This window comes from Elaeis guineensis, chromosome 2 (assembly GCF_000442705.2).
Source record: "Elaeis guineensis isolate ETL-2024a chromosome 2, EG11, whole genome shotgun sequence".
Taxonomy (NCBI): domain Eukaryota; kingdom Viridiplantae; phylum Streptophyta; class Magnoliopsida; order Arecales; family Arecaceae; genus Elaeis; species Elaeis guineensis.
Window position 1 is genome coordinate 22,441,805 of NC_025994.2, and position 72,089 is coordinate 22,513,893.

The window sequence follows — 72,089 nt, forward strand, 5'->3', positions numbered from 1 at the left end:
ATTCTAGATCTAAAAGTATCAGATAATGAAATTGATGTATATCTATGATCTTTAATCGATGATCTGAAGGAGTTATAGAAAAATGAAGTATAGACATATGATTCTGTCAATTGAAAGAATTTTGAAGTTGCATGCTTTAGTTTTATGAATCATCAATGATTTTTTTTGTATATAAAAACTTATTTGAGTAAAGTACCAAAGGATATCTGGCATGTCCAATATGCAACAAGGATATGTCCTCCTTATATTTAAAGCATGGAAGGAAAATCTACTTCATAGATCATCGATGGTTTCTATTTGCTAAACACTCTTGGACGATCCGTTATAACCAATACTTTGATGGTAAGTCCAACCGGCATCCACCACTTAAGGAGCCAAGTGGAGTGAAAGTTTTTGAACAACTTGAAGCCATTGAAAATATAAAATTTGAAAAAACATCGGATACTCACAAGCGGAAGTGTACTGAAGCTGAGCTGATTTGGATGAAGCATATTTTTCAAACTACCGTACTGAAAACTGCTACTACTTCATCATTATCTACATGTAATGCATATTGAGAAGAATATTTGTGATAATGTCATCGGTACAGTGTTGAACATCACAAAAAAATAAAAGATAATTCAAAAGCTTGTCTTGATTTGCAAGAAATGGAATTTGATCGGAGTTGCATTTAGTTCATCGATATGATAATTTTTTATGCCACCTGCATATTATTCACTATTTGATGAGGGAAAGAAGAGTTTCTGTGGATGGTTCAAAACTTTAAAGTTTTCTAATGCTTACGCTTCAAATCTATCATGGTGTGTAGGCAACAACGATGACAATATCTCTGGCATAAAAAATTATAACTCCCATGTGATGATGCAGCACTTGCTTCTTATGGTCATACGTAGCTATTTTAGTGATGATGTTCAAGCTGCATTGATTGAGTTGGGAGTCTTCTTCTGAGAATTGTGTTACCAAAATTGAAGATTAACTTACTTGAAAAGTTTAAGAAGGATATTATTCTCATTCTTTGTAAGTTAGAAAAAAAATTTTCCACTATCATTTTTTGATATTATGGTGCATTTAGCTGTTCATCTCCCAAAGAAAGCTCTTTTGATCGGATCGGTACATTATCGATGGATGTATCCTATTGAAAATGATATCGAAATAAAATTTAATCATATAGATCGTAATACAGACTATGATGGGGTGACGATGAGCCGATACTATCCATATTCAAACAAACGGTTCAACCCATGGGAGGAAGGAGATATGAGTTTATGGACGTAAATGAGCTATTCAAGGCATACTTTCATGTTCTAAATAATTATGAAGAAATTAAAAATTTTATTGAGTAAGTACCATCTTAGCATACTTTTTAGTATTTTAACTAATTTTTTCATGTCGATGTAAAATTAAAAATCATAACTTGTTGCAGTGAGCACAAGAGGATACTATCCATGGAGAATAATATAGATATTGATGATCGACATAGGAGAAAATTTGCAAAATGATTTGGAGATCTTGTAAGTTTTACAAGTATTACGTTATATTTTCATAATTAAAAAACTAATTATTTAACCAATATAATTTTTTATATTATGTTGTAGATAAAATTTAAGCATTTCAATAAAGAAGAGGATGCGATCGATGAGTTATATGATTTAGCATGTGGTTTCGATCGAAGGGTTAACCACTATGCATTCTGTATCATTGGAGGAATGAGATTTCATATAAGAGAACTTGAGATATAAAGACGGACCCAGAATAGTGAGATTGCTATGATAGAATGTGAAGGAGAAGAGGAGATTAAATATTTTGGTGTATTGGTAGATATCATAAAATTGAAGTATAGGTCCAATAATTCGATGTTCTTATTTCAATATGAATGATGGGATATTAGCAATAAGAAGATCGATATTCATATCGATTCATACTTTACTAGTGTAAATTTTACATGAACATGGTACCAAATAAGCAGTATATATTAGCAATTCAAGCGAAACAAATAATATATTTGAAGGATCCGAAGTATCGATGTGATTGGCATGTCATACAAAGAATAATATCTAGAGGTATATATGACATACTAATCCGACTAGAGATGGATGAAAATTCAGATTTACATGAAGAGAAAATATTTTAAGAGAAAAAACAAACATTGATCGAGCTTCTTGTTGACGAAGAACTTGTAACAACTCCTTTGAATAGGGCTAATCTGCCATCCAACAAAGTTGAAACTAATTTTGTATTTAATCTTGATGATTCAGAGGATGATGATCAGTTCATAAATAACGATGAGATAGAAGACGATACATTAATCGATTATTATGATTCGGAGGAGGACCTACAAATCGAAGAGGATACGGATATTGATGAGTAGATCTATATTCTTTGTTGAATTTTCTCTTGCAATAATAGTATGCAATACAATTCTATTTATGAGCATTTACGTGTTTTTCGCTATTATTGTTCATTGTTACATTCATTTATATGTCAAGGTAATTATATGCATGGTTTAAGCATTGCAGGTATGGCACCAGGAGGCAGACGATCATGTCGGAGTTTCCAGCCTCCCCTTAAGGATGAGTTTTCCCCCATTTCCACTATCACACCATTAGAGCCGCCAGAGGCTGCTGCAGAGACAGGTTTGAGTGGTATTTTAATATTTTTTACTAATAAAATTTGATTTAATTGTATCTGTTAGGTTTATAGATAGCTGTATTTCTAATGATTTATTCATTATTGTTTCAGGTCATTTGATGCAGGTGGTGAGGCGAGGGCGAGGTCCGTCGAAGAACCTCAGCCTGGAGTGTTGGAGATGCAAGCACGAGGGACAATATCTCTGTATCAAGATTCCACCCGACTACACCACGTCAATTAGAAGATGGTGCGAGCCATGATGGACTGAGTTAGGCATCATATACTGTAGCTATGCCCCTATGATGCCCTCCGATTGGCATCATGTTACATCAACGCAGAGAGAGATCTTCTATGGCCATTTACAGATAAAATAATATTTAGTAAAATATTTAATTATTTATGTGTTCTTATAATATTTGTTATTAGTAGGCTATTTTTGATATTATTGATTTTGAGCACGACTACGTGCGGCGAGCTATGAATGATCACCTATGCTCGCATTTTAAAAATTGCCGGCATCACATTCATCACCACTGGTATGATGTTGTGTGGGACCAGGGGGTGGAGGCGGCACGGTAGCGGCCATATGACTGCATCAGTATCAAGGATTGGGTCATTTATGCCACTGATATGAGGATCCGACATATCAGATTCAGCATCCAATTTTATTTTAAAGTTTAATAATTAAATCATTTATTCTTAAATTCAGTTAGTTACTTACTATTTGACTATTAACTGTATATGGTCGATGTGCCCAAAATACCGCCAATCAGGTGAGACAGACCGTCATGCACTGTAGGGGTTTGAGGCCGTTCGTTCGCTATATAGAGTAGATGGTAAGTAATTTTTATTTAGCATATTTTAACTCTTTAACTATTTAAAAAATTTTTATTAATTGTTCTCAAATTGTAGAGAGATGTAGAAAGTAGCGAACTTCCTGATAGGATAGAGATCTATCAGTGGACCCACCAGCGACAGTCAGAGGAGTGGACGGTGGGGAGCCAGGAGCTTTATGTAAGTTTTTCTAACTATCTTTTTCATTGACATTTTGATTTTCAGTATAAACTTAGAATAGTTATAACTTTAATTTTAGGATTGTATGATAGAGATGAGATCCCAGCCCACCTCTGAAGGCTCGACTGCACTCACAGATGATCAAATCTATGATCAGGTGCTTGATACGAGATCCTGTTATGTTAGGAGGTTAGGGTATGAGATCAGAGCTCCTCCATCCTCATGCTCGTCCCGAGCTGATGTCCTGCTGCCTGCGATGTCTGGTTGACAGAGATACAAAGACAAGCTGCTGAGGATTGACAGCACGCTGATAAAAATCGACAGTTAATGAGGCAGATGATGAAATGAATGGCACAGATGGAGCTGATGAAGGAGCTGATGAGGCAACAGCAGGTCGGTCTGAGCTCCTCCATCCGCTTTTCTTCTCCAAATGCTGATGCTTGATGGCCAGCGACTTATTTTTATTTTGAATCTCTTATAATTATTAAATTTATTTTTAATATAATGAAATGATCAAATTTATTTTTTGATCCCTTATATGAATTTTTTATTTTATTTTATAGATTATAAATATAAATATTAAAAATATAATTTAAAAAATATATATTTATAAATTATTTTTTTAAAAATAATATATTTTAATTAGAGATGGAATATGCATCGCAAATAAGTTCAATTACGATGGAAACATTCTGCTGTAAATAATTTTTTTAAACTTAAAAATTACTTTTAAAATTATTTATGATGTAAATTTTTTATCGTCAATAGAATTTATTGTGATGAAAATATTTATGATGAAAGTTTTTATTATAAAAAATAATTTATTTTATTTTTTAAAAAATATTAAAATTTTTATTAAATTATTTATGATGAAAGTTTTTCATCATAAATAATCTTATTTACGATGAAAATATATTTTCATTGTAAAAGATAATGTTTATGATGAAAATTTTTCATTGCAAATAATCTAAAAAATAAAAAAAATTACGATGTAAATTTTTCATCGTAAAAAAAGTTATTAGCGATGAAAATTTTATTTTCATCATAAAATATTATCTGCGATCCTATTTTACGATAAAGTATTAGCGACAGAATTTTTATTATAAATAAGTATTTATGATGAAAATTTAGTATTTGTGATGCTTTTTTTTGGATCGTAAAAAGTGCTTTCTGTCGTAGTGAGGAGTGAAAGAAGAAAGACGAGAAGAATAAAGAGGTGGAGGAGAAGAAAAAAAAGAGAGAGTAGAAGGATGGGGGCAAGCATAAGAGAGTCTCATTTTCACTTGAAAAGAGGATTAAGAGAAACATAGAACTTGCAAGACCTCATACCTAACAGAAGATCCATCATTTCTGATTGACCAAGCTACAAAGAAGAAGTCCAATACAAAGAAGAAGCCAGAACTGTCCCTACTCGAAAAGAAAAGGCAGTAGTAGTAGTCAAGGAAGAATCTGTGCCTGCCGATCCAGTGACACAGGGATTCATCATTGTGGATTGCAAATATCATGGTAAAGATCTTTTAATGAAAGAAGATGATTCCCTCATCAACAATTTCATAGATGAAAGGGTGACTTATAAGTGTTTTATGACTTCATTGACTATTTCATAACATCCGACATTGGTTTATGACTTCATGTTCCATTTCATGACTTCCTCCATGATTTCCTCCACTGATTTGTGGCTTCTAGCAAAATTTCATGATCTTTTTCATGACATCCGAGACTATTTTATGTTTTTCTTCAATATTTCAATGTGTCATGACATCCTTCAATGTTTTATGACTTCCGACATTACTTTATGACATTCTGTCGTGTTTTATTTCATGACATCCTGGCGTATTTTATGACTTCTAGCATTCTTTCACCACTTCCATCATTGTCTTATGACTTTCAAAAATTTTTTGTGACTTCCAGTACTGTTGTATGACTACGTCACTATTTTATGAATGTGAAATTACAGTAATATTATTTTCATCAGTAGTCATAATGGGAGCATTACAAGGTCTCACCTCTATGATATGCTTTTCAGAAAAATAATCATTGATGATTTAAGTAATTTAAATCTTCATGTTGTCCATAACCGCTTTAATGATTTTTCCATCTTTTTTACTAACCAAAATTTTTTTTCAAATCATTGATGCTGGATAGGATTTCATAGTAAAGAAATGAAAGGAACAACTAAAGTTGTATCACAAATGCATTGTTGCGCCTGTTATAACAGCTGGCCTATGCATAACATTCAAATCACCAGTTCACGAGCTTGCTGTCTCGATGGGTTAAATGATTTTCGATATAGATACTGATGAAGAAAAGGCCAACTTTAGATTCCTTTTCAGCATCATCAAAACTGAGAATGTGCACTGGCACTTACTGATTCTTAACATGCAGCGGAAGGAGTTATCCATCTGGATTCTTAAAGTGAATTTCAAAGCACAAAGCCAGTGCTAGAAAGTGGCAACAGATTCTTGGTGCTATAATGCACATTTATTGTGACAATGCGAAAATCACAAATTAAAAAATTTCAGATGATGATGCCTGCCCATCTCAGCCTGTCAGATCCTGGATTGTAGTCTATATTGTCTCAAGAATATTGAGTATCTCACTTAGAAGGACAGCTAGAGCAATAGATTTCATGTAAGAAGATATTTTTTGATATCGTAGGGAGTTGAGAGCCTTGATATTAAGGCAAGGGCTCGTCCAAAAACTTTAAAAAGTAGTTCATGATATTCTGAAATTATAATTATTTTTTATTTGATGACATATACATTTATATTCCACAATTATAATTTTTCAAAACTCCTATGATATAGCTGATCAAATGTTCATAATTTATTGGTGTTAACATGGATGTAGGTGCTGGGAGTGCACCGAACCACTATAAAATTATTTGCCTTTGTGTATGTGTGCTTGCTCTCTTCTTACTTGCATTCTCATTTAGCTCTTACTATACTATTTCACTAAGAGTAAATTGGTTAATTGAATACATATCTATTTTAAATTTTAATAATCCAATTCACTCCTTCTCTCTTAATTGGGTTGTCTAGCTGGACAACAGTAGTTCTTAATTAGTTGTGAAAATATTAAATTTTAAAAGAAATACATATCAAACTTTAACAAAAGTATTATTAACATAATATTTAAATAAGTGTAAGAGTGAAATCTTTGCTAAATCTTTAAAAAACTTCATAAAAGTATAAAATGATAAAATATTGTTAGAAAATATTCCTAAAGTCAATCAGTTGGATAATTGTGTTCTTTGTAATTGTATATGAATTATAATAAATAAAAGATATTTTAACATTTTTATCACAAGGTGTATATCTTCCTTATTAGAATTCTTGTGTTGTAATGAAGTCTTTAGAACTATATGATAATCGATAAAAAAAATTTATCGAATAGTCTTAAATATGTTCGCGATCAAATGATACGTCATTATAGGATGATGAGTTCATCGAGTATAGGTCATTGTGTGCATATAGATTGGTTGTCTTCATAACCAAAGAGTGTGGAGATATTGATATGGCATATAGATGAGATATAGGGATACATCATCACGGAACAGATGATTCACCTGCTGAGCGCTCTGTTGTCAAGAGCAGCTCGCAAAGCGTATGGGCATAAGGCCCCTTAAACCTGAGATCACCACAGTGACTTGCAAGTAATTCACCTACTTTGGTATCGGAGTACGTGCATTTCTAATGCAGTGATGGAAGGTTACTGGATACAGTCCAGTACTTGTGAAGTCTATGTGTGGATCAAATAGAATTGATCCCTTCATATTATAAGATATAATGCATCACTATATTTCAATTTAGTAAACCCTGGGTCCGAATAATCTATGTGATAGATGTGCAAGGTTGAAATACTATATGGATGACTCATTCAAGGTTGATAATTAAATCCTAAATCATCTTTGAGCATTCGAGTTAAAGGGATGAATTATGTGGTAATCATATGCATTGGTTCTTAAATATTGTCTTACATATATTCAACCTATTTGGACATCAAAAATCATTGCTAGATGATAACTTGATTAGTACAGAAAATAGTTCTTATGCTATCGGCTTAATATTCGAACCTATGGAGTCACCACAAAGTCAACAATGTAGGAAAGAATTGACATAAGTCTATAAGTTCAATTTGAAAATACATGATTTGATTGAATGAATAGATTAGTTTAATTGAGATTTAAGTTAAGGATCATACGGGATTAAACAAGTTGACTAGTTTAGCTAGCACTAGACATGATGTTCAGATTTAATTTTGGGATGATAATGATCTGATCAATGGTCCAAGAGATTTATCAGAGATTGAATTCAAGAGCTATTTAATTTTAATTAGATCTAATTTAATTAAGCTTGAATTAGATCAAAAATTTAAGTTAGACTTGGATCAGAATCTAAATTAGATTAGGATTGATAGGCTCTCGAATTTGATTCGAATTGGATTCGAATCAGATTCAAATCGAATCCAAAATAAGTCAAATCTAAACCCATTTGGTTTAGAACCAAAGAGTCCCAATTACTTGAGACTCTCTCTCATAAGGAGGCCGACCAGAAAGGAAGGAGCACTGAATTTTTTTCACCCCATATGGAGCGCGCATGAAGGGTTCTCGTATGGGTCATGTAGCGCTCTCCTTCTTTCATCCGATCTCCTATTTTGGATAAGGTTAGGACACCTAACCAACTAAAGAATCAGATCAAATTTAAGACACCATAACTATAAGAAGGGAGCCCCTCTAACCACCAGAGAATAATAGTTTTTGTATGACAAAAAGAAAGAAAATTCCCTGGTGAAAAGGGTGATGTGTGCGACACAAAAGAAAGAGTCCTTTCTTACTGTGAGACATCTTGGGTGCTCTTTTATGGGGTGTGGACTCCTTTCCAAGTGTCTCTAAGGAGAGGAAATCAGATCTCCCCCTCTCCATGTTTCCTCCTGAAGATCGGTGAAAAGAAGATCATCCCTCTTCCCTATGAAACCTGGCGTGGACGCAAAGTAGAGAGCCTGTGCTTTCAACCCTCATGAGGCATCGAATTCAAGCAACCTCTGAGAATTGATCCCTATTCTATTGTAATCAAGTAATTCACAATTGTTATATAAGTTTTTGAATAGAAAAATTTTTAAAACATACCTAGCGATCTGATCAGATCGGATATTTTTTCTTCAATTGGTATCAAAGTAGGATTGATACATCTATGCATAGTTAATTTTTTTTTATATTTATATAAGATATATGATAAGATTTTTATGTAGAATATTATATCTGATTTAGATCTATTAATTAAAAATTATTTTATCTAATTTTGATTAGATTTCAAGAATAAAATCAATAGTTGATTGAAGTTAGTTATAAATCTGTTATAACAAAATTTTCTTGATATAGATTTTTGCTGAAATAACAATCAAATAAAATTTATTTTAAATTTATTTAATAAAATTTTTATAGTATTATTTTAGATTAAAGTTAGATTTAATCAATATCTGAATTGAATTTTTTGTTAGATTTTCATATCTAATTTTAAGCAAAATTCTGCACAATGCAAAATCCAGTCTAATCAGAAATTTTATTTCTATACATTCATGTGTGTATTTGAATTATTTTTTTATGAAATTTTAGATTTGATTTAAGTATTTTATATACTACATAAAAGTAGCTTCAGATCCAAAATTTTATGTGAAATTTATCTAAATTAATCTGATGCATTGATCTAATTAGATTAGATACATAATATGAATGATATGATCATGTTCATATGAATGCATACCTATTTTGATTATTACATATATAGATGTAATTAATTTTTGAAATTAGATTTCAATTTTAGTAGCCCAGTACTCGAATTGAGATGATTATCAGGCCATCCGATCATAAGAGAAAATAGAGATTGAGTCCCTCTCTTGCCCATTCGATAGATTCTCTTATGATATATAGGGTATCACTGTGATCATGTTCATAAAAAAGAAAAAAAAAAAATTTTAAAATTATTTTGATCATAAATATATTTAAATTAACTTTAAAATGATTTATATTTATTATAATTTTAATAAAATAAATTAAGATATAAAAATTATTTTAAGATTTGAATTGTATATTAAATATGATATAATCGAAGAGATCTAAATTGTGCTATGATGCATGTGATGCATATATGATATTTAGATCAATTTTTATATATTTAATTATTAAATATAGATTTAAAATTAAATTTTAAGATCTAAAATTGTATGACATATAATATATGCTTTACTTAAAATCTTAGTAGAATAGTTCTACAGACTGAAACACACGTTTTACATACTTAATTTGAAATTAAGTGATCTAAATTTAAGAACTGAAAGATATTAAGACACCTCATAAATGATGGACCATGGATTAACATGAATCAAATCTTCTAACTGGATTAGACTTAGGATTAGAAATAAATATGGATCAATTAGAGAAATCAATCAAATCTAATCAAGAGTTTAGTTAGATTAGGTCAGAATTTCTCTAAGATCAATCTCAATAGTTGTAGCTTGATCAAGTCCATATTTTTTATCATACCAAATGGATCTGATTGTGGCTCAATAGTTTAGCCCAAGTCCTTTGATAGATCAAATCGAAACTAATTGATCAATTAGTGTCTAAGATAAGTTTGGCAATATTGCTTGACAATATGATCGATGATTTTTAATCATAGTCGCTTACTTGACAATATTGCTTGACAATATTCCATCGATCTCACTTACCTGACTAATATGGAAGATTATATTTTGATTAGATCACTAATTAATTTGAGCTGATCCATTCCATTAGGTAAATTAGTGTGACTGATTTAGGTTCTCTGGACTAAGTTTGTCTCTTGTCCCCTTATGATCTAATGAAGTCAGTGGAAGAATTTATGACTTGCCAGTTAATCTTTTCTCTTATTCTCAAATTATAAATCAATTTGACTGAATTAGGTACCCTTTCGACCAGCTTGTCTCTGGTCCAATTCAATGATTGGTGAAGTCAGTAGGAGATTTAAGACTCGTCGGTCAATTGCTTCTCAAACCATTAAAATCAAATCTCTAAAATTATTAGGTCCTTAAAATGAGCTAGTTATGGGAAACTAGATCATGCCTTTCATTAAGTTGGGTGATATGGTTAATTAGTCTATAATATTAGAGGCCCAAAAGTCTGGTGCTTATCTGCTATTGAATTATCATTCATAATATGATAACTCAGTCGTATCTCTCTGATGGATGGTTAGGTTGGCCGATCAAAGTCGGACCTGATCATTTGTTGATTAGATGGATTGAGCATGGTCATTTAATGGTTGAATCTAATCGAAACTTTCAGTGGAGGCCAAAGCCTACTGAAAAGAAACATGGGTAAAATTATTACTAAAGTTGTTTGAAAAAATAATTGATTAAGAACCTACCCATATATGCACATTGATTGGCCGGCCAAAATCGAACCTGTGTGTAGTCTGTGTGGATTCTAATACCACTAAAAATTAAGATAATTCTTCGAATTGGAGGTAGAGGCTATCAATTCATATAAAATAATGAAAAACTTTTAGACTAAAGTTCAAGTCTTTAGATTAAATAATTCATATACTAATAGGTCTTTTATTTTTTCTTTTAGTGATGGCTAGTAGTTTATCACTTCACTCACTGTTGGATAGTGACAATTTATGGGATCTAATTTTGATAATTGATATCGAAAGTTGAGAATAATTTTGAGTATGAGAGGATCCTATATGTGATTACGGATCTAGCACCTGAAGTACCTGCTCTCAATGTTGATGCGACGGTTAGAGACACTTATCAAAAATAGCTCAATGACTGTATGACAGTACATTGTATAATGAGAGCTACTATGAGTGATGAATTTAGTTATAAATTTGTTGATACTCAGCCGAAAGAGATACTTCAAATATTGAACAAGTTCTTTGGCATACTTGAGGATTTATCTCAATAGGAGATCGGTCCTCTAAGAGAGGAAGAAAATGCAAGGTGCAAAATTACTGTGCTAATCCTAAGCAGTCTAAGATAGAAATAGACAGATCTAGAAAGAGAAATCAGTAAATAGTTGTTGGAGAAGATACTTATATGATAACACTTTATAATTTCTCTATTTATGATACTATACCTAGGTATTGGATACGAAAGTCTAATTCATATCTGCAATTTATTGCAGGACTTCAGATTAATAGAGAATTTGAGAAAAGTGAACGATTCTGAATGTTGGAGATAGAAGATCTGTTATAGTTCTAGCTATAAAAAAAAGTTCAGTTTGCTCACAATTCAAATGCCATTATTTTAAATGACCATCATATTATCCATCTTTTCTTATGAATGTTATTTTATAGGCCTTTTAGTTAAGGATGGTTATAATTTTTTTATAAAAGAACTGTGATATCATTATGAATGGTGTCATAATTATGCATGGATAATTAAAAAGTGATATTTATATTTTATCACAGTCTTTAGTGTAATGTACATATCGAACAAACATCCTAGAATAGATAATATCATGGATGCCTACTTTGGCATTATAGACTAAATAAGAATAGGATAAACAAGTAACTAAATAGAAAATCCTCGATATAATGATTGTGAATCATTGCTGACCTATAAGTCTGTCTTCTTAGGAAGATGATGAAGTCACCCTTTACTAGAAAGGGTAATCGAACCAATGATGTTCTAGGTCTAGTATATAATGATGTATATGGATCTATGAACATAGCATCAAAAGAGGTATTACTATTTATTATATTTACTGACGATCTATCGAGATATGGTACGTCTACCTTATGAAGTACAATTTGAATCATTTGAAATATTCAAACAATTTCATATGAGGTAGAAAATAAATTGAGAAGAGTATTAAAATTTTGAGTCTGATCGAGGAGGTGAATACCTTTGTAATAAATTTTTGACATATTTAGGAGAATAAATTCTCTCACAATGGATCCTTCGGAGACACCACAACATAATGAGATATCAGAAAGAAGAATTGAATTCTGTTGGATATGATTCAGTCTATGATGGGTTTGCGAGTCTGTTGATCTCTTTTTGAGATTATGCTCTTGAGACTGCATGCCATATTTTGAATAAGGTTCCAAGCAAATCAGTCACGAAAACACTGTATGAGAAGCGTAGGCCGATACTCTCTTACCTTAAGGTTTGGGGCTGTCTGATTTATATCAAATGTTTGCATACTGACAAGCTGGACCATGATCTTATAAGTATTATTTTGTAGGATATCCAAAAGAAACTAAAGGATATTATTTCTATCTTACTGAACAACAATAGTTGTTTGTCAACAATAAGGTAGTCTTTTTAAAAAGAAGTTCTTTATTGAAGAAACTGATATCTCTAAAGTTGAACTTGAGAAAGTTCAATCATAGAAGAATTACACAAACAAATAGAAATATAGAATCAGATATGATAAGATCAAATCCAGAGCCTATTGTTGAGGCACCTTTAAGAAGATCTGATAGAGTATCGCATCAGCCAGATAGATACTATGATTTCTTGATCCGAGACCATGATACTGTTGAATCTGATGAGAATGATGAGGATCCGATCACCTATATGAATGTTATACAAAGTCCGACTCTGAGAAGTAGCTTAAGATCATGAAATTCAAGATGGAGTCCATAGAGATCAATAGTATATGGACACTTGTTGATCCATTGAAGGAATTAAACCCATAAGGTGTAAATAGATATTCAAAAAAAAAGGATGCAGATGGAAGATGAAGACCTATAAAGTCCATTTGATTGTCAAGAGATATCATCAACATTATGCTATTGACTATGACGAAAAATTTTTCTTGTGGCAATGCTCAAGTCCATCTAGATTATGCTTGCGATAGTAGCACACTTTGATTATGAGATTTAGCAAATAGATATCAAAACCTTTTCTTAATGGGAGCTGGAAGAAGAGGTGTATATGATACAACCTGAAGAGTTCACATCCATAGATAAATCAAAGCATGCAAGCTTCAGAGATCCATTTATGGATTGAAGCAGGCATCTCGGAGTTGGAACATATTTTGATAAGATAATCAAAACGTATGACTTCGTTAGGAATGGAAAAGAATCATGCATTTATAAATGGACTAACGGTTCTGTAGTCATCTTCCTAGTACTGTATATGGATGACATACTGTTAATAAAAATGACGTTCTGTTTTATAAAGTGTAAAGCTTTGGCTGTCTTCACAGTTCTCCATGAAAGATTTGAGAGAAGCATCTTCATCCTAGAGATGAAGATTATAGAGATAGATCTAAAAGACTACTTGATTATCCCAATCCATATATATAAATATCGTACTAAAATGGTTCAGTTTAAAAAATTTCAAAAAAGGCTCTCTTCCGATAGGCATGGAATTACTTTTTCTAAGAAGGATTGTCTGACAACTCCTTAAGAGAAAGCATATGAGTAAAATCTATATGCTTCAATGGTGGGATCTATCATGTATGTATGATGTATGAGATCGGTATGGTAATTCATAGGGATAGTGAGTAGGTACCAGTCTGATCCAAATGAGAACCATTAGAGATAATAAAGATAATCCTTAAGTATTTAAAAATACTAAGGATCAATGGTTTATCTATAGAGATACTAACTTAAAATTATGGGATATACTAATTTAGCTTTTAGTCAGATCATGATGACCGTAAGAGCATGTCAGATTATGTGTTTACCCTGAATGGAGAGCGATCTATTAAAAAATTTCAAGCAGTACATCGTAGCTGATTCAACATACGAGATGAGTATATTACGGCATCTGATGATATCAAAAAATGATCTAGTTGAGAAAGTTCATCAGTGAGCTTGGAGTTGCACCCTCCTTTAATGGTCTTGTTCTGCTGTACTGCGACAGTACTGAAGCCATAGCTCAAGCAAAAAAATCGAAGTCTCATTAGAGAACAAAGTATATTCTGCATCGCTATCATCTGATCTAAAAAATTATGGATCGAGGTGATATCGAGCTTCAGAAGATCGATAGAAAGGAGAACTTAGTCAGCCCATTTACTAAAGCCTTAGAATCAAAGAGTTTGATGAACACAAATGGAAGATGGGTATTAGATACTATATCGATTAGCTTTAGTTAAATGGAGTTGTTAGAAAATATATCCTAAAGTCAATCATTTAGATGATTGTACTCTTTATAATTATATATAAATTATAGATGAATAAAAGATATTTTGGTATTTTCATCAGAAGGTGTACATCTTTCTTATCAAAACTTTTGAGTTGTGATGAAATCTTTATAACTATATGACAATCGATAAAGGAGGATTTATCGAATAGTTCTTAAATATATTCACGATCAAATGATACATCATTGCAGGATAATGACGTTCATCGAGTATAGATCGTTGTATGCAATATAAGTTTGTTGTCCTCATAACTAAGGAGTATGGAGATACTAGTATGGCATACAAGTGAGATATAGAGATACATCATCATTGAACAAGTGACTTACCCACTGAGCACTCTACTGTCAAGAGCAGCTCGTGAAGCATATGGACATAAGTATCTCTCAGACTTGAGATCACCATAGTGACTTGCAAGTAACTCACTATACTTTGATGTCGGACTACTATATTTCTAATGCAATGATGAATTTACTGGATACAGTCCAGTACTTGTGAAGTCTGTATCAGTTCGAGATGGGATTGATCTCTCATATTATAAAGATAGTGCATCACTGTATTTCAATTTAGTAAACCCTAGGCCCAGATAATTCATGTGATGGATGTGAAAGATCGAAATACTATGTGGATGACTCATTCATGGTTGACAGTTAAATCTAGATCATTTTTGAGCATTCGAGATCAAAGGGATGAATTATACGGTAACCATATGCATTGATTCTTGAATATTGTCTTGTATATATTCGATCTATCCGGATGTCAGAAACCATTGCTAGATGGTAACTTCGATGAGTATAGAAAATAGTTCCTATGCTACCGGCTTAGTGTTCGAATCTATAGAGTCAACATAAAGTCAGACAATGTAGAAAAGAATTGATCTAACTCTATGAGTTCAATTTGAAAGTATGTGACTTGATTGAATGAATAGATTAGCTTAATTGAAAATTAAGTTAAGGGTTATACAGGATTAAACAAGTTGACTATGTCTAGCTAGCATTAAATATGAGGTTCAGATTAAATTTCAGAGATAATAATGATCTGATCAATAATCCAAGAGATTTTGAGAGATTGAATTCAAGGATTAATTATTTGAATTAGATCTGATTTAATTAGGCTTGAATTGGGTTAAAAATTTAAGTTAGACTTGAATCAAAATTTTATTAGATTAGGATTGACAGACTCTTCGAATCTGGTTCGAATCAGATTCGAATCGGATCCAAAATGAGTTAAATCTGAATCCATTTGGTTTGGAACCAAAGAGTTTCAATTATCTGAGACTCTCTCTCATAAGGTGGCCGACTAGAAGGGAAGGAGCATTGAGTTTTTCCAGCCCATATATGGGAGTGCGTGTGAAGGGTTCTCATGTGGGTCATGTGGCGCTCTCCTTCTTTCGTCCGGTCTCCTATTTTGGATGAGGTTAGGACACCTAACCAACTAAGAAATCAAATCAGATTTAAGATACCATAACTATAGAAGGGACCTCTCTAACCATCAAAAAATAATAGTTTTTGTATGACAAAAAGAAAGCAATTCATCAGTGAAAAGGGTGGTGTGTGAGATACAAAAGAAAGAGTCCTTTCTTTCTTGCCGTGAGACATCTTGGGCACTCCTCTTGTGGGCGTGTGGACTCCTTTCTAGTTTCCTTAAGAGAGAAAATCAGATCTCCTCCCTCTTCGTATTCCCTCCTGAAGATTGGTGAAAAAAAAATCATCCCTCTTCCTTATGAAGCTTGACGTGCGCACGAAGTAGAAGGCCTATGCTTTCAGGCCTTGTAGGGCATCGGATTCAAGCAATCTCTGGGGATTTGATTCCTATTCTACTGTGATCAAGGTAATCCATAATTGTTATGTAAGCTTTTGAATAGAAAATTTTTTAAATATACCTTGACGATCTGATTAGATTGGATACTTTTCTTCAAAAAAAAATAATTTTTAAAAAAATTTTAGATAAATCTACAGCTAATTCTGTAGTAAAAAGATTTATAGCAAAATTCGCATATAAATCCTCAAGAATAAAAATGTCCATGTAAATTTTAGAAAAAAATTCCCCAGGTAAATTCCTAGGAAATGTATCCACAAGTAAATCCTCAGGAAAAATAATTATAGGTAAATCCTCTAAAAAATAATTCATATTAAATCTCCAGCACATATTCACAAAAAATCCATGGAAATATTTCTATGGCCTTTTTCTATGATTTTCATGTGGATATAAAATCTCTAGAAAAAATAGCAGGTACCGCTTCATCGTCAAAATAAAACAGTGATGGATGTTACGAAATAATAGAGAAATTAATAAAATAATGGTGGATGTCATAAAATTATGCAGGGAGTCATCAAACAATGTTTGGATGTCATAAAATAGTGTAAAAACTTATAAAATAGAACAGAATGTTATAAAATATTGGCGAAACTAATGAAATATTATCGAAGTCAGAAAATAGTGCAGAAAGTCATAAAATAGTACAAAAATGATGAAATAATGTCTGAAGTCACGAAATAGTTGAAGAAATCATAAAATAGTGAAGAAAATTATAAAATAGAATAGAAAGTTATGAAACAATACCATAAGTTATAAAACAATGCAGAGAGATATTGTCAGTGTCAAAAAATAGTGAAGAAAGTCATAAAACAAAAAAAGAAGTCATGAAAGAATGTTGAAAGTCATAAATAATGCAAAAAGTCATAAAACAATGTATGATATCATGAAATATTTTAAAAATCATGAAATAGTGTCGGAATCATGAAATATTGACGAAGTTCATGAAATGGTGAATCAAATATGAAATAGTGCAGGATATCATGAAATATTGATGAAAGTCATAAAATAGTACCGTCGAATGTCATGAAACAATGTGGGAGTCATAAAACAGTGCAAGAGTTGTAAAACAGAATCGAAAGTCATGAAATAGTATCGAAAGTCATGAAATTTGGCGGATATCGTAAAACAGTGGTAGATATCGAAAAATAGTGGAGGTAGTCATAAAATACTGTAGAAAAATATCAAACATTGCTAAAAGTTATAAAATAGTGTAGAAAGCTGTAAAACAGGACAGAAAGTGATAAAATAGTACAAAAAATTATAAATAGCAGAGAAAATTATAAAACAGTGCACGATGTTATGAAATAGTATCGGATGTCAGAAAAAATAGAAGAATTGATAAAATAGTGGCGGAATCATAAAATAGTATAGAGAGTTATGAAACAAATCATAAAAAAATGATAAAAATAAAAATATAAATATAAAAAATAATTTTAAAAAAATTGATAAATTTGCAGCTAATTTTACAGAAAAAAATTTACAATAAAATTCACATGTAAATTCTAGGAATAAAAATCTCTAGATAAATCTCCAGAAAAAAAATTTTAGGTAAATTTACTAGGAAACATAACCGTAGGTAAATCCTCAGAAAAATAATTCGCATGTAAATCCCAGAAATCCTTAGGTAAAATGTAGCACATATTCATAGGAAAATCCATATAAAATATTTTTATGATTTTTCTTGCAATTTTTCATGCGGATAGAAAATCTCAGGAAAAATTGTAGGTACTGCTTCATCCACCAAAATAAAAAATCTTTTCATGGTATGGTGGGAATGTTTCCTGCAGATTTTCCTAAGGAATGAAAATCCATCAGTAATTACTGTGTCTTTTCTTACAATTTGGTTTCCACAAAAAAAGTTCAGCTAAACTCAATCTACAAGCATATCCGCAAAAAATCCGTAGATAATTCGTGAAGAAAAAATCTGTAGGAAAAATTCATAGGAAATCATGGCTTTTCTTGTAGTGATAGTTGGTATGTGCATGGCCTTAATAGAAGCTCTAGCAAACTAAAATATCAAAAATATGTAATCTGTCAATATCAAGGATATTTATATAACTATGTAATATATTTGGATGAATACCTTCAGATGAAGTTGGGCATCGATGGGGTTGGAAAAATCCTAAAGTTTAGAACTGGACCGACAGCGGTGGGTGGCAACAGTGGGGTGGCAGTGAAAGTCCTGAGAAAAAGGGCCAATGGCTGTGAGGTGGGGTTTGGAGAAGTCCTAAGAAGGCCAACGATGGTGGGGTGGAGTGGAAGTCCCAAGAAAAAGGAACGATAGTGGTGGGGTATGGTTTGGGGAAGTCCCAAGAAGATCAATAGTGGGGGGTGTGGCCATCGAGTCCAGGGAAAAGCTAGCGACATGGGATTAGGAGAGAAGAAAAGACGACGGTAGATGGGTAGAGGGTTTGGAAGGAGAGGAGGATGCTAGATAGATGGAGGGTTTGGAAGAAGAGGAGGGCCAATGGGTAAGGAGTTTGGGAGGAGAGGAAGATGGTGGCCAATGGATGGCTGGTTTGGGAGGAAAGGAGGATGGCAATCGATGGGTGGGAGATTTGGGAGGAGAGGAGGGTAGGAAGCTTCTTTGGAGAAAGAGAGAAGAGAGAGGAGAGAGAGGATGGTTGCTTGGGAGGAGAGAGGATGGCGAGCTTCTTTGAGGAAAGAGAAAGGAGAGAGGAGGATGGCGGCTTGGGAGGAGAGAACGATGGCTATCTTCTTTAGGGAGAGATAGAGGAGATTAGAAGAAGAGAGGAGCTGTTTGGAATGATGGTTTTGTACGTGAGTCCTATCCCTCATTTATGACTTCTTTTTTTCAAAAAAAATAATTTTTATGTGTATATTTCTTAGATATTCAAATTTGCATAAATATCATTTAAAATTAATTTTTAGATATATATCCTAATAAAATATTTATTTTGCCATATATTCTTCTTTTTTTTTATATATATGCCCATATCATCTAATATCGTTAAAAAAATTATAGTTTAAAATTTAAATAACTAAAATACCCTTATGGGTAGATGTGCAAAAAAAATTTATAAGGATATATATGTAAATAGCAATTTTATGAGCATATTTATGCAAATTTGAATATTTAAAGAATATAAAAATTTTAAATTTAATTTTTATCTGTTTCATTTAAATAGATTTGGTCCTCTTATTCTACAATATAGTAATATATTATATAATATAACAACATAATGATAATATTATATAATACTTTATATATTAGAATACTATATTATATTTTTTTTTAGGCAAGATGGGATATTTATATCCATCTTATAATAATATGATATACTTTATATATTTTATAAAGATATTTTTAATATAAATTTTTAAATAAAATATAATAATATTATAAATTTTTAATGTTATGTAATGCCTAAAACACAACTATGTCCATTCTATACTAATGTACAAGCTATCCATCTACTATCATATTTAGATACTTTTCTCATAAGTATATTATTATATATTAAAGAAATATGGATGGCTACGATTTGTCTATTTTTAGATAAAATAATTTTAATTTATTATTTGATAAAAAGATAATTTTATTTATATAAGTTAATAAATTAAATATATTCATTATTTTAGTAGTGTATATTAATTTTTTTCATTAGAATAAGAAAAAATTAACAAACCAAAGAGGTGTATTATACAAAAAATTTTAATTTAGATTTTTTGCATATATACCTTTCCAAATATTCAAATTTATATGAATATTCTCATAAAATTACTATTTGCATATATAATCTTATTCTTTATATATATACCTATAAAGATATTTTAGTCATTTTAATTTTAAACTGTTAATTTTTAATGGCATTAGATAATGTGAGTATCTATGAGGTACATATGCAGGTATCAATTTTGAAAGAGTATTCATGCAAATTAAAATATTTAGGAGATATATATGTAAAAAATTCAAAAAAAATAATGTTAATTCAGCCAAACGGCTCCCAAACCCCCTCATTATCTTTTTAGCATTGCATTGAGAACCACATTGTTCCAATGACTGGGACCTGACTGATTTAGACTTAGATCTGATTGATCGAGCCTAGCCTCTCTCTCTCTAATTTATCAAAACTCTTAGTTGAAAGTGGGACCTTGCCAATTTTCTACGCCCAAAAGTTTTTCTTTCTTTAAATGTTATAAGGGTTGATAGTTGTGATTTGTTTTGAAACTCACTAAGGATTGGGTTCTTATACAAGAGCTGCCTTACTTCCCATGTCCAGGATGCATAGGTTTCTCTTTTTGTTTTCTTTTGATTAGAGCCGAAAAATATGACCCGACCTGCCAATCCAATCCATATTCGATCCCCATAAACAGATTTGATTTAGGTTAAATGGTTCGGATCATAAACGGATCGATCCGTTTAATCTGTTTAATAATTGGATCGGATATGGTTTTAGATATTGACCTGTTTAATCCGTTTAATATTTAGGTTGGGTTGAGTCAGATAATCATTTAACCTGTTTAACATGTTTAACTTATTTCTGACCATTAACCATTTAATCCGTTTAACCTATTTAACCCATTTAAGACCCGTTAAACCTATTTAACCCATTTAAGATCCGTTTAATCTATTTAAAATCTGTTTAACCTTTTTTGATCCATTTAACTTGATCCGTTTAACTTGTTTAACTCGTTTAACCTAATTTGATCTATTTAATAAAGGATTAAACGGATCGGATCGGTCGGATTACCTGTTTAATAAACAGATTGGGTTCAGGTTTAATTTTTGAATAATTTAATAAATAAGTCGGATTTGGATTGATCATTTTTTGATCGATTTATTTATGATCCGACTATTTACGATGATTCGATCCATTTGACACCCCTACTTGATAGAGAGGAATGGTCTATAAAAAAGCGGTAGCCATCCCCCATTACCCCTAACCCTCCAAACTCTCGCGATGGTAGGATTCAATCCAAGTCACCTGACGTACTAAAGACCGTAACAACTTGGTAAACTAGCAATTTCACATTTCTTATACGATAAGCTTCGCGAACCAGCGCGCTTTGCATGTTTTTATGTTTAGAGTGGAGTACTGTTATATTTACGGAAAGAGATGCATTATTTTTCATCCCAAAAGTCATCACGCTTTTTATGCGGAAAGCTTCGAAAGCTGGGTCAGTTGGCTGGGTTTTAAGATTTTTGCATCATTTTCATATATAAAGACTAAGAATTATAATTTATTCTAGTGCCTCGTTAGGAATAATATCCTTAGGAAAAAAAAAAAAAAAAAAATCAGGCAATTCTCATGTACAAGAGATGTTATATTTTTTATGTGAAAAGTTTTGAAAGGTGATCTCATACATTTAGAACCAGATTCTCATATCATATGTTATGAACAATGATAGATGGATATGTTATTGCAGTAGTATCAACTTGAGACTGAGATGTTTATAAATAGATGTTTTGGTTTCATAGGTAGGAGATGCCATTTTTCTTACATAGTGAGATTATATTCTGTATTTCAAAATTTATAGGATGGGACTCTTTTAATTTTTTCATAAAATAAAATATACCACGATCTCACGTGGTCCGATATTTGAAAAAAAAGAGATGTCTTGTATCCCGACTAAGCACTAAAATGTTGGCACCTATCCTAATATATGGATGGGATTTCATCCGATATCACACTCACAACTTGAATCTTTGGTTATGAAAACCTTATTTACATAAATTTTATATTTTTATATCATCATTTATAGTATATTTAACTATTTATTTATCAACAGCAAACACAGACGGTAAAATATCGTTAAGGTATGGAGCAATTATATTTGTTTAATTTTTGTTATTCTCTTTAAAAATTAAAATATTTAAATTTTTAGATTTTTTTGTGTCAAAAAAAATTAATTTTACCGTTTATCATTCAATAATAAGATACCTCCCCGTGAACATAATCTTCGAGCCAAGTTGCTCGTCGATGAGCTGACAAATCTCTATTGACATACTATAATCCTGATGTATATTGTTCAAACCTTGTAAATTGCGCCAATTACTGCATGGCTCTCTAACAAAGTTGGGCACCGAGCATTATTTAAATGTTATGTACTGCTTCAAAAGTGCAGCTAAGGTTCTTCGTTTCCATTTCGGTATGGCGAACCTGCCCCCTTCCCTCTCTACAAGCCCTTCCCTCGGGGGACCCACTCCCTCTTCTCCGGCAGCCGCCGCCGGTACCGCCGCCCAAGGTACCAAGGATCGCAAAATGGCCTCTGCGGAGCAGTTGGTTCTGGATCTCTGCGATCCCGAGCTCAGGGAGAACGCCCTCCTCGATCTCTCTAAGGTTACTTTTCCCCCTTCCTCTCTCCTTTTGTCGTCTTTTATACGTTTAATTCTTTTCGGAAAGAAAAGGTCTTTTTTTTTTTTTGTTTTTGATCACTAATCCATGATAAGATTATTTCATCACTCCTTCTTTCTCTGATTCTGTTATCCTTATTACCTTTTTTTTTTTGTTAGAAGAAATCGTTTCTTTTTGTGATTGAGGACTTAATTAGGCCATTCATCCCGTCTTTCCTTTCTTTTTTCTTGTTATTTTTCATGTAATTAAGCATTTTTTGAGGAAAAATGTTGGTTTGGTGATCGCTAACCTAATAAGGTTGTTCTATTTTCTTCTCTTCTTCAGTTTTTTCTTATGCATTCAGGTTTTTTGACTGAAAGTTGTTTCTTTTTGTGATCGCTAACTCTTCCTGCTTCTCCTTTTCTCGTATCTGTTATGTATTAAGGGGTCTTCGAGAAGAAGTTGATTCTGTTAGTGGTCACTAGTCTATGATTTGTCATGAAAATGTTGTTAACTGTCGAAAAAATGGTGTGCTTTCTGATATAATATAATTATTTTTTGGTAAAGAGATATCTCGTTTTAACCACTGGTTTGTATTTACCTATTACCACTTTGTGATCTTTATGGAAAACACACAACTTGGTTTCCTTTTATTGCAGAAGAGAGAGATATTTCAAGATCTAGCACCGCTGTTGTGGAACTCCTATGGCACAATAGCGGCACTGCTTCAGGTATGTGCCCATTCGAGCTGTGGGGTGCCTTTTATTTCGGATGATTATTGTGGGTATAAATTTACCTTTTTAATATATTTTTGTTCCTCCTTCATCTACTCTTTTAGTACAAAGATATGACTTATTGGAGATTTTCTTTATAAATGTTTATTGGTTGATGATCTGTGCCCAAGGTCATGTTAGAACAATCTGAACGGAAGATCAGTAGGTTTCCGAGAAGTAAGATGTTGGATGAATCTTGATAAAACTCGATCATATGTTACCTCTAGGCTTAGATTCACTAGCTTCAAACACTGAACAAAGTATTCTAGCCTCATTTCTGGAATATTTTTCTGGATGCCTTTTTGTTTGATAGCTTCAATCTGTGATTTCACACACACACACACACACACGCACACACATATATATATACATATATATATAGTGTATATATATGTAGTGTGTGTATATATATATATATAGTGTGTGTGCATATGTATGTGTGTGTGTGTGTGTGTGTGTGTGTGTGTGTGTGTGTGTGTGTGTGTATATATATATATATGTGTGTGTGTGTGTGTGTGTGTACACACACACACATACACACACACACACACACACACACACACACATATATATATATATATATATATGCATATATATATATGCATATCTATGTATATGTATATATCTATGTATATGTATATATGTATATGTATATATGCATATGTGTGTATATATTTATGTATGTATCTATATATATATATATGTATATATATATGTGTGTGTGTGTGTGTGCACACACACACACACACACATATATATGTATGTATGTATATATGTATATGTGTGTATATATATATCTATATATATATGTATGTATATATATGTATGTGTGTATATATATGTGTGTGTGTATATATATATATGTATATGTGTGTGTGTCGTGTGTGTGTGTGTGCACGCACGCTATATATGTGTGTGTGTGTGCGTGCACGCACACGCATACATACGTATATGTATATCTATATATGTGTATATATACATATGTATCTATATACATGTATATTGATATGTTCATATTAATGTGATGACTTTTACCTTAGTTCTAAAGGAAGCATCTTTCTTTACTTGTTCCAATGGAAGTTGATTGTCAAATTATGATGAGGTTTGCTTGGCAGTCATCTTGTTTGAAGAATGTACTAGCAAGTCCCAAAATGACATCAAGAAGTGTAATATTCAATTAATCTCATGTGAAGAAGTTGAATTTGTGGTTCTCAAAATTCATTTCTTTTGGCAACTCACTTGGAATTATATCTGTTGCCAAAATAGATTGAAAAGGTAATATGAAAAGCTAGATGATGTCTGTCTTTTACAAGCATAAATTCTAAAAGGAAGAAGTTTAGTTTATTTTTTTTTGCTCAAAGACAATTTGCTTTTTTTAACAAAGCACTAGAAAATGATTATTTTTAAACACAACATGAAAGCGGGATGCCCTGTCCAGGCACATGGGATGGTATCCCGTCCTAGTGTCCCGCAGGACGTCCCGTTGAGGCCTAAATCTTTGACTTAAAGGAAGAGAAGGATAACATGAGGCAGTTTAAAATGATGATATCCTTGTCACAGCATCTGACCATCTGTATCTTAGATGGCATAAAATCATCAACTGTATGACTGTTTCAATCATTAATTATTCCTCTTTAACAAAAATTAAATATCACTTTAACCTTAGTTCTATAACAATCCGCAATTTTGCTAATTCCTGCTTTTCTTTTGTCCTGCTCTTAGAACCAGGGATTGCTAAATTACAGCATTCAACTCATTTTTAGAAGAAGCTTATGCTCAACCTCCTTGTACATGAACACAAGCTCAGCTATATCTGTCATCTTTTATACATCTAACCATATTGATTATTAATTGCAGAAAATCTCTATTTTGTAGGATGGTCTTCATTAAGCAAATTCTGTAGGGCTTTAACATAGTTTCATAGGAGACTAGGATAAAATCTGAAGTCCTTGAGGGAATATTTTTTGACTATCATTATACTGCTTTGGGCACATAATATTTAGCTATTCTTTCTCAAGGGTATCCTCATAAATGTCATTATGTTACTCAGGTCACATGAGGCTTATATGTTTATTGTCATTTGTGCTATTAAAATGCATTAAAAACTAAACATTTGATTGTTTGGAGATGGGAAAGGAAGGAATAATTTGGAGGGGTGCTGTATTCTGTACCCTTGCACAGTTTGAACAACTAAAGGCCTCTTATGTAATCATGCTTAAGAACATTGCTAGTGCTCTTGCAAAATGTAAGTGCCTAAATCTTTGGTGCCAACATGTTAATATGACAATACTCATCATGCATACACGTGTGCTTGAAAATAGACTTCAATACCCATTCTTTTGAAAGGGTTGTGCATGGCATCAAAATAAAGTACTTTCATGCCCATGTTCTATATAAAATTCTTGTTAAAATGCATGCCATAATGTCCACATATTCGGAGAACGTGAGTTTTATGTTTGTTAAACTTTTGCAATCATGTTGACATACTTTTAACATTGTTAATGATGTGTTTGAGGCAATCTAGCGAACATGAGTTTTTGGCTCACATGCCTTAATTGAAAGAAAACGGTGTAGGTACCCTGGGCCCTGACTTATCAAAAATGCTCACATGCCTCAATTGTCAATCACATTATATGTTGCCCTTTTAAATCTTCTGATACTTCCTTAAAGGTGTCCAAGCAAGTGACAACATTGGAAGGTAAGTGCATTGTATCTGATCATAAATTAAGATCATAAATCCAAGTTATTGTTATTTGTGATTCCCGCATCATAGGAAGCTGGAGGTATCAAAAACTATAGAAGAGGGTAAAATAGTGAACAAAGTGAGGAATGCCACAAATTGTTGTGAAGTTGCCCCCTAGGGAATGCTTGTGGGCTCATGAAGGTGGAGAATGGTGCAAATGTGCATGGAGGTGCCACCGTGCCCTCCAGCAGGAATGAGCTAGAGACTTACAGGAATGCATTAAGGACAGTAAGGGAGTGCTTCTGTGGTAAATGTAAAGGTGTGAAGGACTCTAGCAAAGGACTGACAGGTCTAATTTATTGTAGTTTTTGTTTTCTACAAAATGACCACTTTGGAGCATATGTTCTTTGTGTTTGCCATGTTTTAGTCAAAGTTGATTGCTTTCCAAGTTCTCTGTCAACTGTGGTATAGATAATAGATTAAGCTTTGGAAATTTGGAGGCCTAAAGAATCTGGTGCTATCAAGAATAATATATGTGCTGTTGTTTCATATCAGCTGTCTGTTGGAAGATCTGGTTAGAGGGAGAAACTAGATGTTGAAATAAAAAGAAGTTGAGCTAGAAAACTGGTTATTTTTGAACCTTTCAAATCACACGTAGAACTTTGGTGGGGACCATAGGGAGTTTTCTGCAGTTAGCTAATATCACAGGGTAGGTGCAGTGAAGATTTGTCTAAAACATTACTAATAATTGAAGAATTGTTGCTATAGTAACACAACCTACATATACATGTAAAACATTTTTTTTCGTTACTACATCTCATTGCAAATGGAGTTACTTGTACTTACGGTATGCTTTCATTATTTCCAGGAGATAGTTTCAATTTATCCTGCTCTTTCGCCCCCAACACTCTCACCTGGAGCATCAAACCGAGTTTGCAATGCACTTGCTCTTCTTCAGGTCAAATGTTCAGTTATTGCTACTCTAATAAAAGAAAGACTTAGAGGGTCATTCTGCTCAATTCCTCTAACATTTTCTGCTTACATGATGGTTTGAAATGTTTCCTTTATCATTCTGCTTAATTCTTTTAACTGTGTTCATTTACATGATGATTTGAAATGCTTTTTATGGTGAGTATTTGTTTAAGTAGTGTAGGGCATGTGGATTGTGGAATTTAGTAATGATGTGGGAAGTGCATGAGTGGCTAAGATCAAGTGCATGGAAAATTATCTTTGCTTCTATGCCTATGATCACTGTCATCACTTTTGTTTTCCATAAATATTTGATCATATATTTAGAAAATTCATAAACATGCTCACAATTTTTGGATGGATTCACTTAACCCTTATTTGACAGGTGCAGTTTGTATCCATACTTCTGTGGTTAATGTTTTGGTTGTAATTAACATTTCTCAATACGAAATACCTTAGATGGAGTACATGTGATTGTACACATCAACATGAATAAAAGCGCCACATTGTCTATACGGAAATGATATGATCTACACATAATGGTTCCTGAAGCGTAACAAGAAATGGTAGCAATTTTTGAAAACTATGATATCTGCAAACGGAATAAATTTTAGGCTAATCACAGTTAGCAACCTTATGGTAAAAGTAAGGTGTTCCATAAAATGTTTCAACAGATTCTGGATATGTAGATCCATGTTGCAATCAAGTTTATTTATTAAATATGAGAAAGCAATGTGAATGTTTCTTTGGAGATTCAACCAAGCTTGGAAAATGGATATGGAAGAAGCTGATTTTGTGCTAATGCTTTACTGAGAGGAAGTAAAACTGCATCAACTCAGCAAGGATTAACGAGAGCAACAAGTAAAGAGACCATGGGAATAAAATCCCATTTGACCAAGAATAATTCCCTGAGGCCTCTACCTATTTTCATGAGATGAATTTGTGAGTTTTGCTGAAGTGAGGAATGGATCTACTAAGGGCCTGTTTGGATGGTTAGGTCCAAAATTTTATGGGATTCATGGATTGGCCCAATACAGTCATCAAAATCAGGCTGGGCTAGGCTATATTTACAAATACCTGGAAAACCTCTGGAGTGGGTTGGCACAAGTCCCATGGGGAGAAAAAAAAAGACGTCTACTTGTTCTTATTTTTTTCCTTTAGGAAGTGACTGATAAAATGCACAAGCACCTAAAAGAAAGGACTTCAATAAAGAGAGTCTGAAATTATGGAGGAAAGAGTTCTAGAAATTTTCTAAATGCAAGTGTCAAATTGGAGTCTTCTTAAAAAAAAAAAAAAAAGAAAGAGAAAGAAAAAGATGCTTGGCTTTAGATTCTTGTTCCATTCAGTAAGGATTTGCTGGTTTATGCACAATACGAACGAATATGGAACTGTCATGAGATCAGTGGTGGCTACTAAATCTTTTGTGAAATTAGATAAAAATGCATCTCTTCAACTGCTATTCACAAGGATTTTGGCAGCCCAACAGGATGGCATCCTTGGTCTTCAGAAATATTATGATAATGCCTAGGTAGATAAAGTTTTCAATGTTAGATGCAGCACTTGACATTCCTAAGATTCCACATGCTCATTTTGCTTTTCCTGGAAGGTGTGAAACTATTTGACGTGATGATATGCACTGAAGTTCAGCTACATAATGAAGTTATAGACCATGGATGAGAAAAGGACATGGATCCTGAGCTCTCTGAAAACACAGTGTTTATGATACAATACACAAGAGCAATGAATGTGTTATCATGTTAAAAACTTAAAAGTTTGTTTCGAGAAGTGTGTTTGGTATCTTTAAAAAACATTTGGTAATTTTTTAACATATATTCTTATATGTTTAGGAGTCTGGCTTACTTTTGAGAACTGGTATGAAGCCCAGCCTTCTGTTTTTTTCATGGTTATACATCTGGGGATGGGCTTATCCTTTGAGGACAGCATCTTGTGACATAATTTTATCAGCCACTCCAATGTCATTTCTGCTTTATTTCTTGCTAGATTTAGTAACATAACAAGTTGGGAACAATCTATACTATTTAAGAAGGGGATCCAACCTAGAATTTGACAAAGCTTATACTCAGTCTTTATACTTAGAAATTGAAGAGGTTCTGTTTGGAGCACTATTAGCTGGAGATACTCCATTTTTTGTTAGCAATGGAATATGAGATACAATAACAGAACCCTAAATCTGTGGGGTTTAGTTTGGTGCCCCTAAAGATTTGTAAAATTAGATGATAGAAAACAAAATACATGCATACATACATACATGCATGCATGCATGCATGTATGTGTGTATGTATATACATACATACATATATGTATATGTATATAGTAGATTTCCAAATAGGACTATAAGATATAAAGCAGAAATTAATACTGATAGATATAAAATATGCATCTTGAAAGAAATTAGTATAAATAATAGCTAATTACTTGCAAACAAAGTTATAAAATGGTATAGGTTGTTTGAAGGCTGGTTTCTTGATGGGATATCAATATTTTGATTCTTAAATAGCACAAAATAAGGACATCATTAGACTAATATTAGAGGTGCAAACGAGTCGAGCTGCTCGCGAGCTACTCGAGCTCAACTCGATTATTATTGAGCTCAAGTAGCAGGATACTCGGCTCAAAAGTTCATGAGCCTACTCGAGTTTATATATATTATTAATAATATTATTTTTATTTATAATATATATTAATATATATATATTATTGGTAGGCTAAGGTTCAATTTTGAGCTTGTACTCAAGCTTGAGTTTGGGTTAGTTGATATTTGAGTCGAGTTGAGTCGATCTCGAGTTTTGTCTATTTTTTATCGAGCTTGAGATATTAAGGCTCGATTGATCTCGAGCCGAGTATCGAGCCTGAGTATTTTGAGTCGAGTCGAGCTCAAGTTTACAACTACTCGGCTCGGCTCAGCTCAACTCGATTGCACCCCTAATTAATACCATATTTGGACTAAATACTAAATGGGCAAAATTCTATGTATAAAGTTGTGATAGAATTTTTGTAATATCTGTCAAGGAACCCATAACTACACATGAAAGCCTATTTGTTTTCATCATAACTCCATATTTCAGTTAGTTTGGGATTGATGATGATATAAATATCAGGAAAACTGATTACTAAATCTTGAAAGTCTTGGTGAGAATTATCAGAAGTAGCTTTTCCTGGCATCTAGAGAGATTTTCTGGTGAAGTTCTCTTGCTACTAGAAGAGGATAATTTATTTCTAATGAAACTATAACTGCAATTTTGACTACCAGCCATTTTGCATTCTGTTGGCATCAGCTTTATGGATGAAAGCCTGATCATCAAGTTTGGAAATATTCTGACTGAGTAGCAAGCTGAATCCAGCCATATGATTGGCATTGAACAGCTGGTCAATGGTACTTTATGCAAGAGAGGGTCCTTCTATGAAACTTGGAATTATAATATGGGTTGATGAGAAGGATACCTTGCTGATTTCATCAACTTAGGAAAACTTGGAAAATGTCTATGCAAGGTTTGACACGCTGAGCTACATTCAAATTTTCAACAGACATATAGCTGCATATTATGATCATCATTTCTCTCCTGTGCAGGAAAATGCACTGTGAAATATCTATTTGATTTGAGGCCACATTTTCCCTAGGTCTATTCTTCCATTTCTTCTGTTCATAAATTTCTTGTCCATTATCCTGCTGGTTGAAGTTCACATATGGAATGTTATGACTCTGAAAATGAATAATATTGATTAAAAAAAAAAATCAGCCACCTAAATTGACATTCACAGAAAAATATTCCCACCTCTGTCAAGGTGCGTTGGCTAGGTATGCTAACATATATACCCTGATTATTCCTTGTATTAATATAACGAGAGTTGGAATAGCAAGGTGACAACTTTTGCCCTTGTTATTCATCAATTTGCAAGCCCTTGTTATTCGTCAATTTGCAAGCCTTAGTCTTAACTTGGTAAATTTCTTGTTCTATTCTGCAGTTGAGATATGTGCATGCACACGTGTGCAAAAAAGAAAAAGGTCATGTGGTTTCTGTGAGCATTTGTCTGCTTGCTTCTTGTTGAGTTAGTTAATCAATTTAGTTCTTCCTCTCCTTTTTTTCCTAAACAATGACTTGTGCATTATTTCTGTTTTTTTGTTGCTGTGAAATTGCTCCTTGGAATTTTTATAGTAACCTACTGACAACCATTTTATTTGTCGAATATTTGAAACTATTTCTTTGTGGTTTACATGCAGTGTGTTGCATCACACCCAGATACTAGGATTCTTTTCTTAAATGGTAATCTATACTTTTCTTGGTTTGTCTATGATGCACTCTTATAGCAGCTCAATGTGGTTGAATTCTATCTCATATGCTGTTTATCATTGTAGAATTATAGTGTTTTATTGACACTTCATTTGTTGTTGTGCGTGATAATACATTTCTTTAATTTATGAGGGAATTATCTATGGTTCTATAACTATTGATACTTTTTGGTTACTAGGGTTCACCATCTCGGTATCGGATCCTGTACCGGTATCATGTTGATACCATGTCAGTATGTTCCTTATAGGAAGCTGTTTGGTGTATGAACACTCAGTATGCCCCATACTAAGTATTGGTTCGGTATTAGTATGGTATGTTATATGCCTTGTACGTGGCTGTATGCGTTGATGTTGTGAACCTTGTTGCTCACTAAAAAAGATTCCCTTATATTTACAGGAATACCTTATTTATGGGAAATGTTGATGCTAGAGTTTTTTTCCATATGTGGGACCAACAGTTTCATGACATCTTGCCAGTATATCTGTGTTTTTTATTTGTTTATGATTGAATTCCAGAACATCTTCATTCATGCATGTTATGCTTGTTTGTGTCATCAAGAAGAAGATCTAGTGCACTTACTCTGGATATATGCGAGGTCCACAATATTTCTCAAAGATGCTTGATTGAAAGCTGCCCTTGGTTTCAGCTATGAATAATGGTGGAGCCTGTATCTCATCTTTCTAGTGACTGCACTTTTCCCCAATTAGCCACCACCCAGCAGCCTCCCTCCTTTATTAGTGTAGCTGCTGGATATCTTGCATTGGAGCTTTAGCTCCTCTTTCTGACGTTGGAGCACGTAGGGCTTGCTAGGCAAGTGGGCTTGAACCCAAGTCTAGATGCAAGACTGGAATGCATGGGTCATGAGACTGTGTAGGGTGCACATGCCGGCCGCATGGGTTGCGAGTCCTGTATGCATGGGTTTTGGAATCCAAGCTAGCTTTGTTTTGGTAGGAAAGTCTGATGTTAGTTAATTCTAGGAAGTTCTGATTTTTGTGAACTCTTTTTGGAACTTTTGATGTTATTAGGAAAGTTGATTGTTAGGGTTCTTCAAGTTAGAATAAAAATTGGAATCCCACATTGGAAAGTAGGAGAAATGGCGCTCTTGTACTACTTATAAATACCCCATTGGGGCTGCTATTGTAATTATACTTGAGATATTTGAGTTATTGCTTAGTGAGAATTCTCTTATAGGAATTGTTATTGTCCTCTCTATTCTCTCTCTGCTCTCTTTTGGTGGATATCTAGGGTTTGCGAGTGAACTACATGGGAGCTGTATCCTTGGAGTGGTGGCTAAGGTGGTGTTTTTGGCCTTGGAAGAGAGTGATCACCCTACCCTTCCAACTACCATCCTCCTGTTCTAACACATTGCTTCATATATGCTGTGATGGGGTTCTACCTTGCTATAATTGGTTGTGTTGATATACCCTTCCTTCTTGGAGTTTTCAGCCCAAGTTCAACACCTCCTGGCGTCACTTTCATTTTCATTGGCACTATTTAACTTCTTGAATCTATTGTCTTTTGTCAAATCCTACTTGTTCTCCCAACTTATATTTGCATTTAAATCTTGAAAAAAGTTTACCAATATCCATTAGAGATTGAAAAGGAAAGAGTTGATTAATCTTTGTTTGATGATTGTTGTTGCTTGATGTCTGTGTTAAGATTATATTAATGAAAGTTTTTGTGTTTTCTTGTTTTGCAGCTCACATACCTTTGTATCTGTACCCTTTTTTAAATACCACTAGTAAAACAAGGCCATTCGAGTATTTGAGACTTACCAGCTTGGGAGTTATTGGTGCTCTTGTGAAGGTACTTATACACTTTATCAATATACTTATTGTAATAAGCAAAATGAGCATCACATTCTTATTGTTGACTTGCAAAGTCAATATCTTGACATGTTCCTTTGTTATTTATGTATCTCACTTTTGTATATATATATTTGTGCTAACTATTTTCTTCTTAAAGTGTAGGGCTTGCACTGAAAATTTTGATTGATTTAATTAACATTGCCAATCAAATGATGGTCCTTGTTCCTGCTTGAGCTTGCAAAGAATAGTCAGTCACCAAACAAACTCATGCCAGTTTAGATAGTTTGTGGATTGTAAATTTGAATACTGTCCTGAAAGCATTGATCAATCTGCTAGTGATTTTTCTTTTTCAGACCTTGTTTTATGTGGCATTGGTGAATGAATGTAAGTTGGAAATCAGAGCAACAAAAGAAGTGAGGATCTACAGAACTATGACAAGCCTTTTTACCAAAAACAAAAAAGGATGTTAGGAATGCCAAGCAATACAATAAAATCTTGCTCAAGTTCTGGCATATGAATGACAGAGGAAATAAGAAAACATGAGTTCCTTTTACACCCATTCAGCAATATTCACCTCATGTTTAGACCCATTTCCTAATATTTTCCCTTCTATGTCATGTTGGGAACAAAGGAAATTTGAGTTTTCATCCATCTTTCCTTTACTTCTCTTTTAATGGTGAATTCACATGCTCAAGTAATTTTTAGCTTGTGGTGATGTATCATATGTTTGTTTCTTCATATACCCTGATATTAGCTAAAGTTCTTCATCTTAGCACTTTGTACTATTGCTGATTGGCTCTGATAATCTCATCGACATTTTGTAGGTTGATGATACTGAGGTTATAAGTTTTCTTCTTCAGACCGAAATAATTCCCCTGTGTCTTCGCACAATGGAGATGGGTAGCGAACTATCAAAAACAGTGAGTTATTGAACTTGGATCTTTTTCACATATATGATTACTTGTTATTATGTGTTTCTCATTCAGTCCTGTAGAGTGTCACAGTCACAATAATGTCACACCTTTGTAGGTAGTATCTTATTACTTGTCTGCAGGAGATTCATAACATATTGACTGCATTTTATGCTCATTTTTCTTACCTTATCTTAATGGATATGACAATTTGAAGCATATCTCAATGCCTTCATATTTTGTCTTGTGGTTATCTAGGTCTCTTGGTGGTTCTCTGTAACCTTGATTTCCATTTGGTATTAGTATCTAGTACCACACTGAAATTCCAATTTAGACTAGTTGGGCTTTGGGGATCAGGAAAAGATGTTGCATGAGTCCGTCTTCATAATGTATTATGTTCATCTTGTTTAATTGTTTTAGGACCTTATTGGTTAGGATTTAAAAATTTTTCATATCTCTATCTGCCTGTTTTTAAGTCAATGGAGATAATCCTAGAATTACTAATTAAAATTTATAAGTCTCCTTCTAAACAAAGTGTCTTGTGTTATTATAACTCAATGCAAATTTTGATTGTCTTGACACTTCTTCAACTTCTTCTATACTCCCTTGAAGAATGGAGTGCTTGGTAAACCTGAATCCGATTATGTTGCTGCTGCTCTCAAAGCTTTGTTTCTTGGTTTATGGTTGCGAATTACCAAGAGCAGGGACATGATTGGCGAAGCAAAAATAACAAGCTTAGTTTAGTTGTCTACAACAATTAATCGATTGTATATGATGTTGGTGTTTGCTAGGATTTTTTGATGCAATTGCATGCCTAAGGACATTGTGACCTGCCTAGGTGATCCAAGCTTGGAAGCATTCAAGGTGGAAAACCTTGAAGCTTTGGGAATTCTTGATGACAATTGACTGCTCAGAAAAAGATTACTATTAATTCTTGTGATGATGTTGATGGTGATAAACAAGAATCGAACACAAAGTCGCAAGGCTTCTAAGTTTGAACGGCCAACAATTGACTGGGATGCTTTGTACATCTGGATGAAAATATTGAGGTTGTATTTGGTAGCTGGCAATCTATCCAGATTGCTAGCAATTTAATGTGGTTATCTGGAATACCACGTTTGGTATGCTTTTTGGGTTGGTAATCTCGATTGCTTTGGCAATCTAGATTATCTCCCATAAGGTAATCTGGATTACCAAAGGGAGGGATGGCTATCTAGATTACCATTACTTTGATAGTCTTGTAATAAAATTTTTTGACGTAATTACCCTCATAAAAAAATATAAGGCATCACCGAACTTCTCTGATTGCAACCCTACCCCGACCCAATCCCCATCTCCTGACCTCCACCTCCACCCCGAAGCCTCTCTCCTCTCCGTCTTTCTCCATCCATGGGGGAACAAACCCTCTCCCACCCCCACCTCTCCACTGTCGTTGCTCAAGAATCCCCCTCCCCTACTGCCGCTACCGCCATCCCCAAGATCCCCTTTCGCTCTCGAAAGATTCGGAAGGTCTCATCGGAGGGCGATGCCCAACAGGACTCCTCCCCCATCCCTACCAAGAAGGTGGCTAATAGCTGCGCCCCCCTCCTTCGGGTCGTCCCCCATCCGCTCTCTGTCGAGGGCGAGATCGACGTCACCCTTCGTCACCTCCGGGCGACGGATCCCCACCTCGCCTGTGTGATCGACGTCCACGACCCTCCATTGGGGGTAGGGTGCGCGGAGCAGCCGAGGGCTGCCAGGGGTGGGGGGAAGGGGGGGTTGGGGTGTGGCGTGCGGGAGAAGGAGAAGAAGGAAGGAGAAAAAATAAAAAAAATAAAAATAAAAGTAATAAAAATAATAATAAGTATTAAAAAATTAAATAACTAGTTTAATTATTTTTAAATTTTGATAATAAATAATTTTTATCATCCATTTTGATAATAAATAATTTTATCATTAAAAAATTAAATAAATAGTTTAATTATTTTTAAATTTTAATATATCGAAAAAAAGTAATTTTTTTAATATATGTTACATAGATTGATTTGGCTAAGGATTTGGATCACTGATTCTACTAAATATATAGTAAAATGCTAAACTAATAATTTGATTTAAATGTATTTTGAAAATTTGATATTACGTTACTAGTAATCTGATTATCATACCAAATATGTCAATCAAGATTTTCAGTAATTTTACTGTAACATTACCTGCATGTACCAAACACAATAATCAACATTACTGATAATTTACATTATTGACAATTTGGATTGCCTAGTGATGTACCAAACGCCACCTGAAAGTTAAGTCAGTCTTCAAAATTGTGAAAATTTGTTCACGATGACAATTTGTATTTCTACAAGCTTATCTTGGGTAAGTTAAGTGGCTGTTCTTTGGAAATTTAAATCCATCTGTGAATGTAGTATTGGATTCTTAGAGATCTAGCCAAAAAATGCGGCTCCATGAGCTTGATGTATCGGACAAACATCTTCAAGCCTTGCAAAACCTTAAAGCAAGCATGAACTTGTGACAAGTGCATTAAACATCAATATCTTAAACAATGCTATTTTATGTTGACTGTATATGCCTTACGAACATAGCTTGAAGAATGAAGCACAACTTCAATACCAAGCCAAGTGTGTAGGTTTGTTTGTGGTGCAAGATGTGTACTGTAATGGCAGCCACGACATCTTCCCTAATGGGGAATTATGCATGAGAGTTTGAGCTTCATGGCCAAAATTGGAGGCATACAAGTAGAATATTACATGTCATAGCATGATCAGAAGAAATAAGAGATAATAAATAGAGAAAAAAGCAGATAAACGAATTAAATGATAAATGTTGTGTTGAACAATTAGATACATCTTTCAAAAGGAAAACCCTTTAAAGATCATCACTAGATCTGCAAGTTGTGCATTGAGGAATCCCCAGTGCATGCTTAACAGATCAAGATTTACCTTCACTCGGTGAAAACTTTGGTAGACAAGAACCGACTCTTCCTTGTTGCCTGGAGCTTCCTTTGCTCTACTGAATCTCTTTTGTGATTTATTAGTGCTTGTGCCTCTTGAAGCGGTGCTTCAAATCCTTTATCATGATTGCATCTTGAGCATGTATGTCAATGACTGTCTGTAGACAAAATGCTCGCTCCTCCATGTAATGAGAGAATTCTCTCATCATCACAAGCTTTTGCTTCTTTTCATTGGCTTTGTAAATCCATAACTTGGGGACTCACCTCGTATTAAGATCTAGCGTACACTCGACTTTGTGGTCTCTCTCAAGTTTGTAATGCCCATTTGTTAACAAGATTGGCCACTGGTGTTAAAAAGGGAAGAGTGGTGCCCTCATTATTCAAAGCATTAAGATTGCAGTTGTTTCTTGGCATTGGACTTGAGCAATATTGACCTGCCCCATTTTGGGCAGGCCTAAGGCAGAGATATTTGGCCTGATGGGTAGGTCAAGCTAAATACCTTAGGCTTGAATAAAACTTGTGCTGTGCTTTAGGCTTGCCAAATTTTGACTTGGTCCAGCCCCAAATTTATATAATATGTATATCTTTTCTTGATCCAATATAATATCTAGAGCTGGACTATACACTTTATATTAACTCCTTGAAAAAGAGGTTAACGATTCAAAATCAATGATTGACCATTCAAATTCAAGATGCACACCATTAAGCATGGTCTATACTATATAAAAACAATAGCTGGAAGCCAAAATTTGTGTTCTAGTGGTTTCTTACTTAATTATCAAGTAGTAGTGTCAAAATCGATGGTTTTGATAGCATGATACTATGTTTTACTATCATTTAATCATCAATCCTAGCAAATTTAATTTGACCCATATTTTAAGATGAGATCACAGTCCATAAAGTAGATGTTAAATTTATATGCTCTTTCATGTGTTTTACCAGAGGGTGAGCCTAGGTGCAATGGTAAGGTTGCTCCACTTTGACCTGGATTCATGGGTTTTAAACATAGAAATGGCCTCTCCACACGGGTGTAAGGCTATATGCATCTAATCCTCCCCAGACCTTGCAATAGTGGAGCCTTGTGCACTGGACTGCCCCATCATGCATTTTACCACATTAGTGCAATTGATATTGTTCAATTTTATACAGACTTGATGCATAGGTTAGATATCACCAAAATATATGAATTTTGGTTTCTAGGTATTTTTTGTAGTGTATATTATGCACAGCAGTTTGGATCTTCAATTTGAATGTTGTATTGTTGGTTTTAAAATCGTCAACTCCATTTACAAGTAGTTAATTGTAAAATGTGTAGCCTAACTCTAATATCTATATCTATATCTATACTATACCATATATAAAAGCACCAGTCAGTTTCTGTTTGGAGATGACCTCAACCATTGTATCCAATCGAAGAAACCCTGACCCTTTTTTTTATTGGGAGGAGGTTGGGTGGTGGGGGGGGGGGGTGGTTTGCGGGGCGCAGGACAAATGTGAAAAGATTTCTTTTTGCAAGCCATTTGATGGTGGGTCTCATTCAAGAAGAATTTAGCCTCTTAACAAACTCTCAACTGAGAGTCTGATTGGACTTGGATAAGGTAAACCCAAATAATGTCATCCTTTGTATCCCCAACAACATACATCTGTCAATGAACCACGCAATGCTTCAATTCTCATCCAAACTTCAAAGGTAGCACTGACATAAGAGAGGTATTTCCTCTCATATTTAACACAATCTTTCTCTAAAGCTAGTGTTTTAGTTATCCCGTTACATAGAGGGCTTGGATTCTACTTTAGATCCAAGGGCTATTAAAAAAATGTTAGATTAATTTTGCTTATACTCTTTATTTTATTTTTTTCTTCTGTATGAGACTGTTATCTAAAATTACCAGAGGATGTGTTATGAGATTTTATTTTATTTTTCTTGAGTTAAGAAGAATTGTTTCCCTGTGTTTCACCATTCCTCTTTCATACAGTACTTTCAATTTGCTTCATTTCTTGTGGTTATTGTTGTTAGGCACTCCAGCATCCTTGCTCACTGACTGTAACTTTTTCCCATTAGGTGAGAAATGCAGGTTCCTAATTTCATTAAAAAAAAAAAAAAATCTTACTTCCTAAACCATTTAGGAAATCTGCTACAGTATTCCATATGCTTGTTGCTACAAAGCACCCAAATTCATCTCCTTATTATCATTTCCAAACCCTTTCCCATCTTTATGGGCTCAGCTGTGCAGCAGAACTCTAGGATGGGAACTTAAGGGAAAGATTGATCTGATCTTTATAATAACCAGTCGACCTGACCCGAAAATATTACTAGATCAGAGGCACATTTAGGAAAAATGATTTATTTTTTAATGCTTGAATAATCTGGTTTTCCTTTATACAGGACTCATATGGACCTATCATTGTGAACCAATTGTATGTTTCAACTGTGGGAATACCCCATCACGGCTGTACGATAAAAAGTAATAGATATACATGTTTCATCCATGGTCCGCTATTTTGTGTAAAAAGGAAAAATTAAATTCTAAAGTTTGTTGAAGGTCAGTATTATCTTTACATGAGCATATGCATGCATACCTATGCATCCAAAAATGTAAATGGAAACATCACTAAATCCTAGTTTTTAATTTGAGAATCCTTTACCTTCTTCTAGATTCTGATGCCACTAGTACTATCCAAGCTAGGTCTTATGAATCAGGTTAATTTACAGCCACCTCCATAGGCATTTGAGGTGTTTGAGAAGCTGATGTATTTGCAAACTTAAAAAACATTGTATTCATTCTCATTGACTAAGTGTCCCAATTCTTTAGATATGACATTCAAACTACCTTATGTATTACAATTTGCACTTATTCTTTGGTAGGTGGGTGGAGATATTCTAGGTATGATAAGTTGCAGTTATGAGGTTCTGGAAATAGCTCTGAAGTAATAAGCTTTATTAGATATGACCCTGTTAGTTATGCAGGGATTCATGTGTACTTTAAGGGAATGGACAAGGTTCATTTCCTTCATACTACATCAATTTAGGTCATTATGATTTCTATGGATTATTGTAACTTTGTTGATTTTATCCGTTCTTGCAGTATTTTAGACTGCAACTTTCATGCCTTTATCTCAAGATCTGTTGAAGTGCATTACATATTTTTGGCTTCTGTTCCTTTTCTCAAAATTTCCTGTTGTCATTTCTTGCTGCCTAAATTCTTTGTCCTCATTTAGGTTTTCAACCATTACCCTTACTAATCCAATCTTGAACTTTCAGGTGGCCACTTTTATTGTTCAAAAAATTCTATTGGATGATGTTGGGCTTCGATATATTTGTGCTACTCCAGAGCGGTTCTTTGCTGTGGGTAGTGTTCTGGCAAATATGGTTGTGTCACTTGCTGAGCAACCCTCGACAAGGCTGTTGAAGCATATAATACGATGTTACCTTAGGCTATCAGACAATCCAAGGTTTGTTCGCAACATAACTGCGGCATTTATGTATTAATATATGATGTTATTAGCATGTCCTGTGCTAGTTCAGTTACGCTCAACTTTGCTTCCCTTTAATTCAGAGCATGTGGAGCTTTGCAGACTTGCCTTCCTGACATGTTAAAAGATGGAACCTTCAACAACTGCCTTCGGGTGAGTGTTACCACATTGTTGGTTTCAAATGCCCTCGTAAAATTTTCGCCTGAAGCATACATTTTGAATATCATCCTAGTCTTTTATTTAGAGTGGTCTTGTTCATTCATCATCCTGCCAGAAGTTCATAATTTTTTGTTTATTTATTTCTGGGTTAATTTAATTTCTTTTGTCAGCTAATCCTGATGCTTTGAAAGTGATTGAAGCTCCCTCCAAAAGTCTTATTTATTCTTTGGATCTCACTTGTCATGACAATGTTGGATCATTATTTAATACCCTGAAGTCTTACAGAGCATAGAAAACACACTCAAGTATCAGCAATAGAAAGAACCTGCCTTTGCACCTCCATCATCATTTAGAGTACAAAGACTGTGTTCACTCACCTTGCTGCCTTTAATTAGTCTTGCCCTTCATAATAAGTTTTGTATGAATGCATTAATTTCACCCGATCTTCTGTTGTTTTGGATAAGGCGACCTCATTCATCACTCTTCAATTTTATCACCATCTTTGTTTTTGAAAAGAGAAATTGACATCATACTCAAGAAGGTGTGAGTGTAGAGCTGAAACCGGATCAGATACGGATCGAATACCAACATATCTCTATCCATATTTGTTTTCTTTGATGAATATAAATATGAATACGGATATTATTTGGATGCAAAAACTCGTATCCATATTTGTTTTAAATGCATACGGATATAATTCGGATACTGAAAATACGGATATAATTATAGATATAACTTAGATAATTAAACTTTATGACTATAGACTCAAAGATATTACTAGATGAATGATAAATTCAGTTAATAACATGTGTATATGGTTGTATATTTTTTCTAAAAATTAATAAGTGCTATATAAAATTTATGTAGGATTACATATAGATACGGATATTCAGATATATATCGGATAGTTGTCTATTTATATTCATATCTATTTTTCGTAGTCGGATATGGATATGGATATCAGTCAGATCTTTAAATTTTTATTCATATCCGGATTGATTCGAATACGAAATCGGATTCGGACGGATAATATCCATCCCACTTTCACCCCTCTGTAGGTGTGCTTTTTGGGCTATGCTGTTGTCTATATCTCTGATTATAATCTAAAATTTCAGGATGACCCTGCTACCCGTCGATGGCTTCAACAGCTGCTACACAATGTGAGTGGAGGAAACTTAGTGGCCTCTCTTCATGCAGGACTTGATCACATGATGGGAAACTAGATAAAGATCGAGCTTTTTGTTCCCATAGTCAGGCGTGTTTCATGTTCGAGACATCTTGTTTCATGTTTTCAGGCTTATCTGAAGATGCAATTTATAGAGCAAATGTTGTAGCTTATTTAGTTATTTGAAAGACTCGGTAAGCACTAATAATGTTTATAGAGGGTATTGTGAGTGGTCATGTCCTTGTATATTGTGCATGTGTAATGGATGTTATGATTAAAGTTTAGCCTTCAGCTTTTCTCGTGTGAATCTCTCTGTCATTTTGTTAGCATAGGGTTTACACATCTTCCTGAACCCTGGTTTGATTCATGCATGTTTTGAAGTGTTTCTGGAGTACAATTCATAGGAACACAAAAATATAATTGCGGACTTGGATCTGAACTAGCCAATTGGCATGCAAGTGTACCAGTCCAACAGAAATTGCTTGGCCAGGGATAGATCTTTTTCTCCACTAGTTCGAGGAAAAGCATAGAGATACAATAATTCCGGTGCATATTTGTATTATTTATGCATTTATTCTTTGGCACATTTATCACAGATTTTATCAAATTGGTAAGCTGGCATCTCCTGTTATGATTGTGTTATGTGTCACGTTCTCGTTTATAGACTGTAACACATCTTAATCAGTAAGCTGAACTGGCATCCAATCTCTTTTCTTAAAGCATCAGGAGGGCATAGATATTTTAATTAGATTTTTTTTTTTATAGAATAAAATAGTCCCCGTAACTTCCAAGCCACCACAACTAAGAAGGCCAGATTTGGAATAACCGTTTTTGGACTAGAAATGATCTCAAAAGATTCACATTTTTGAAGAGAGCAATTCTTTCTGCACCGCATGATCTCAAAAGATTCACAATTTTTAAGAGAGCAATTCTTTGTGCACCGTGCGGTGCAGAAAATTGCATACTGCGTGGCAGGGCCAGCAAACGAAAAATACGCCAGCAAAAAAAAAAAAAAAAAAATCCAAAATTGATGTTATTGTTGCCCTAGGATAGGTAAATTGAGCTGTAGGCTTAACATACAAAATTTATCTTTTAGTAGATGTTGGTTTGCTATTGTTTTTAGAGTTTGGTTTAACATACAAAATTGTCTTTTAGTAGTTGACGTTGGTTTTCCATTGTTTATAGAGTTTGGCTGGCAACCGAACTTTGCGAGGCACCTTTCCTCGAGGCAACGTAAGATGTCTTTTTGTGGTGGTTTGAGGTGTTTTTCTTGTGCGGAGAACGTGAGGCATCTCTTGTGACACCTGAGAGAGACAGAGAGAGAGAGACTACCTGCTAAAAGAGATGAATTTGAATCTCGGCTTATAATTTTTTCCAGAAATTTTCTCTCTCCTGTATCTTTTCTTCCAGCATCTCTTCCCCGTTATTATTTGGTGTTTGCTTTGAATCCTTGGCTAGCACAGTCAATCTATTTTGGATAGCATGCCATTCTAAATGGTATCAAAGTTATAGGCATGAAAATTGGTTTTACATGTTCATAGTTCAACATAGTTGAAGAGGTTCTAATAGTTCACTATGTAGTGGTATAAATATGTGGATTCTTATTTGATAATTCAAAAGATGCATCATTCTGACTAATATTATTATTATCTCTAATATTAAGATTAAAAAATTGAACAGCATCAATTATGCATATTGAAAGGCCTGCATCAAATCCTATTTCATTAGGCAAAATTTATAGGAGATCATGAATGGGATAAATGTGGTGATGCCACCAGAAACTTCTAACAATTTAGAACTGAGGAAAAGGTGGAAGATCAAGCTGGAAGTGCAATGTATGTTCATAAAATTATTGTACATGAAGATAATCATTAGTATATTTAAGGTATAGAGAAGCTGAAGATAGTATAGGATATTTTTGCTACTCTCTGTTCAACATCTATTGAGGCTCGACTTTAATTTTTGGAGAATAAGATTGATGCTCTCAAATAAGATAATTTTACTATAATATCTGACCTAATTAGGCCTAATTAGCCACCAGAAAGAAGGATTTGCATAATTATTAAAGCATTAAAAAAGAAGAAAAATAGAGAAGACTCCATTAGAAGTCTTCTCCTGTTAGATTCCCAATCGAAGTCGATGAACAATTTCGAGGAGTCCAACTCCTCTCCCCTGTACCCCTACTTAAAACGATGAAATCCCTTGTGAAATCTCCACCGCCGGCCACTGTTTTTCACCAAAAAATATCCATCTTTCTTTTCTCAAGTTTGTCGGAAACATAGCCAATCATCGCCGGAGATGAGGTGAGAAACACCCAAACCCATCTATAATTCTGCTCCTAGATTTTCCCTCCTTGATTGAGCCTTCGCCAACTGGACTTCAGTAAGAAATAGCTGGAAAATAAGATGAGAATAATCTCCTCTGTTGTTTTCTTTTTCGGACTGTCCCTACCGCCAATCCTTGTCATTGGAGTTTCTGACTAGTTCCTCGTGGTGGCTTGTGGCAGTCGCTAGATGCCTAGCCATGGGCCAACCATAAAAAGGCCTAATCCTTCCCTCATTTCTTTGATTTTTCTTTTTATTTCCATTGCTTTCTTGGAATTTTGTTTCTTCTTCGGTCATCCGCCACTGGTTGTAACCTCCTGCCACCGTGGCTTGCATTTGCGGCCACTGCCACTGTTGGAGAGAAGTTCTCCCCCGTTCCAAGAAAGAAAGGAACGAGAAGTTCCTGTTCCACCGACACAGAAAGAAGAAAAAGAAAAAATAAAAAACAAAAAAAAGAGAAAAGAAAAAAAAAAAAAAAAAATAGAAAGAGTTTTTTTATCTTTCATATTCTCTCTCTTTTTCTCTCTCCAGAAGTCTTTTTCTCTCAACTTTCTTTTTTTTTATTTTTCTCTCTATAGATTTTTTTTTTAATTATTTTTCTCTCGCTAAGATTGGTCGAATAAAGAGCCTTTTTTCGATGACTTTAGTCAAACTTAATGAAAAATCCTGATGCGTTATTGTCGGATAGTATATTGATACCCATTTTGATCGGATCCAGATATCATCAAATTTGATCTATTTGACCTCTATGGAGTCAATTATATTTTAATCTAATCTAGATTAAATAAAATTATTTAATCAAATTGATCTCTGATCGTCAGGCACCCTGTTGGCCTCCATCTTAACTCTTGTCGGACACTACTGACTCTCAATCTCTATTGAATCATATATATTCTAATCTAATTTTGATCGGATGAAGTTAGATGATTGGATCAATCGAAGCCATTGACTACAACCATCTGTCAGTCACATCTTTCTTAATTATTCATATTTTTTTAATTAGTGGACTCAATTCTGTATAGAGGAATAGTCATCTCGATAAAAAGATGTTTAGCAGTAGGATTTGCGATATGATATATGAATTAAAGATTTTGAAAAAAATTTATGAAATTATGTGGATTTATTAGAGTACATGTGAGGTAAGTAATGCTGCACATTTTTAGATTTATCGATAAAGTATAAAATATTTTTTTATGGAATTATTCATGTTTGTGAATGTGATGCATATATTTGAATTACTGAATATATCTTTTTTCTAAAATATTAAGTGATTTATGATCAAATATATTGAATTTGATATGAATCATACTAATTGATTTCAATATTATATGACTTTATGAATTATTCAATTTGAAATATAAAATATATTTTTGAAAAAAATGTATTAATTTGAGATAAATTTTAACTCACTCCCCGACTATGAATTGAACCCTTATAGTGGAGGTTAAATGTTGATACTTTGATACCTTGCTAATGGAGTTTGTATAATTGGTACTTTGATGTCCTACTAATAGAGTGGGTAAATACTAATATTTTGATATCCTATTAATGAGATGATTAAATATTGATAATTTGAAATCATGTTAGTAGAGATTATGCACTGATACTTTGATTTAGTTCATGGTTATCAAGATGAACATAATATTTGAAAAAAATCGATTTATGAACAAAAATGAATTTGTATGGATCTTATTTTGATTAGTACAGTATATTTTGAATTGATGCACATGCTTATTTTTAGTATATTATTATTAATTACTGAATTTATCTTGCTAAATTATATATTGCTTACTAGACTATCTAGTTTATTATTCTATATTTTACTATTTTGATAGATTCAAAGGACTAGCTTGACTCGAGATTTCGATATGAAAAAATGAATTAGAAGTAGAATTTGATATTTTTATTTAGATTAGAATTTACTGATGTTGATAAAAAATTATGATATTATTTTATAAGATATTTGATTTAGTTGAACATTAATTATTTAAATTTTATTTTATTATTATTTTATAATATTATGATGAAATACTTTACATACTTATGGAGAGAGTTTTCCATGAGTATGACACTAATAATCTCCTAATATCTTTATGAAGGAAAGAAATTATTTGATAAGCTTAGCATGTTTGATCCAAATTCTTGTTACGATGAAAACAAACAGCATAAACTATCAGTTTATGGTGTGAATGAAAAGTATAGTACTTACATGCTTATTATTGTTGGATGGCTTAAACAATCTACATTAGAAGAGTTACAAAATATTCTTGTTAATTAAGAAGTACTTAATACCATGATGCATGATTTAACTATATCCCCTTAGAAAGGAGAGGCCTTATTTTCTAGTAGTAAAAATTAAAAATAAAAAGTGAAATAATATATTTAAAAATTCAAAAAAAATCATTGAAGAATCTGAGAACGATAGAATCCTAATCAAAAGAAAAGTTTAAATGCAAAAAAAATTATTATAAATATGAAAAATTTAATTATAAAATTTTAGATTGTAAGATGAAGCTCAAATAATGTAACATCGCATCTTTTACTTCAAAGCATAGAGAAGAGAAGAAAACTGATTGTTGGACTCTTACTACCCCTATTATTGATGCCAGCAATCTTGACAGTTAGTATGCATGTGCTTCTACTTCTCATTTGCCAAACATTGATTTTCCTAATGACTGGATTATTGATTATGGATATTTTAATCATCTTATTAGTAATAAAAGGTTTTAAATTTTCTATATTATTATATTAATCCTGATGCTATTGCTATTATCAATAATCTACTTTATTCTATCAAAAGTTTTGGAGATTTATATCTCACGTCATCTATTAATTCTTCTATTTCTATAAATAATATTTATTATATGCCTAACATGAACAAGAATTTAATTTCTATTTTGCAAATCACAAATAAAAGGTATTCTACTCTATTTGGACATAGTACTATGGAGATTTATGCTAAAGCTTCTAGAAAGTTTATTATTTGTTAGAATTTCGTGTCGGGGCATGCATGTGTATTTCAAATTTTTTTTTCTAAACAATATAGTAAAATAGAAGATTAAAATATCTTTTAATCTAAATCATATATGCATAAAATATAGAATACAAGGATCTACTTCATATACTGAAATCGAACACATGCTGAATTGTATGCTAAAATTAAATATATGATCGAATCACATACCTGTTTCATAATTTCTTTCTTCGAATCTGGATCTGAAAAAAAGTAGGTTCTTCCTTAGCCACACAAGCATCCAGCCTCTATGGGTATCCACTCAGCATTAGTCAGAAACAGTCCTCTATGGTATTGATCTTTTTTCTCCAAGAATAATCACCCGACGACTCTAAACGAAGTTTGGATCGCGATTAACTCTTTGATCCTTTTCTTAATCTTTTTCTTCTCTTCTTTTCTTGCTTTCTTTTTCTTGATTATGAAGCAACCAAGGTCTAAAAATCAGCCACTAAGTGGGTGCCCAAGTTCCTCTTGGGCATGGAGATGGAGGACGCCCAAACCCCTTTGGGCGTTGGAACTAGAAGGGAGAAGAGAGGGAGGCGTGGAGAGATTTTGGGAGGCATGGGGCTACTGAAAATCTGATGCTTAGAGCTTTAGAGAAGATTCCTCTAAATAAGCAAAAAGTTTGAATCTTATTCAAAATCAAACAATCCCTTAATACAAGTCCTACTTGCATTAGGAATCCTTGTAACCTTAGATATTTGACCTCCTTTAGGAGATCCATTAGGTGCCAACTATTAGAACTTTTTCACTCACTTTTTCACACACCACATGGAGCTTAGGGGATGCCTCATACTGGTCCCACACATCCTCTATCATGTGGGCACACCCAATTTGATCAAATCCAGTGGCGCCCCATGCAAACAATTAAGAAAATTAATTAAGGGTTTGGACCCTTAATGCATATGATCTAAAATTCTAGGCACCCAACAACTGGAGTTCAATGAATCTAATTCATTTAGGTTATTAGTAGCTAATTAACTCGAATTAATCTTATCAAATAAGTAATTCAAATATAAAGAGCAAATTAGATTCAACCATGTGCTAGCAAGGTTATCCTGAACCCAATAGGATTTCTCTAAATCTAATTGAAACTTTATAAGTCTAATTATTTATTCCTGATCTAATCCCTTTGTTGTGTGACCTCATAGATTCAATTCTATCTGATAGTGAGATATACAATGATCTCTACCATAGTATCATTGAAACTCTTTTTAATAGGTCGGAATGATTCTATTCTAACTCATCAAAGATTATCGATCCTGAGCAACCCTAGTGAGTTTTCATAATCCACCAGTGACACCTAGTAGTATGTAGTGGCAACCTAGTAGAATCGAAATAGAATCTCAAGGTATAGTTCACATGTGATTCAATTCTTCTATTGTGAGTCCCGACTAGATGACAGATCATGGATAAATCATCAAACTTCATCATCAATCATATGATAGATTCGATCAACTCAAGTCCACTTATGACCCTCAAAGAAATTTTTTCCATCAATCATACTGCTATGGCCACAGACTCTCAGACTTAGTCTCTCAAATCTCATAGAACTACTCTTCTCTATCAAAATTGATAGATTTCATCTAGATGTGCACCTTACTCCTATAGTGGATGAACTGTCACCAACATCCCCTATAAGGTCTCAACGAGGTTATATTTATGTGTCAGTCAAACTTCAGTAGTTTTATTGTGAGCAATAATACCATCACAGATCAAAGGATCATTCATACAACTACAGTATCGAGACGATCACTGACAATTGAGTAGAAATCTAAGTGATCTCTTGTATGGTCACACTCAGTACTAGTTGTTCTTTAACAACTATCCACACTCATCGCTCAGTATTTCTACACTGTAGATCGGAGACTCATTTATCCTAAAGAAAGTAATCTATACGTCAGTCTATTCGAATCGATCACCATCCTCATGATGATATTATGATCGAAAGTATTTAAAAATTTTATACATGCCTCTAATTCTCAACTCTTTAAGAATATGTATCAAAAGTATTAATTTCATGGATGATTTAAGGACACAATCATATTTGAATAAAAATTAAATTTACCCTTTTATTAATCAAATCAATGTAATAAGTATAAAATTATGTTCTAGATTTATTATAATGTGTCAGCCATATTGGCATCTAGGACACACATCTAATAATCTTCCACTTGGACTAAAGTCAATTGGCCACTAATCTAAGTTTCATCTTCTGAAGGTAGACTTTCATTTTTTGTTGGCTCAATTACTTTGTCAGCGGATCTGCCACATCGTCCGCGGAGTCTACTCTTCACATCTCGACATATTTTTTTATTGAGGTAGTCGCATATAATATAGAACCGCCACTCGTTATGCTTTGATTTTTAATAAGACCTCGGCTCCTTAGCAAGTACTATAACTCCATTATTGTCGCAATAAAATGGTATGGCATCCGATGTCATTATCCCAAACTTCATGATGAACTTCTTGAACCAGAAGCCTTCTTTTGCAGCATCCGAAGCAAATACATATTCATCTTCTGTGGTCGAATCCACTATGTGGGTTGCTTGGGACTCTTTCAGCAGACTGTGCCAGTATTGCATGCGAACATATATCTTGATGTAAATTTTCTATCATTAGGATCAGACATGAAGTCTGAATCAGTATACCTCTCGACTCACAACTCAGAACCTCCTCCAAAGATCAAGAATAAATCCTTAGTTCTTTTCAAGTATTTAAGGAAGTTCTTCACAGCTATCTAGTGTACCTCCCTAGATTCGATTGATACCTGCTCGTGACACTCATAGCAAGGACAATATCAAGTCGAGTATATAGCATGGCATACATGAAGTTTCCTATAGTCGAGACATAAGGAATCTTACTCATGCGCTGAACTTTCTCAGATGTGGTCAGATATATTATCTGAAAAAGATAAATACCATGTCTAAAAGGTAAAAGTCTTCTTTTAGAGCTTTTCATGCTGAATCTCTTCAGTATTTTTTCTATATACAGCTTTTGTGACAGGCCTAGTATCTTTTTAGATCTATCTCTATAGACTTTTATTTCAATAATATAGGATGCTTCCTTTAGGTCTTTCATAGAGAATTTCTTAGACAACTACCTTTTGACTGAGGTCTGTATGAAAATATCATTTTCAATGAGGAGAATATCATCCACGTACAAGATGAAAAATATTACTGCACTCTCACTGATCCTCTTGTATACATAAGATTTCTCTTCGTTCTTGACGAAATTAAACAATTTGATTACTTCATCAAAATGAAGATTCCAACTTCGAAAAGTTTGCTTTAATCTATATATGAACTTTTACAGCTTGCGGACTCAGTGATCACCATCACCAGATGTGAAACTCAAAGACTGCTCCATAAAGGTATCATTCTCAAGATATCTATTTAGGAAAGCAGTTTTCACATCCATCTACCAGATTTCATAATCATAATAAGCTGCAATAGCAAGCAAAGTGCGGACAGATTTCAGTATGGCTACGGATGAGAAAGTTTCCTAATAGTTAATGTCTTCACGCTAACTATAATCTTTTGCCACGAGCTTAGCTTTATAGATCTCTACTTTACCATCTACATCTATTTTTCTTTTGTAGATCCATTTACACCTAATGGATACTATACCCTCGGGTGGATCTACTAAGGTCCATACTTGATTCGAGTACATTGAGTCAATTTTTGACTTTCTTGCATTTAACATTTTTCAAAATCGATGTTAGACATCGTCTCATCAAAGGTATTAGGATCATCACCATGATCCTTATCTCTCATAAGGATATTTCTTTTACTTTCTTCATAAGCACATTCATGTACCTTTTAGGAGGATGGAAGATCCTACTAGATCTACGAGGTGGTGGAGGAACATCAACTACTGGTTCATGAATAATGGATTCCTAAGGATCCATAGCTCTTTGCTCATTAGAGACCTTCTCTTCAAGCTCAACTAACCTTTCACTGCCACCATCTTGGATAAACTATTTTTCTAAGAATATGACTTTCTGACTCACAATTATATTATGATCTTATGAAAAGTAGAAGTAGTATCTCATTGATTCTTTTGGATATCCAATAAAATGAGCTATTACAGATTTATCCTCTAATTTATCAGCCATCCATCTCTTGACATAGGTCGGACATCTCCAAGTCTTAAGATAACTTAAACTCAACTTCTTACCATGCCATATCTCATATAGTGTGGTAGGAATGGATTTTGATAAAATCCTATTCAATACATGAATTATAATTAATAAGGCATGTCCCTAAAGATATAAGGTTAAATCAGTGAAGGTCATCATAGATCTGACCATATTTAATAGGATTTTATTCCTCTTTTTGGATATCCCATTGAGTTAAGGTGTTTCAGGAGGAGTCCATTGAGAGACTATGCCAATGTCCGTAAGATATCTCAAAAATTTCTGACTAAGACATTCACCTCCTTGATCAGATCGAAGAACCTTTGTTATAGCCCAAGCCCAACAAATCTCAGCCCACCAAAGCCCAAAATAAAAAAAAAAGGGAAAAATCGGGAAGAAGACTCCCGATAGGAGTCTTCTTCTCCGACGAGACCAGGCAAATCGGGAATCCCAGGACCTCTCGGAGTCCTAGGGTCCTCTATAAGAAGGCCTCCCCTTTCCCTTGGAGCCGATCATCGGCCCTTTTCTCCTCTTTTCCTCTCCGATTTTTCCGAAGTAGAGCCACGGATCCTTGCCTTGTTCTCGCCGTGACTGCTCACCGACGAGGTCACCGGAGGCCGAGGTGAGTCTTTCTCTTCTTCCCCTCTTCCTTCCCCTTCCTCCCATGCCCTTGTGCGCGGCTGCCGGCGACGGAAGTCGTCGATTTTCGGTCGGAAAAAGGGACCTCTGTTTTGGTCTCTTTTTTTCGTGGATTTTCTGACATCGACGATCGCAATCGACCGCTGGCCATACCTCTCTGTGACCGGGGGAATGGCCCCCTCTGCCGTCGGCCTCCACCGTGGTGGCCGTGGCCTGAACGGCCCGGCACAAGGAGGGGACCGCCGGTCCCCTGTTCAGCCTGGAAGGACCCGAGAGAAGAAGAAGAAAAAAAAGAAGAAAAAGAGAAAAAGAAAAGAAAAAGAAGAAAAAGAAGAAAAAAGAGAAAAAGAAAAGAAAAAAAAAAGAAAAAGAAGAAAAAGAAGAAAAAGAAGAAAAGAAAAGAAAAGAAAAAGAAGAAAAATAGAAAAGAAAAGAAAAGAAAAAAAATATAATAATAACAACAAAATATATATATATATACTTATATATATATAAATAAATGAATAAATAAATAAATAAAAATAAAATAAAAAAATGATGAGAGAGAGAGTTTCTCTCTCTTCTCTCTCTTCTTTTAGTCTGAACCCTGACTTTCTCTCTCTGGAATTAGATTTTCTCTCTCTATTTTCTCTCTCTAGAATTTTCTCTCTCTAGATTGTTTCTCTCTTTTGATGGATTTTTCTCTCTCTAAAGTTATTCCTCTAGGATTAGCATAGTGGAAGGCTTCATCTGATGATTTTGATCGAGTTTAGGGAAGAGTCTGATTTTAAGTGAGGTTTTGATTGGAGATCTGTTTAGATTTTGAATTAAAATTAATATAAAAAATATAATTTTGGATAATAGGCATGGAAGAATCTCCTAGAAGTTAGTCGATCTGTTCATTCAGTGCTCCGTGAAAGGTAAGTAATGAATCATCTTCTCGAGATATTCCATATTTATTCTGAAAATAAATAATTATTCTTTGAAATTATGCATGATTTATGAAATTATGTTTTAAAAGAAAAGTGCTTTGAAATGTTATGGTATATCGATTTATGCACATGTTCAGTGAAAAATTATGACATATTATGATACAAAGTATTTTGATACTGATCGGATTTATGCTCTCAGCCTAACTATGTTTCAGTGGACCCCACCAATGGAGATTATACGTTGGTACTCAGTGGACCCTGCCAGTGAGGGTTGTGCGCTGGTGTTTATGGACCCTGCCAGTGGGGGTTGTGTGCTGGTATTCTGTGGACCCCGCCATGGGGGTTAAACGTTGGTCATAGTCAAGGCTGATGAGTTACGAGTGTTTTTAAATCGAATCGGATTTATGATTATATTATATGTGAATATTCAAAAATATTTGATTTGTATTAAATCAGCATGAAATATACTCTTATGTTTATTTGTAACATTATTCTTGAAAATTATATAATATCTGAAATATCTAGTTGAGATATTTGTTACTTACTGGGCTGTCTAGCTCATTTTCTTTCTTTCTATTTTTCAGATTCAGATAATTAATTTCGAGCGTGGAAAGAAATATTGGGACAGAGCTTTTAGAGGCGAGATTTAGCATTGTCAACTTCAATAAACTTAGATCTATTGTTTTATTTTTAGCAAAAATTTTATTGGATGTAAGACATTTGATTTAATTACTTGAATTACAGTTGAATAATAATTATTTGAATTTATTCCGCTGTGATGCATTGATATCGTGATGAGATGCCTTGCATGCTTATGGAGAAAGTTTTTCATAAGTATGCGGCGATTGCCGCGACCCTCGATTCACGATCTCGGGTCGAGGGCGTGACAACCTTAATGGGTTTATCTATTTGTTTCTCTACTTTATTTCTAAATTTTTTGAACTTTTTAAAAGTTTTAAATTTATGTTTCATCAGATACACATATCCATACCATGACAGATCATCAGTAAGAGTGATGAAGTAGCTATAACCATCTCTGACTTGCATATCAAATGGTCCACACACGTCGGTGTGTACCAGGGCAAGAAACTCAGTGGCCCTTTCTCCATGTTCCACAAAAGATAATTTGGTCTTTTTTTTCGAAGGTAAGATTCACAAGCTAGGTATGACTTTGAATTAAAAGAGCCAAAGATCCTATCTTTTTTCAGTTTGTTTATCTTATCCTCTCTAATATGGCCTAGTCTATGATACCACAAGTACTTTTAGTTAATTTCGTCTCTAGATCTCTTTTGACCTACGGCACTCACTATTTGCTTATTTAAATTCACATTCGCATCAACATACAAGTAATAAAAATTATCAATTAAAAGATCATGTGCCACCAATTTATTTCATAAATAAATAAAACAAAAGATTTTATTGAAATTAAAATCAAAACCATCCTGTGCTAGCACAGACACGTAAATCAAATTCTGACTAGCTATAGAAATAAAATAACAATCTTTTAAATCTAATCTAAATCCTGACGGTAATCGAAGAGGATAAGTACCAATGGCTTCTGCAGCAACTTTTACTCCATTACCAATTTGAATGATCATGTCACCTTTTCTCAACCTCCTACTTTTTATTAGACCCTGTATTGAAGTACGTATATGAGTACTTAAATCAAAGTCCAATATCCAACTAGAAGTACAAGAAATCGTAAGGTTAGATTCAATTACGAACATACCTTCTGAAGGTTTGTCACCCTTCTTGGTCTTCAGGCTCTCCAGATAGAGTGGACAGTTTCTCCACTAGTGGCCTTCAGCATCATAATGAAAATACTTTTCTTTTGCTTCAACCTTCTTCGGAACGTCTTTCTTTGGCTTGCTCTCTTTCTTCTATTTCTTCGTAGGTTTACTCTTCTTTTTTCAAGCAGACTTTCTCTTAGATGAAGAAGTCCACTTCACAATGAGAATAGTACCCCTTAAACTCTTCAAGGTTTCCTCAGTAGTGACCAACATATTAACCAATTCGGATATGGTGCAATCAATTTTGTTCATATGAAAATTTATAACAAATTGACTATATGAACTTGTAAGGGATTGAAGGATCAAATCCATCTGCAATTCTTTTTGCATATCAAGCCTGAGCTTCTCAAACTCCTCAATATCCTTGATCACTATTATACAGTGCTCATGGACTAACTGTCCTTCGCGTATCTTCAGATTAAAGAGTCTCTTGGATACTTCAAAGCGTGTTGTATGGCTTTGCTTACCATACAACTCTTGTAAGTGAGTGATCATAGCCCTGGCAGTGCGTATATTTTCATACTGGCTCTGCAACTCATTTGACATGGAAGCTCGTACATAGCACTTAACCAGACTATCTTCATCCATCCACTTTTCATATGCTATTCTTTGCTCAGTAGTAGGACAGTTTGGTAACACTAGGAGTTTCTGGTCGAGTACATGATCTAATTTTTTAGAAGTCAGAAAAATTTTAAGGTTTCTTAGTCAGTCTTTATAATTGATTCCGATCAAATGATTGGACTCAAAGATGCAGACTAGGAGATTTGAAGCTGACATGGTTTAACTACAAGAGTAGAGATTCAAGTTAGACTTTTGTACTTTAAATTTATATTTGCTCTAGAAACTTTAAGAAGTAAACAATGACTCTCAGTATTTTTTTGGATCCCTCCACTCCCCGGATGGGAAGCTAAAATCCTAATGTGATAACTGAATTTCTAATGGATGCTGTGGTCCCACTGATGCTATGTATCTCATCTAATAGTTATTGATAATACACATACCGATGCATGGATAACTTTTTGCCTAGATTCTTCTCTAAACATGTTGTAGCGACTTGGTCTCTAAGTTATGTGGGCTCACCTAATAATTATTGACCACACTCCTTAGTTAAATCTGACCCACCATCTATAAGTAGGTGCAAAGCTATCATTGGATCCCTTACTTAATAGTTATTAGGTCCAACCTCACCCTTATCCTGGAGCAACTTCTTACTAATAGAGTGGTTGCATATTTTCGGTATAACTAAACCACTGTGATCAGTCAAGAACAATCAACACTAATACCACGCCTGTACATCTACAATGGTGGAAGACCTATAGTCTTAATATTTATGGAGAGGTTTAAGTTTAGATCTCATCTAATCAGTCATCATGTGATCGATCTAATTGGCATGGGCTAAACTAAAATGCCAAGTAATCTTGTTCAAGACTCAATTTTTCAAATTGATCAGATAAGTAGAGATCGATGGAGGTCCTCCTATTGCTTTCCTTAGACACCAATAAATTAATCAGATCAGTGAGAAACCAATTAAATAATCATCTCTCAATTACTTACCTTAGACACCAATAAGTCAATTGGTCCAAATAGGTTAGCTTAAGCTAATCAGGCTCAAGCCATCGAGCCGAATTAGATCCTCAAGTTAATCGATTCTACGTATGAAATTTAATCAATTTGATCAATAATATTTGTATGATCTTAAACTTAATTAACCTAACTCTAATCAACACTTGACTCGATTTGATCAATTACTTAATCGAATTAGACCCATTATGTTCAAATCAAAAACTCTAGATATAATCTAATTACATGACCTAATTTTTGATTTACTCATGACCAAAATTCTCAAGCACAAACACAAATTTTAGATTCTAAAATTAAATTTCAGATCTAAATTTTTTGCATGAAAGGTGAGTTTTAAATCATAAAATTAATTATCAGATTTAACATACAAATATATATCTTATATATATATATATGTATATGTATATATATATATATATATATATATATATATATATATATAATTTAGATCTAAACAAAAAATTCAGATCATAACATAATATCATATATCTCATATAAAAATTATGAATCAAATTAAAAATAATTTTTAGACCTAAATATGTAATCATACATCTCATATATGAATTATAAATTAGATCAAAATAATTTTTAGATTTATGCATGCATCTATATATCATATATACATGAACTAAAAATCGAATTAGAACAAATTTTAGATCTATGTATGCCTTTACATATCAAATATATGAACTAAAAAATAAATCTAAAATAAATTTTAGATTCAAAATAATCATCTATATATCTCATGTATTAAAAAAAAAAATTTAAAACTCTTTTCAAAAATATATATGTCAATGTCATGCATATAAAATCTGTGGCTTTGATATCACTGTTGAAATTTTATATCGGGACATATATGTATGTTTCAATTTTTTTTTTCTAAACAACATAGTAGAATAGAAGATTAAAATATCTTTTAATCTAAATTATGTATGCATAAAACATAAAACACAAGGATCTACTTCATATGCTGAAATTAAACACATACTAAATTTAATGCTGAAATTAAATATATGATCAAATCACATATCTATTTCATAATTTTTTTCTTCAAATTTGGATCTGGAAGAAAGTAGGCTCCCTCTTAGCCGTGTAAGTGCTCAGTCTCTATGGATATCCACTTAGGATCATCCTGGAATAGCCCTCTATAGTGTTGATCTTTTTTCTTTAAGAATAATCATCCTGTGAATTTGAACGAAGCCTGGATCATGATCAACTCTTTGATCTTTTTCTTGATCTTTTTTTTTTTCTTGCTTTTCTTTCTTTGATTATGAAGCAATCAAGGTCTGAAAATCAGCCATCAAGTAGGACGCCCAAGCTCCTCTTAGGCATGGAGATAGAGGATGCCCAAACCCCTTTGGGTGTTGGAACTAGAAGGGAGAAGAGAGGGAGGCATGAAGAGATTTTGGGAGGCATGGGGCTGCTGAAAATCTGATTCTTAGAGCCTCAGAGAAGGCCTCTTTAAATCGACAAAAAATTTGAATCCTATTCAAAATCAAATAGTCCTTTAATACAAGTCCTACTTACATTAAGAATCCTTATAACCTTAGATATTTGACTCTCTTTAGGAGATCCATTAGGATCAACTATTGAAGCCTTTTCACCCACTTTTTCACATGCCACATGGGGCTTAGGGGATGCCCCATGCTGGTCCCACATGCCTTCTATCATATGGGCATGCCCAATTTGATCAAATCAAGTGGTGCCCCTACATAGACAATCAAGAAAATTAATTAAGGATTTGAACTCTTAATGCATATGATCTAAAATCCTAAGCATCCAATAATTGAAGCTCAATGAATCTAATTTATTTAGGTTATTAGCAGATAATTAACTCGAATTAATCTTATCAAATAAGTAATTCAAGTACAAAGAAAAAATTAGATTCAACCATGTGCTAGCAAGATTATCCTAAATCCAATAGAGTTTCTTTAAATCCAATTGAGATGTTATAAATTCAATTACTTATTTCAAATCTAATCTCTTTGTTGTATGATCCCATAGGTTCAATTCTTTCTAGTAGTGAGATATATAATAATCTCTATCATAGTATCATTGAAACTTTTTTTAATGGATCGGAATGATTTTACTCTAACTCATCAAAGATTGTCGATCCTGAACAATCCTAGTGAGTTTTCATAATCCACTAGTGACACCTAGCAGTATGTAGTGACAACTCAGTAGATCCGAAATAGAATCTCAAGATATAGTTCACATGTGATTCAGTCTTTCTATTATGAGTTCTTACTATATGACAGATTATGGATAAATTATCAAATCTCATCATCAATCATATAATACATTAAATCAGCTCAAGTCCATTTGTGATCCTCATGAAAATTCTTTTCTATTAATCACGTTGCTATGGCCATAGACTCTTGGACTTAGTCTCTCAAATCTCATAGGACTACTCTTCTCTATCAAGATCGATAGATTCTATCTAGATGCACATCCTACTCCTACAATAGACCAACTGTCATCAATATCCACTACAAGATCTCAACGATGTCATATTTATGTATCAGTCAAACTCCAGCAGTCTCACTGCGAGCAATCATACCATCACATGTCAAAAGACTATTCACACAACTACAACATCGAGACGATCACTGATGATCAAGTAAAAATCTAAGTGATCTCTCGTATGGTCACTCTCAGTACTAGCTATTCTCTAATAATAATCCACACTTATCGCTCAGTATCTTTACACTGTAGATCAGAGACTTATCTATTTTGAAAAAATGATCTGTGTGTCGGTCTATCTGGAATGATGACCATCCTCATGATGATACTATGATCGGAAGTATTGAAGAATTTTATACATGCCTCTAATTCTCAACTCTTTAAGAATATGTATCACACTTGAATGAAAATCAAACATATCCTTTTATCAATCAAATCAATATAATAAGTAAAAAATTATGTCTTAGATTTATTATAATATGTCAGGTATATTGGCTTGTAGGACGTACATTTAACATTATTTCGGTATGGAGCAATGCTTTTATCAGAGTCAAATGAGGGCTTTGATTAATATTTTCAAACAATCTATTATTCCTAGCTAACAAAATGTGATAGGTGATTTAGCAAGGAAGAATCGACCTATGCTCCAATTTACGTCGCTGCCATCCATTCTTAAGGTGTTGCAAGAATGAATCTGGGATTTGAGGGTGGTTGGTCACTGTGTTACAAGGTGAGGCTAGGCTCCAAACATGCATTACCCCTAGGCACTAGAAGAAAAGATGGCTAATATACTGTTCCACTTTAGGACAAAGATTATGATAAGGGGGTACACAGATGCCTTTGCAATACAATATGCTTTGATAGGGTAGATGACTCTACACCACTTTCTGTAAAAAGAGGGCCACTTTTGGATGGACTTGAATCTTCCACACCCATGCTGCATCCATTGTCGTCATTGGATTGTCCCTCAACATCCTTGGATTTAACTCTAAGTACTAGAGCCTTCAAACCCTAGTCTCCTAGTGATAGTAACCCCAAGATATTGTGAAGTGCCATCACATTCCACTATGGTTAGGTAGCCCTTTATCTAAAGTTTCGCTAAAAGATTGATCTCCAGGTTCAACTTAATGGCAAACTTAGGTAAATTAACTCAGTACCTTGACATTAGACAATAGTCATCCGACACTCACCTTAATTAGCACCTCATCATAGTGTTGCTATGGCAATCAAAACAAAATCATATGCAAAGACTAGGTGCAAATAGATAGGCTAGGTTGGTAAACATGTAGAGCATGACTATCTACCATCGCTTTCAACATCCACGAGAGGCCATCAACACAATTTACAAATAGGGAGAGAAATGCCTCTTATAACCATAGATCCATTGAAGAAACTGATGCTGCTATTACCCTCATGAAGCTAAGCAATTCTCAACTTCTATCTTTAAAAGATCCTCTATTGGCAAAACAATGAATGCTAGCTAACTAAGTAGGCTCCCAAAGTTCCAAGATTTGATTTTAACAGAACCCCATGATCATATTCCTGCTATATATGTGAAATAGCAGCCTCCCCCTTTTGCAATCTATTTAAAATGTTGTCCATGACAACCCAATTCCATCTATTCAATCTATTTTGATTGAGCTCTTATCACATCCCTGACTTTAGATCACGAGCCAGGGGTCATTGCAACTATTGAATACACATGGAGAACTCTCCTACAAGTATACAAGGCATTCCAATATGATATCAAATGCATCACAGAAGAGATAATTTAAATAACTAAAAGTCAAAATTTAATTAACTAACAAGTCCAACTAATAATTAAAATTTAAAAATTTTATATTATTTAAATCTCAAATAATAGCATTATAAAATATAATAATAAATCTAAATATAAACTATATTAATATTATCAAATCTCATTTCTAATCTCACTCCTAAAGCAGTACTCATATCCACAACTAAGAATCTGAATTTGAAAAAAAAAAGAGATAATGAGCTCGATAGTTTAGTAGGTAATAAATATCTTAATTATATAATTCAAATGTTATTATAAAATATAACATTTGAATACAAATACCATAATTAAGCATGAGAATATAATTGATTTATTTTACCAAAATATAATTCAGCAAATCAAATTCTTTCATATATACACATAATTAATAATCTGATTCAAACCAAATTTCATTCAACTCATCAGCTTTCAACTATGACTATACTTATACCTTATGGTGGGGCTGAAATAAGAAACAAAAATATACGTATACCCCATGGGGTGAGCCAGAATACCACACTTATATCCTATGATAGGGTCAAAGATAAAAATAATGAAATCAGTAATAATCATAGTGCCAATGCATAACTCCCAATTGGTAGGATCCAGATAGGATGAGAGTTCACATCGAATGTGTACACTATAGTAAGAAGGACAATATACGACTTTTATTTGCTGATGCTAGGAGAGAGCATCGACAACTGATGCAACCCACCAAAACTTTGTGACACTTTTAATGCATCAAAATATTACAATACTTTTAAGTATCAGTAGGTTGTAATAGACTTGTTTCGATGCTTCTGTGATTAGCATCATCAAATTGGCTGACTAAAATAATACTTTAATGCATCATTATTTTACGATGCTTATTAGCATTGTCGGACACTAAACAATAGCCACCCCTCCCCCCCAGATCCAATCCACCCCAAATCCATAATTACTTCTCCTCCCTTGAGCTTTGCCATTGGATAGTAGCTTCCTTTGTCGGCCTCCTCTTCCTCCTCTATCTCCCTATAGAGATCCTTTGCTTGCTTCACTGTCCTCCTCATCCTCCTCCTCCTCCTCCTCGTCCGACCTCATCTTGTCCATAGGCCTCCTTGTCCTCCTCGTACTCCTACTCCCACACATTTAGATTTTATGGTAGATTGTGTTTCTTTCTCACCCCTAAAATCTCCCCTCTGATTCCCCTTACTTTCTTTCTTCCATTCCTAGTTTTGGCTTTCGATAGTTTTTTCAAGCATAGAAATTAGCATGGATTTTTTCCACAAATCATAGTTAGGAAGATCGCCTATTAGTTGCAGGTAAGTATCCAGATGCTTACCTATTGGAATTTTGGAAAGCTTTATTCAATTCTTTTCAAGAATATGTTATGGTATGACAAAAATTCCTAAACATAATCGTATATAGTTGCTCTTTCACTAGGTATTTTTGTTGATTATTGTCCATTTGAGAAGTTGTTTCATGTTTCACTTTTATGATGGGAAGGGATTGATATCTTTTAATGAAAACAGAAATACATACAGTATCCAAGCTGCCTGGAAGTCCATTATTGTGTTTTCCAAGTTGCTTAGCTCCAAATTCAGGTGAGATTGGTTGGGTTTATGAGCAGCCATTTTCCAGCCCAAAATTTCCAGACCTAAAATTTTGAAATTGAATTTTTTTGACATTTTACCTGAGCTGCTCATACCAATTCAACTGATGGCCAAACTGTTAAAGTTTTGGTTGTCATACCAAGTGACCTAGGTTCAATTTTCTCCTTCATCAATGTTCATAAAGATGTATGCATCACACCCTCAATCCAAAATTGTGAGTCTAAGGGTCACGGCAACCACCAGATTTTCATAGAGAACTCTTTCTACAAACATGCAAGGTATTCCATGCATGATATCAATATGTCATAGTAAAATTAATTAAAAATGATAAAAAAAATAATAAACCAAATGGTGTCCAAATTCAAATATCTTATATAAAATAAAGTTTTACTAAAAAAAATAGATCTAAGTTCAATGAAGTTGATAATACCAAATCTCGCTTCTAAAACTCTCTCCCAATTAATGCCTATATTTATATAAAGTATTTGAATATAAAAAAATAAAAGAGAGAGATAATGAACCCGATAACCTAGTAAGAAATAAATATCTCAATCAGATATTTCAGATATATTCATAAAATATTATGTTCAAAAATAAATATCATGAATAATATAAAAATATATTCTATACTAAGCAAATCAAATATTTTCAAATATTTATATATATACATAATCATAAATCTAATTCAAAATAAAATATATAAAATTTAATAATTTTTAACTATGATCAATATTTAATCTCCATTGGTAGGATCCACTGAATGCTAACATTTAACCTCCATTGACAGGATATACTGAATACTAATATTTAATCCCTATTGGTAGGATCCATCGAATATCAATATTTAACCCCATAAACGAAATCCACTGAATATTAATATTTAACCTCTATTAGTAGGGTACACTGAGTATAATATTTATGTTGCCTAGAAAATTAGCAACCTAAGAGGGGGCTAAATTAGATTCTTTAAAAATTTTAACTAACTCTGATATCTAAACAATTATATGCTTCAATTTAATTTATCTTAAATAATTATGAGGTGTATGCAATTATGTTACAACAGAATTGAGATAATAAAAGCAAAGTAAGAATATAAAATAAGAATTTAAAGCAAGCACACAAAGTATAATACAAAAATAAAAATTTTATAGTGGTTCGATGCAACCCCATACCTATGTCCACTTCCTAAGCTCTCCTTAACAGTTCTACTATAATCAGTTCGATTACAGCATATTTATTTTATCCAAACTAACAAATAAATCAAGTTAATTTTTTGAGATCACTAATCAAAATCGTATACTAGTTATTTTTTAGATTTATAATCAATCTAGTTAATTTTATGAATTTACCAACCAAAATCTATAATATTCAATTTTAGACTTAGACAGACCTTCATCCCAATTTTTTTTCTCCAAAAGAAATTTATAAAGAAAACATGATACACAGTGTTCCACTCAAAATAAAAATAAAAAATAATTAAACTTTATAAAGTCTGAAGAAGTTGCTGATAGATGGCTCAAATGAAGTTTGAACTACTCTTCTTGATACTTGAGAGGACGTGGAAGATGATGGAGATGAATCACTTTTGAAAGCTCTCTGAACTCTATGCACAACTCTTCTCTTTTCTTCCTTTCCAATAAATTCAATGATGCTCACTCAATTTCACATATTTCACTCTTTAATCCTCTTAATTTTCTTTTTGAATGATTTTCTAACTTTTAATAGGCTTAGAAGTTATTGGAGAATGAGTTTTGAACGTTGGAAAGACTGAACTAGTTGCTAAATCCCAAAATTAATCATTAAAAAAATATAAAAAATTAGATATTATTGCTGTTTCGATGCCACGAGTTCACTCGCAATCCATGAGTCGATTCACGAGTCGACTCATAGAATCATGAGTCGATTTATGCAAAAATCTTGAAATTATAGTCTTCTATCTTCTCTGAGAGAATTGACTCTTATTGTTCATAAGTCAACTCTCCAACTCTGCTAGTGTATTCTAACATATCAGAGTCAACTCTTCACTCTTAAGAGTTGACTTCTCTTGGTCAAACTTATGAAATTTTATTTTTTGAAGTGCATTGGCTTGGCATTTTAAGATAATTTCTTCTAAGGATGATTTCTTCATCGTGAATACTTTAGAAATCTTACATCCACTCTTGAAATACATAATTAGTATCATAATTATTTAACATTTTATAATCACTAAAATCAATTACAAGATCAATAGTTTAACCCTATTGGTGGGATCCACTAAAATATAGTTAAGCTAAGAGCTCAAAATCGATGCATATTAAAATATTTTTATAAGATAACATATATATATATATATCAAATTCCATTCCACATATGCATATTCCATAATAAATCAATAACCATAATATTTCAAAAATCTCAAATTTTTAAATCATTTTTTGTTCCAAATATAGTTTCATAAATTACATACAAATTAAAGATTAATTATTTATTTTAAAATAAATTATGAAATATCTCAAAAAGATAGTTCATTACTTATCTTATACAGAATACTAAACGGATAGATCGATTAAACTTGAGGAGATCTTTCAAAACCTATTATTCAAAATTATATTCTTATATTAATTTTAATTTAAAATTAATCAGAATAAAATCTCACTGAGAATCGAACCAAAAATTAGGTGTACCTTATGAATTGGATATCCTGGATAAGATCAAACTAATCATGAAAGATGGACCTCTAGTTTCATCAATTCCAAAAAAATAGAGAGACATCAAGCTTGATAGATAGAACAATTTGAAGAGAGAGAAATAATATAGAGAGAGAAAATTTATAGAGAGAAAGTAGAGAGAGAATAGAGAGAAAAAGTAGAGAGGAAAGAGAGAGAGAAGGGAGAGAAGAAAGAAAAAAATTTCCTCTTTCTTTCTTCTTTTCTTTTCCTTTTCTTTTTCCTTTTTCCTTTTTTTTCCTTTTTGTTTCTTCCTTCTTCTTCCTCTCTTCTTAATGAAATAGAGGAGCCCTTCTTCTCTTGCTCTCAAAGCAAAGGAGGTTCTCCTCCCAGTCGTCAACGCTCACAGTTAGAAGAGCAAGCCATGGTGGCGATCAATGATATGGGTTCAATGACCAACGGTGACAAATGGCATCAAAAACTAAGAACAAAACATAAAAGAAATAGGGGAATCAAAAATCAGATTTTTTCAAGAATTTTTGGTACAAATTTGGCTTAGAAACTATAGAAGATTGTGAAGAAGATGATTTGAAGGATTTACCTAGCCTTCAAATGAGGATTGATCAAATTTCCAATAGCCAAAGTATGTTTAAACCACTGGTAAACAGGAAGAAAAGAGGGAGAAAAAAGGTAGCGATTAACGGCAACCTTCGGTGAGGAAAACTTTAAGGGTCGAGGCCTTTAAATGGACATTTATGGGAAGGAATTAGAAATCAATTTCAACTAGATTTTCGAGTGGATTTAGGATGCACCGTATTTCCAGTTTACCTTCGGGAGTTCCTCCACCGTATTTCTAGTTTCCCACCATATTTTCAGTAGGTGCAACGCACGTGCTAGCTTATTCCCTTTTTTCAAATGTTGGGCCAATTTTAAAGATTTGGGTATTACATTCTCTCCCTCTAAAAAATGAAATTCATTCTTGAAATTTCTTACCTATACTTTGAAAAAGTTGTGGATACTTTTGTTTCATTTCATCCTCTAGTTCTCAGAGAACATCCCTTTCTGTATGATGACTCCATTGCACTTTGACATAGGAATAACACAATATCTCAGCACTTAATCTTTACGATCCACCACCCGCACAGAATATTCTTCGTATAATAAATTCTTCTAAATTTGCAAAAGCTCAAGTTCCATGACATGATTTAGGTTTGGTATATATTTTTTTAAATAGAAACATGAAAAATATTATGCACTCCGACCAGTGAAGGCGGTAAGGCAATTTAATAAACTACCTCATCAATTCTTTTCAAAATCTCAAATAGCCCAATATATCTGGGATTCAGTTTGCCTCAAATACCTAACCTCGAGACTCCTTTCGAAGGAAATATTTTAAGAAACACATGTTCCCCGACTTGAAACCCTAATTCTCATCTTCGAACATCTGTATAACTCTTTTGCTACTCTAGGCTACTTGATGTCATTCCTTAATCAACTAATCTTTCTCGACTACTTGCTATATAAGTTCAGATCCTAATAATCTTCACTCACCAACATCATCCTAATAAATTAGCGACTGGCATCTTCTACCATATAATGCTTCGTAAGGTGCCATGTACACACTAGCTAGCTTAATTATTATTATTATTATAAGCGAACTCAATCAGAGATAGATGCTGATCTCATAAACCTTTCATATCTAAAATACAAGCTCTCAGAATATCTTTTAAGATCTAGATAGTTCTTTCTGACTGACCATTAGTCTATGAATGAAATGTTGTACAAAAATTTAATTTAGTTCCTAAGGCTTTATGCAGACTCTTCCAAAACTATGATACGAATCTGGTGTCCCAATTTAAAACAATAATCATATAAATTCCATGTAGCCTACAATTTTCTTTATATATAACTTTGCAAGCTTTTCCAAACTGAAACCAACTCTAATCGATAAAAGGTGTACAGACTTTGTTAATCTATCCACAACTATCCGAACTATATCATTATCATTAGGAGTCTTGGGCAACCCAGTTATAAAATCCATAATGATATTTTCATAGTTCCAAACTAAAATATCAAGAGGTTAAAGCAGCCTTGCTGGCATCTGATGTTTAGCTTGACCTGTTGGTACACCAAGCATTGAGCCATGAACTGAGCAATTTCTCTTTTCAATTATTCCATCAATACATCTCCTTCAAGTCTCTATACATCTTACTACCACCAGGATGAACTATGTATCCTGTCTGATGAGCTTCTCGAAGAATTTTCTATTTAAGTTCTAAATCCATGTGTACACCGATTCTATTTTGGAATCTCAAAGAACCGTCATAAAGAATCCTAAATTCAAATTGATCACCTAATTCCACTAATTCTTTTAGCTTCAATAATTATGGATCACTACTCTAAGTAGCTTTAATCCTTTTTATAAGTATTGGCTAAATTCTCATATTTGCTAGTTGCACCTCTGCATCATAGTCAAATCTCTAATTCAAGTTTTCTCATATCTTCTAAAATTTGTCATTGATTTGTGATTAAGATTGCCAAGTTTTCCATGGACTTTCTGCTCAAGACATCAATAACAATGTTAGCTTTTCTAGAATGATAATTAATCATCAAATCATCTTTCAACAATTCTAAGCATCTTCTCTATCTCATATATAATTCCTTTTGAGTGAAGAAATGATAATTAATCATCAAATCAACTCACACTACCACAACTTCCACAAAATCCCAAGAAAAAGAACCCTCAATGAGCACCTAAGAAACCCCTCCCATCACCCTTAGGTGCTCTTCTTTGCCATAGGTTTCTGAAGAAAGAGAATGAGATTAAAAAAAAAAAGAAAGGAAAGGGAAAAAGTTGATCAATCCATATGGGAAAAGGTCTTATCTTTGAATTTTTTCCACATTTCCTTTATTTTCCTTGATTTTTCTTTTTTTCCCTCTATTTTTCCTTTATTTTTCCATCTTCAGGAGTCTTAATCAGCTGCGAAGCTTGGAGCCTTTTGATCAAAGATCATATTTTCAGCCCTTTTACTATTTAAATGGTATAGAGATCAACCCATTTATCTAATCAGACCCAATCTGGATATTAAATGGAATAAATAGGTTAAACAAATCAGGATCCTAAAAATCTAAGCCTTTTTCCTTGATCTCTTGTTATGTCAAACATAATCTAAAACCAATAAAAGGCAAATAAAATATAAATTACAACTATATGTGAACCTCAAGAATATAATAGGTAAGATGTGGATTATTGGACATGATATGATCCGGGATGATTACAAAACTTGATGTAAAATATTTTCGATACTATGGATAGGGATGGAGGATCTACGAGCAAGATGAGCTATATTGGAAGCCAAGTGGTGAGCTAAACTTTTCAAGACCGTAACTTGGTCATACGATATATGATTTTGATGATCTTTTTCTTTAAAAAAAAAATGGATAATTTTTTGAGATCTATAATGTCATGCTGCCTCTCTTAGGGGATGGCACCTCTAGTGATGGAGCCCAAATTTCTTCATTTGGAGTCCAACATAAGTCGATCAAATCGAAAATTTTTCTTTTGGTTAAGATTTTGATCAAGTATATCTCTTAATCTGAGGAGAATCAAATAAAGTCACAGAAGATAAAGTTGATGCACAAGTTGAAATCTACCACTCAAATAATTTTAACATTTTTGAGATTATTTCTACTAGTCATGTCTATTTTAGGAAAATGAGTCATATTAGAATTGGGAAGATGAATTTGACTCGAGCTTGAGTAAGGACATATCTTATCTTTATGAATATATCTATGTAACTCAATTTTTAATAATCAATGAAATAAAAGTGGATGTAAAAATCATGCTTTTATCCATTTTTCTACCTTTTTTTTCTCCTTTGGATCGGATCATAGGATTCCTTTAGGAAAGGTTAAATGCCTCCTTTCTTTGTTTCCTGCACGAACCCATGTTATAATAGTAAAAAATGCATCTTCATTTTATATTTGAATTGTATGAAATATGAATAGTGCATATTTGATAATTGAGAAGATAATTAGTTACTTCATATTTGATAGATTGCAACTAACCATCTACTACTCATTAACAAGTTAAAATCAGTAAACTAGAAACATGCTTAGCCCAATAGTAACACTCCTTTCTAATTTGTTCCTAAAGATTACAACTTTATTTTGTCACAAATGATATACTATTAGTGATAACATTATTTGTGACTCACTACATATCATCACAAATAATACATTTTTGGTGATAACTTTTGGATGGCACATTATATATCATCACAAATATTATAATTTTTATATGATAGCATCTTATATCGTGACAACTTATTAGTGGCGTACTATGTTTCATCATAAATAATATCTTTTTTTGTAATGATATCTTTATTTTCATAAATAATATACTAATCAAATAACTTTTTTGGGATGCACTATATGTCCTCATAAATAGTACACATTTTGTGATGACATTTTATATTGTCACAATAAATATAGTAATTATGATAACTTTACAGTGACACATAACATATTGTCACAAAAGAGTATCTATTTTAGTGATACACTATATATCATCACTAATAATATCTTTTTTTATGATGATATGAGATGTTGTCGCTATTAGTCATTGCGTTTTAGTGGCATAGTATATATTATCACAAATAGATTAATTTTTATGATGATATATAATGTTGTCACAAATAACATGTTATTTGTGATGACATTTTAGTAACGAATAATATGTCATCACTAATACTCAATCTGTTATGACGACATTATATGTCATCACTATTATACTTGATGTTAGTGACAAATATCAATGTCATCACTAAAGACTCAATAGTAGTGTCAACTTTTCAAATCGTCACTATTATGTCGCCACTAATACTATCAATTCTCATAGATTAGATCATATCTTGATTGGGTTAGCCAAGAGTTGGCAACTAATTTGCCTCTTCAAATTTTATTTTGAACCTAATTGGATTGGGCTGTTTTTCCTTTTTTCGCGCCTTAACCAGATAAGGACTAAAGAGTCCACATGGTTAAGGTATCTTAAATCCTTGCATGCCACACTCTATCTCTTGGTTCCATGCCCCATCTGAATTTGGCACCTTACTTTATGGCCCTTGGATGAAGATTCAACCATGGATAAGGTTGGCGCCCCTTGGGATGAATGGCATCTCTTTAGAAAAATACCAAGAAAAGCCATCGGTGTTTTGAATGTGCACCCCCCTTGAAGAGTCCTTCTGTGAGAAGATGTCTCTTCATTTTAAATCACAGATGGTTATCTTAGATGGCTTGAAATTCAAACGGGGCATGAGTTTTTTGTGGAGGGGTACGAGATATTGTGGAAGCGCATGTGGAAGGGTTGTGTGCCGATTGGTTTGCATCCCCACACCAACTATAAATAGGTGGAGTGCTAGGGGATCAAGGCAATCAATTCCTATCTCTTCCTTCTTACCACATAGTCTCCATAGTTGTCTAAATAGTTCTCTTTCTTCCTTTGTTAAGACAAGTCCTTTTGGAAAGGATAAGTCTGATTTTAGGATAAGAGCTTGGGAAGAGAATTAAGAAAGATAAGGAGAAAAAGAAAGAGAGGGAAGCCTAAAAGGAGAAAAAGAAAGTCCAAACACTTGAGAAGTATTGTGCTGCCAAAAAAGCCAAGAGAATTCTTTGGAGAAGAAGTCAGCTAGAAAAACCAGAGAAAAGAGCTAGAGTCTTGAATCTAGTTCTCATATGCATCACCGTTGGAGGGCGAACATGGGGTGTCTCATGAAAAAATTTTGGATTTAGCATGACGGATATTCTTCTGCTCCTACCTTAAATTTGTATGTTTGAGTGAAAACCATCAAGGTGTTCTTGGATTTATGGTTTGATTTTATGATATTTCATAATGAAAATTTTGAAATCCATGCTTTCACTGTACCATCAAAATCCTACAGTGGCATCAAAGCCACCCTTGGTTTGTTCAATCAAATAATCATGCTTAGGTGTAGGATTTATGATCACCTAGGTTTGTAGTTTGCTATGTGATAGCAATGCTTTATTTCATATGTCTTGATATGAATTTCATATAGATATATTTAAGCATGTTGATATACCTTGCTATAATTTCTTCGTGCAATTGATGTGACAGTAGCTGTTACATTGATAGCATATGCATGAGATCGGAAAGCTCTAATAAAAATTATATTAAGTCGTAGTGCCAGAAGTCAAGAGCTAATCGAGTTTTGGACTGATTGATCAATTAGTATCTAGGAAAGTATCAAAGGTAGTTACTTAATTAGGACCATTGCGAAAGTACAAGGAGCCTCCTACCTACTTATCTCGCCAATTTAGTAGATTAAGTTTTGATATCGAAATGCTTCGTATTGAAGACACTACACGGGCCTTCCTTCATGCTAAGCCAATATTATGTTAAGAGCCATAATAGGTTTGTTATATAACCACAAGGCTTGCTGTGGAGATTGATGTAATACTGTCTTGATGTATAGAGATGCATACGGCATGTTTGAATATGTTGCTTTATTGCACAACCACAATGACAATATTATTTAGATATAACTGTATGAAAATGAAGGATCTGACTTAACTAAAATATTATAGTTTGTTGTACAACCACAAGGTTATAAGTATTTTAGAGGTCAAGATGAAGTTGAGAGTTGCATAAGATGCAATTGAAAAGAATTTTCTATCTTTGAACTCATAAAGATTTGTTGTGCAACCACAAAGTCTCTATGAGAAATTAGGATCTCAACCTCACTAAAAAATTGATTAGGATTTCTCATTTATCATAAGAGAGGGCTATGAAATTCGATAAAATAGTGAAAGTAACAATTAATAAAAGTCCTTATCTAGTTGTATACATGTCATCATGAGTAGTCTATTTATGTTATGTTTTTTACTTATATAGATAAATTCTATATTATGGTATCTTCACTATCATTGAGAGGCATTTTAGATGCTAATAAATTGATCGATTCAAACTATATGGATTGATTGAGAAATTTAAAAATTATTCTTACTCAAGAGAAGCTTTCTTAAATCCTCGATACCCCTTACCCAGATCCAGTTGGGAAAGATGCTACTGAAGAGGAGGTAGCTATATACAAGATATGGTAGACTGA

At 33.4% G+C, this 72,089-nt stretch overlaps 1 protein-coding gene across 1 annotated transcript; it reads left to right on the top strand.

Annotated features, from left to right (window-relative positions):
* Positions 1–22,617: 22,617 nt before the first annotated feature.
* LOC105034015 (uncharacterized) lies at positions 22,618–42,399 on the top strand. The gene is made up of 9 exons (XM_073251708.1): positions 22,618–22,899; positions 23,553–23,624; positions 27,218–27,307; positions 31,559–31,601; positions 33,328–33,434; positions 34,261–34,356; positions 40,557–40,747; positions 40,852–40,921; positions 42,043–42,399. Exons 1-9 carry the CDS (start codon positions 22,663–22,665, stop codon positions 42,148–42,150), a joined length of 1,014 nt encoding a protein of 337 aa, XP_073107809.1. The 5' UTR covers positions 22,618–22,662; the 3' UTR covers positions 42,151–42,399.
* The last annotated feature ends 29,690 nt before the right edge of the window (positions 42,400–72,089 follow it).

Bases quoted from the DNA above. Each gene is read 5' to 3' on its own strand.
- LOC105034015 (XM_073251708.1), top strand. From the start codon at position 22,663: ATGTACTGCTTCAAAAGTGCAGCTAAGGTTCTTCGTTTCCATTTCGGT. The intron at 22,900-23,552 runs GTTACTTTTCCC...CTTTTATTGCAG, and splicing joins CCCTCCTCGATCTCTCTAAG to AAGAGAGAGATATTTCAAGA. The intron at 23,625-27,217 runs GTATGTGCCCAT...CATTATTTCCAG, and splicing joins CAATAGCGGCACTGCTTCAG to GAGATAGTTTCAATTTATCC.